Raw genomic sequence first — 72089 nt, 5'->3', positions numbered from 1 at the left:
GAAAATCCATTGCCTTTGTCGAAAGTTTTAGGCTTGTATACATACATACATACATACAATTTAAACAGACAAGTGAAATTTATATTATAGATTATATTGGACTAAATATATAGTAATGATTAAAAAAGTAAAAAAAAAAAAAAAAAAAAGACTCGTGTGCCACCACTGAGAATTGAAACCAAAACGTTTAACTTATGATTTACTTTTTTCTTTGACGTTAATGCCTAAGCTATGAAGACATGTTTGCTGCAAGGCTAAAAATGAAATCTCTGAGCCTTGATAAGTGGTGATGCCAATGTAAAAAAAATTTTTTTAAAAATGCATTTGTGATGTTAGGTTGTGTAAGGTAAACTATGGTCCAAATCGTCTGTTCCTTCTTTCACCAGATTATTTTGATTATTGATACTTATCAAAGACATTCCGATACAAAACCTATCTAAGAACTCTGCCAGGCACATGAAATACCTTTGTGTGAAATTTCATAAAAATGGACCCGGCTGTTCATAGGTAACGAACTTACAGGCACACAGTTAAAGTTCCTTTCATATAATAGCAGAGATAGAGAGAGACATAAACACATACCTAAGTTTATATGAATACGAGATAAAAAAATTTGTTGCCAATGCTGTCATCAGCTCAAACATGATCTAGTCTGATATGATCTTCGATATGAGTTTCAATTGCATTCCATAGTGAGACACCATTTCGGAACCTCTGGGGAGTACCGTTACTCCTCGGTAAATTCTAACAACACAGTATTTTTATATTAAAATAAGGGAGGTAATCCATGACATGCTTGCTTAAAGACGCATAATGGAAAGATGAGTAAAAAGTGAATTTTATGTTTCAGCATTTTTGCAACGAGGATTGATAATTTGTATTATATGGACTACTGTTCTCGTCTTAAATGTTATTTTTACAACATTTTGGCTGATGTAACCTCGAACCTTCTTTAGGTGTATCTTGTCAAACTCAGGAATCTTTCTGTTGAAATCGAAAATCTGCACAGAATTTCAAACAAAATCCTTCATTTTGTCCACATGGATAACTCGTTCCGTGACTAATGACTGAATAGAAGTTAAGTAATTCACAATTATATTTTGAGTATCACTCACACCTTGAATTGAACCTTCAGCCTCCAGAAGAGTGTAACTTACAACAGAATATTATCAAGTACTTTGTTCATTACACCATGGGTCCTTGCAATCTATGCAGATTCCCGAGTTCCACAGAAAGATTCTGGAGTTCGGCAAAATACACCTGAAGAAGATTGGAGGTTACATCGACCAAAATGTTGCGAAAATAACACTCAGAATGAGAACAGTAATCCGAAGAATCCAAACATCACGAAAGCAAATTTTATTTATTACTAAAATTCTGCTGGATATTTTTACCTATGTCTTTCAAAAAGCACTGCTCTTTTTCTTTCCAAAAGAAAATATGGATTGATTTGTCAGCATTGATGTTTTTTTGTCTCTGTGAGTACTATTTTCATTCATTAGAAAAATTGTCATTTTTCTTCAATCGAATAATATTTTTGAAACAAAACTTCACAGTATTATTATTACATGACATCTACGGCCATAAAGGCCCGAAACTGGCATCAAGTTGGCAAACAAACTCGTGTTTGAATGAAGCAATATTTATACACTAGAATGTCCACTAATGGACTAGCAACCAATCAGAAACCCAGAGAATGGATTTGTCCATCTAAGCACAATAGAACATCCCTGCCTGCTTATATGCTAACTCTTTGGCTTTTGATCTATCTATCTATCTATCTATCTATCTAGTTTTAACTCAACTATTAATAGTTAGACAGCTGAACACAGTATACTAAATTCAATACATAATAATAGCTTTAAAAAAAATTACCCATTATCAACAATTTACTGTATACAAGTAGCTTTTTTTTACCCAAATTGTAGGTTTAATAATTTCCCTAAAAGCATAAGTGCATAAATAATAGTTACAGATCTGATAGAATTTGAACTCGCTAAGCCAATTCCATAGCCTGTGAGAGTATCCATTAATCCTATCATGCATTCCACTTGATTTGTAGACTGTTGTATGCAATCTAGTACTAGTGAGGTGATTGGTGTCTAAGGAAGTAACGGTGCCCAAGTGATTAACAATGTGGATCAACAACCTGGGTATGCCACGTTCGAATCCAGTTTGCTCCACAGAATCATGCTCAACTTAGGATGTTTCCGTAAGTAGTCGATGTCTTTCTTGAAAAGATTATTACTAGAAAAGTTGTAGGGAAATGAATGCCAATAATAGATTCGTCTGAATCTTTTTTTTTTTTTACACAGTGGTCACCACTTATCAAGGCCCGGAAGCCACTCAGGGATAAGGGTTATTGCAAGTACAGTATGTTAGTGTGGAGATTTAATGAAGTGTTTACTTAAGGGGGCGGTTCATTAGGAATTTGTTTATGTTGGACTTGAAGACATCCAGGTTGTAGTCAGGTGGGAAGCAGGCAGACGGAACAGAGTTCCACAGGCGTGCAATTCTAAGAAAGAAGCTTTGTACAATATGAATGAATGAATAAATTGCTAACTAAACTATTTCCCCCCAAAAGTTTCTCTGGAGAGGACATGGGTAGACATCCAGCAGGGTGATGAAAAATAAGACGAGTCAAGAGGGAGCTGCATATTTTTTTAACAGTCATTTTGCACACAATAGTGATGGTTTGGTTTGGTATATATCAGCTCTTTTTAGGTTGTGACACTATTCATACCCCCCTCCCCAAATGTTAGGAAGTGAAAAAAAAAAAAGAAAGAGGAAAAAGTATAACAAAAAGAGGAAATAAGTTTACCAGCAGAACAAAGGTATAAGGAATGAGGTTAATAGAAAGATAATGGAGAGGAAGTTGTTCACCAAGGCACACAAATGCAGCTGAAATAGGACTGTTAATCAAGGTATGGTAGTAACTGGGACAAAAGACCAGGCATACAGGTCAGTATATTTAGAGTTAGTTTTGTGACAGTTTGACAGTTAGGGACAGTTTACTGACAGTCTCAAGTTTGCAACAGTTGAGGACAGTTTACAGTTTGGGATGGTTGAAGGCTGGTTGCGACTTGGATCAGATTGGGAATGTTTAAGAGATCAAGATGAGCTGATGTCAACTGACAACAAAGAGGACTTGACAAACAGCTAAGATGAGTATGTTAGTACTTAGAAGGTCGGTGGTGTCAAAATCAATTAAATGTGGAAGATGTGGTGTACTATATTGACAACGAAGCCCAGAAAAAAACTGCAATATCAGCCATCTCATTAAGGTCAGTTCATAAACATACTTTATATAACTGTTGAAATTTGTGTGTTAGTGTTTTGAATTGATGTGCAATTAATTTTTGTAGTAGTTTTGGAATTTTTATGAATAAATTTGAAATCAATCATGAATTTATGGAATATACAGTTACTTCACAAATAAAATGTCTTTAATAATCACAATATATGGAAATTTGATGTTTCTGATTTTTTGAGATGAGGATTGATTATTCGTACTCATCTCGAGTGTCATTTTCACAATATTTCGCATCTGTGGTGCAGTGGTTAAAGTACTTGGAAAAATCAATTATAAAAGTGATATTCTCCTGAAGGTTGAAGGTTCAATCCTCAGTGTAAGCGATTGAAAAATACAATTGTGAATTACTTAGGGCCTCTGTCCAGTCATGGCTGATGGAACAAGAGTGTGCTACCCCTGTGAAGTAAATAACAGGTTCTATTTAAAATTGTCAAAATTTCCCGAGTTCAACAAGATACACCTAAAAAAGGTCGGAAGTTACATCGACCAAAAGGTTGAGAAAAATCACACTCAAGATAAGAACAGTATTATGATGAATGCAAATAATACAAATATAGAAATTTATTGTACAACAAATATGAATGTTTATATAGGTATTTTAAGGTTTGGTGTTGCTCCCTGACTGTTTGTTTTAAAATGGGTCACCATATTTGAAAGGTTGGGAATAATTGATCTGGAGATAGGGAGATGTGTGCAGAAGAGGAGATATTGCTGGTTTGGTCATGTGACACTATGCACCCCCTCTCACCTCCGGGGAGCGTTAAGAGGTGATTCACTCTGAAGGAAGGGTTGTCAAAAGTAGAAAAGGTTACAACCTAGGACAATGGGAGGAAATAATTTATTAAGGCACACAACAGTGATCAGAAATAGGATGGGTAGTCAGCTGGGTATGGTCAAAAAGAAAGGGGTCATTTCATTTTCTGCTAAGAAAAACAAAGATGAGATGCTTAGGGGTTTTCATCTCTCAGACAATATATTTAGGAGTCAGAGTTAATTTACGGAGTCGACAAGTTTGTGGTTCTAAGCAGATGAGAAGATGAGCTGATCAACCGATCATCAAAAATGCCTCAACAGACGTTTGTTTTGGGGGGGGGGGGGCTTTTTCTACACTGACGATATCACACACACCCAATAGTACAAGTCATTGTTTAACATTTGATTCCATGCTAGCTTGAGTTAGATAACTGATTTATACAAAATCCATCAGAGTTTGTTTTCTATTGTAAATCTTTGTTAGTTTTTACTTCTCAATGTAATATTTGTTTGAAAACAAAATATAATTAGAACTTCTTCATGTAATATTTGTTTGCAAACAAATGAATTTACAATTCTGAATATTTGAGATGAGTTGTGAATGCTTGTGTTATTTTATTTAATCGAGCTATTATTCTCATTTTGGGTGTTTTTAGCCAACATTTCGGTCGCTGCACCCTGTCACCTTCTTCAGGTGTTGAAAGCATGCTTCTTTTTCTCTACTAAGAAAAAAGGGTTTGCTCTGTATTACAAAATTAACAACTGGTTTTTGAAAGTGGGTCGGTAAATCATAAAAAAAACAGTTTTCTACATCAAAGAATTTAGCATTTATAAGTTGTCACTTTTCTTTCTACAAAATTTTTCTTAGACATAGCCAGAAAGAGAATGAAATGGAGAAAAGAACCACAGCACAGGATTTCACATTGAAAGAATGAATGCAATCAAACATATGTCAGTAGGTAAAACAGACATTAAACCAAATACAATTATTATAGCATCCTAACAGGTACTACCACCTTGTGTGAGTGTGTGTGTGTGGGGGGGGTCCACATTTCCCAAAAGCTTCTAAATTGAGGCCTCACCATCGAATGATACCAAATGTGGTTGGAGTATAATTTTTTTATTACTCTATAACAAAGAATGAATTTAGAAATATGCTGGCAAGAAAGATTTTAAAAACTAAATCTAGCATCTAAGTAGAGTTTTTCTTCAGTAGAATAATATGTTTTTGAAACAAAACAAACCACAAAGATGACAGATTTTAACTGTAAACAATTTGTTTTTATTATTATTATCTATTTCTTAACCTGAAGTAAAGAGAATCTGGAAAACTAAATTCTAAAAATTTTGAAATTATAAAATTGAAAAGAGAATCTCAATAGCAGTTTAGATCATTATTTGTAGATAGTACGGCACCAGAGTATGGAGAAATGGTTAGCAGACTAAATTCTGTGTGTCAGACTTTAGGTTACTGGATAAAAAGTATTTTATCTTAAAAATATCATTGCTAGATTGATAGACAATGTTATTAAATTTATTATAAGACTGACCTCAGTTGCTACTGAGATTCTCTTCTCCAGACTTGTTCATTTGCTTCCTCACTGATGATGATTTGACTGTGAATCAAAAACGTTTATGACATCTATGGAACTTAGATTTTTTTTTTTTTTTTTGATTTTCACACAAAAAAGATAAGAAAAATTAAAAAAAAGGTATAATTAAACAGAAGCTCCCTGTTATTTTTACCAGTTTGCTTAAATGAAAAAAAAAATGCTACCTAAATACACACGCAAATTATATAATTATAGAACTCCGTGAACCTTGCTTGCATCTCTTCTTCAACGATCAGGTGATTTAATCTTTTACAAAAGGGATGATAGGTTAATTTATATATATACAGTAGAACCCCGGGATACAGTGGCCCAAGAATACATTTTTTTTCAGGTTACATACTGTACTGAATTTTGTTACTTATTTTTAATGCTGTATCCCAGGGTTCTACCAATATATATATAAAATAAAAATTAGGACTATCCACTAGTGTTTCCTTTTCAGATTAAATATGTTTTTAACTCATTTCAAAGTGTTTTTTAACATGTTTTATTAACTGTTTGCTCGTATATATATATATATATATATATATATATGGGTGTGGCTCAGAGGCTAAGGAATGAGAGTTGCATGTTTTGGTTTTGATTCTAGCTGATGGCACCCAAGTTATATATATATATATATATATTAGTTTTGATCTCATTTCAATATAATAATCAATAGAGAATTGTCTCTATAATAATAAAAACATAATCTGCATGAGTTAAAATATTTAAATATATCTTACGACCAGCAATGCCAGGCAGCTTGCTAATATATATATATATATATATATATATATATATATATATATATATATATATATATATATATATATATATTTTATATATATATTTATCAGGTATTAATTATACTGAAAGATTACCATATTTTTTTTTTATAATACTCACAAACAGAATAAGAGGAATAAAAGAGAATATACCATTAAATATTATTTCATTTAATATTTTTTTTATTAAGCTCTGATGCTTTTTTTAAATATATTCTTTTTAATACAGCTTTTAAAAAAAAACTAGTTAGTAAAAAAAATCAAACAAAATATCTGAAATAAAAAGAAATATTCAATAAAAATCTGAAATTCCTCCAAAACAATTTATATGCATTAATCTTCCATGAAAAGAAAATAATAAAAGTCTAAGATTATTGTCTCTTTATTCTCATCGCGGTCGTTTCTTGAATTTATTAAATTTGTTAAATTTATTAAATTTGTTTAATCGTTTCTTCATCTTTGCCATTTGTCTTTTTTTCAACTGTTTCCTGCGAATGCTCAGGTATTTCTTGCTGTCCTTGTAGAGTGCACGGAACCGGGAACTTTCTGGTACAGGCTCCATGCGACCTGTCTTTCTAAAGTAGCGGATGGCTATGTTTGTACCCGCTAAAGTGACAGTGTATCTGGCAGGAGTGGCAACTTTATACATGAGGTAGGCACTGGCAACGTCTCCGAGTCCGGACTGCTTAAACGAACTGAGAATCGATTCGCTTACTCGCAAGCTTTCAAGCAGAGGAACAATATCAAAGCCGCTGAAACAAAGAAAAGAAAGGATTAGGAGGCAAATATAAATAAATACAAGGCTTTACAGACAAATTTATCTTTAGTTGACCATAGATAACTAAAGATTTTTTTTACTAGTTAAATAGAAAAATTAGTAGCCAAACCCATATGATTTTTGGAATATGACATCTTCGTTCTGTGACTAGTACATACATCATAAATATTTTTCTGTATTTTTTTTTTAAATAAGTGTAATTCTAAATAAGCAGCGAATTGAATGTTGAGACTTGAAAATATAAACGTTTGAATTTCTTCAAATGCTTTTGAAACAGACTTTGTCAAAAAAAAAAAAGTATATTGTTCTTTTAAACTTTTGTTTGAATTTGACTTTTCTTGTTTTATTTAAACAAAAAAAAAGTTCAAAAAGACATTTTTTATTGAACAATAAGCTTTGGAAGATTGTAAGTGAAAAAAAAGAAAAAAAAAGAAGCAATGCCTAAAGTGCTTTATTACTCACGCATTGAGCACTATTGAAATAAATACTGAAAATTGATACATAAAATATTATATCTTCCTATAACATTTTATGTGGATATGAAATAATTATATATAAATGAATATCAAAATTTTTTTCACCTATCTAACATTAAAACGGTTTTTGAAATACTGTATACATAGTAATTTGATAACACCAGCAATTCGTATAGTTTTAGGTACAGATAGAGAGGAAGATAAATTATTTGTAGTGGTCATTGCTAGGGGAGTGTTTGCCGTGAATGTTTTACAAAGAGAAGGAGGGACAGATTGGAGCTCAGTGAAACACCTACCATGAAAATAACAATAGAGCAGAGATAGACTCCCTACGTTTCTTCTGTGGAAAAAGAGGTGCAATATTTTATGTTAAACAGTTTGCACATCGTTGTTTATGTCAACGCATACTTTTGGGCATGTGTGTTCTTGCCAGCAAGCGATTAAGAAAACAAAAGAATAATGTCCTTATACATACGTGAATGCTGGTCATTTTATTCTTCTGATTGTCATTTTTCCATGTGTGGATTGTGATCCCCTTATGGTGATCTGTTTCTTAAGACTATTTGGCACTTGTGCACCACTAGGATGGAATCACCTTTTTGATTTTCAGTTGGGTCATGGGGAGAATGCATAGCGAGGACAAACAAATGCAATTTTAGGACCAAATCAAAAATATATGCTTTTTTTTTTTTTTTTTTAATTTTTTTTATTAATGTGTGTTTTTTGTTATTTTTTTAAAAATAAATATAGGAAACTTATAACACAAAATGGAGTAATTTTTTTTTTTTTTTTTAAACAAAAAACTTTTTAAAATTTTTAATAAAACATAAACAAAGTTTTTGTAACACATTTCTGGAATTAAAAAAAATATATAAGAGACATAACACAAAACTGAGTTTTTTTTTTTGTTTTTTTTCAAACAGAAGATTTATTTTTTAATAAAACAAGGATCATGCATTATTGAAATGAATGTGAATTTTTAGAAAACTATTTTTTCTTTCAGAATTTTAAATTTGCATAATAAAGTAAAACATTTTTGTAATGAATGAATGAAAGTTGTCTGCCCCTACTATGCACTCTCCACATGTTTCAACTGAAAATCAAAAAAGTGATTCCATCCTAGTAGTACTCACACATGAAAATATAATGGCGTTTTCTGAGATTTAAAAATTTTTATTTAGATAGTTTACTCATTGGAGGTGAGACCAATATGACTAATTAACTAATTAATTAATTACTTTTCTTATTATTAAGGATAGGCATTGAGAGAAGCAGATTGGCAGACATAAGGGTGACATTTGCTTAGATTCTTTCTACATTGTTGGATATATCTTGCTAATCTTGCTTCTCGACTTGCACTTTTTAGAATTGTTTTGTTTCTCTTCTTGACAGCATGACATTGTCATATTGTTCTCCCTGCATTTCTATCACATTTTGTCTAGGGAGCTTACCTTTGATTCTTAATCTCATGTAACTCTTGACAAAATTCAGACTAGTTGCTACTTACTGGCATAGGGTCCCAATATATAACAGAGGTAGCAAGGAAGAGGAGATTTTGAAGTTCATTATTTATTTATTTATTAACAGTCAAAGGTAATAAAACTAAGATTAATAGTCCATTATAAACAATAAGGAATAACAAAAATATTAATACTAAATCTGATTCTTATCACAGTAGCTTTGTATGTATCAATGACAATGTGCCTTGTTTGGGGTGAGTAAAAGTAAAATAGAAAAATTAAAATAAATACAAATAGTAATACTTTTAATTGTGTTTGGTAACCTTACCCCATCGCCAAACAACTCACTACTGGTAATACAGAAAATTATAACACTTCATGTATTTGTTTACATAATTTTCCCACCTAACTGGTAACCTCAATTTTTTATAGAAGAGTATTGCTTTATGCTAAGTGGGGTCCATTATTTCCCCTACCAGAGTGCTCAACCAGTATGCAATGATAATATACAGGGTGGTGGCTAGAAATTGGAGTTTGTATATGTATTATCATAGTACTGAAGGTAGAAAGAAGAAAACAGTAAACCAATAAGTTTATTGTGACAAGATGTATCCACAAATGTTCCATAATATAAGAAATATAATGGACTAGCGGGGGGTACCCGGCGTGGCCCGGGTGTTTGATCAAAACAACCCTGTTTTAAAAACAAACATTGGTCGGATGTTTGGAGGTGTTAAAGAAAAAAAAAGTTTTAGTAGGAAAGTAGGCTTGAACCCCGAACCTTTGACGTGGAGATGGAAACGAAATGGAAAAAAACCCTGGGACCTATCCATCTCGGCCACGAGAGAAGAGGAATGAAAAGCCTTTTAATTTAACGTTTATAAAATGAAATTAACAAGTGCAAGAACCTTAAGTCGCGTGATGTTTGACCTTGAAACATGACGCGGCTGCAAGCCAGTTTTCGCTTGTTTTATACTGAAAAGCGAAAGATACAGGGACGCTCTAAAAATCTGTAAAAAATAGCGCATGAAAGTCGGGAAAATTAAATAGACAGGCGACCCCCATTCGTAACTCATAGATATTATCATTTAGACGTGATATAAAAAGTTTTAAGAAGGAATGAGCCGACCGAGATGTCCAGCGAAAAAAGCCTTTTACAGACATACACAAAAAGCGAACACACATACATACACACATTTTCGCTTTTATATATATATAGACTAGCGAGGGGTACCCGGCATTGCCTGGGTGTTTGTAGGTGTGTATGAAAAAAAAAACAGGTGCCCGTGAAAAAAAAAAGCCTTGACGACGCGCAGTTGGAAAATAGTAAAGTGTGAAAAAAAAACAAAAAAAAACAGGTGCGCGTTTTTGATTGATGTGACGGCGATAGCTATTCAGCAGTTAGCATTTTGTGTGGGACAGTTTTTAATGAGGTCAATAAATCGGTTTGTTTGTTTTTAAAAACCCGCTCCCTCGTCTCGAAATGAAAGCTACCATCTGATATGACAAAGTCGACATTGACCAAACGTTACTTAGCTCTCTAGAGACCACTGCCTCTGGGCCTGTGATTAGAGTCGAGTTTCGCTTTTTCTTTATACCGAAAACCGAATGTAACACGTGCTGATGCGGGAAATGTGGAATAATTAACGTTTGAAAGTCAATAAAATTAAATAGACAGGCGAGCTCTGTGGTTAACTGTGAGATATTACAATTTATAGATGATATAAAAAGTTTTAAGTTGCAAAGCGAGCGAGCGCTTCTCTGAAAGAAGCCTTTTGTGGACATCGAGGAAAAGCGTACATACATACATTTTCGCTTTTATATTTATAGAAGATGACAACACGTAGACATGGCAGCAAGAGCTTCAATTCAATTTCTTCAATCTACTCCTGATTTTATTGCACCAGAATTTCTTCAATCTACTCCTGATTTTATTGCACCTCAGAAAGCCCAGATTTAAATTTGGAGCTGGTTATTAACATAAACTCAGAAATATCAACGAGACAGACTACTGAGGATTTGAAAACGTGCTTGGCAAAAGCTTGGAATAATATCCCACACGTTATTCTTCAAAACGCCAGGCAAGCTTTGATTTGTAGGTTAAGATTCTGCTATGAAGTGCATGGCCGACATTTTGAGCATCTGTGAATGCATTATAATATTTGTCTTTGAAAAAAAAAAAATAAAACAAAAAAAACAAACAAAAAACAACTTCAGAAAATTTATTATTTATGAAAATAAATTATAGTTTGACAAATTTTCTGCTTTTCTAGTGACCACCCGGTATTTAACCCAGTTTTTTATATTATGTCACAATCTTATTCAATTAATGTAATCACTGGGTCCATGACAAAAGAATATTCTTATAATTGTTTTGACTCTCGAGTATATATCCGACACAGTCAATTGAGAACCTCATCACTATCTAAAAACATAAGATATTAACTGAGATACACTCAAGAGCCAAAATAATGAAAAGAATATTCTTTTGTCATAGTCCTAGAATCATCAAGTGATACTTCACAAAAACCCAGAAAAAAAGAACAGAAGAAATGGACTGGCATACAACGACTGTTTAAAAAAAAAAAAAAAAAAAAAAATGGAACAAATACATAAAAGGTATTGCCAAAGCTGCTGTGAACATAGGCTCCACACTAGAAAAATACTCACATCTGACAGTACCTTATATCTATACAAAACCACCATTCACCCATGTATGAAATATTACCGACACATATGGACTAGTGCATAGACAATTATTCTCTATTGTACAGAGTCCAAAAAAATTCTTTCTAATCAATAACGCACTATCAACCAAGTTACAAACTCTGTTTAATCAACGTAATGTTGCATCCCTGTGCTTGTTTTAGAAGTACAGAAATAGAATGTGCTCCAATGATCTTGACAGGCAGCATAATCCAACGCCTTCACTGTAAAGGTCCTTCAATGCCAGAAAGCCTTCTACTCTGAAAATTTCTTCCCTTGAACTGCTAGACTTTGGAATTCTCTCCCTGTATCCTGCTTCTCCAACATGCAGAAATTTAAGTGTAATGTAAACGAACATTTTGTTGCTCAACTGACCCCTAATTTTACAGTAGTCTCTTATGTCTCAAGGGCAATTTGCTATGTTTAGAATGAATGTAAGTGAAAAAGAAAAAAAAAATTATTTTGTTAAACAAATAAAAAACCTGAAAGCATTTGTGGGATCCAAATTTCCACAATTTCTAAGACATCCTAATGATTTTATTGCAAAACAGATATTTTAATTACATAATATTCCTTCCTCAAATTATCTTTCTCAAAATGTACTTACAAAAAAATTATGATAAAAACTAGAGAGGAAAGAGGGAGTCAAAGAGCAAAACACACAGAAAAAAAAAATAAAATAAAATAAAAACGTAAAAAAGACCCCCGGCCAACACCGGTAGATTCAGCTAGTATAATACATTATTATTTTGCAGGTTATATTTTATGTATCTTATTGTCTACTACAATAAATACTTATGAAATAATGCCTATCAAAATTGTTTTTCTTTTTTCTTCCAAACTATAAAGGGCAAAGGGTTCAAGTAGCTCTCGTCAGAGTCAAACTTTTAAGTTCACACGAGAACATGGCTTTTAAGTTTGTTTATGATAATATCTTAGTCCATCTAGAGCAGATCCTTGTATTGACCGGCATATGGGACATACTCAACCTAGCATCTATATCTCTGACCAGTCCATGAGTAAAGTCTAGGCAATATAACAGCAGAGACTTCTTTTTTTAATACAAACAACACAAAATGCGAGTTTCGAAATCATGAAAATTCAAGTCTGTTTTTGTCTATATTTTACTTATATTTATTTATTAATACTTTTACTAAAAAGATTGGAGAAGCTGCAAGAGTAGTAGCAATTACAGGCAACTACAATAGCAGCAAAAACAATAGCTCATGGTGTCCAATTTTGAATCTGTGCTTGATTTTTAAACTCTGTGCTGATTGGTGCAAGTATTCAACTTCCTTTCCAACTTGTCCAATCAGAGACCATGTCTCTGGCGAGCTGAGCACATGATAGAAGTTGATAAAAACAGTTAACACAACCTATTTCCTCTTTTCCGGCTGGAAGACCAAAATGAACTGACTCATTTCATAGCATTTCTTCCAACTCAATCTTCTCTATTGGGACTCAACCAAAACCCCTCTCGGCTGTCTGGCCCTGGGGTTTGATAAGAATAATAATGGACTGAACATGGCAACTATAGACACACATGTGGACTTGCTATAGACACACACACACATATGACTCTAATGTCAACACCATTGTGCAGTACGTATTCTTTATAAATGAACACTTTTCCTTTTTTTTTTTGCCACAAAGTATCCCATGAGAACGCAACTGTATGGACACTTTCCTGAGACTTTAGCCCTGCTCAAAAAGAGAACCACATTTACAAGCGTATGCTGTATTTTCGTGGACATCAGCAATATTACATACCTATAGCATTACAAGTTGATTTTTTCTTTTTAGATAATTGTTATTTTATCCACTTACATGGAAAGAGCTATGCAAAAGATACTTAAAACCATTTGAATTATGCAAGTATCATCAGTAGTTCAAAAGTTATGAGAATTTTAAGTGCCAAAATTTAGGCTTTTCTATGGACATTTTTCTTTAGAAAAAGTGGGATAAATTACGGATCTGAACATTTCAAGAAATTTGGTAATTTCGCCACCATTTATTTATTTTTCAAGCTATTCTCATGAAACTTGGCACTCTTATGTAAAATTGTGTGCCCTTTCTGAATATGCAGTCAAATTTGATGTATCTCTTTACCATAAGCCATGAATTATAAATTCAGATGTACAAATTTCAATTTTTTTAAAACTGGCAGATGGTATCATACAGTGGGTGTCTATTCATGAACAAAACTAAGTATTATAGTGGTATTTAAATATAGCTTTTTTGAGAGCAGGCATTTTCCTGCCTCCTCACCAAAGGAGATCTTAATCTGGGTGTAGTCAGTGAATGCCTAAAGAGCATTCATGGCCTGTATTTGCTACTCCCCTCAAAGAAAAAAAAAAAAATGAGTGATATGAATTAATCGCAGAAATAAATTGAAGAAAATTTTTCATATAGATTTTGGATTTCTGTAAAAAGATGGAAATTTACATAGAACTTATACATTTTGAGACCAGAGCAATTTTCAATTTTGTGAATCCTCTCTATCTGGCCCAAAATATACCCCTATTTTCTGAGATGCAACCATAAATCGTTTTCAATCGATCCTAGTTAACTCACCTGACACGGATGTTCTCATAAACCTCATCTACGATTTCAAGAAAACATGGGAACTACAAAAACTCTATGTAAAGCTTGGCAACAAGAACAAGAAGACTGTGCCTGATCACCGAATAGCAATTTGGTGTCCTGTCTACCAGCAATTCACGCATTAAGTGGGTGCGACAGTACCAGTAAGGTGGGTTCAAAGCTGGCTGGTCTGAAGGCTTCAATTGATCTATTGGAAGAGTTTGGTGCAGAGGAATTGTCGCCGAAGATGATAAGTAATGCTGAAAAATTCCTTGTAACTATATTAAAGAAAACCGACTGTTCACCATTTGATGAGTATCGATGGGAACAGTACCATAATTCTTGGAAAGAACTTGACTTTAACCAGCTTGTGTGTTGCTCTTTCCACACTACAAGAACACATAAAACGAGCATATATAGAGTGTAGATTGTGGTTAGAAGCCCCAAATCCTGTAATAATTAAACTAGATCCGCTCAAGTTTGGATATGAAACAACAGAATTCGGCATAACTCCTATGATACTGCCTGTATCATGCAGACCAGATGACCTACCACCACCATGCAAATGCCCAATGTCATGTAGGAGTACAAAGACATGCACTTGCAGAGCAAAGAACTTAAAATGTGTGGTGTTTTGTGGTTGTAATAAGAGCACAAAGTGTCGAAATCCACAAAATTAAACTAAAAAATTATGGCTAATGTACATAAGTTATATAATAAAGATCAGGATGCAGTACACTGTGCGATGTACAATGTTGAAATCAGTTTATTGCAAATATCTCGAAAGCCATTCGTTTTAGAACATTATAGTGTATTATTGACCCCTTCCCCCCATAATGTGGCAATTCTGGACATTTTGAGTGGTCACATGACCATCTATGTTCAACGGTTTCAGAGATACAGTGCTGGCAGGCGTTCGTACCTTGCTAAAAATTGGCATGGCCATTTCGTCAATTTCACTGTCACTTTTTTTTTTTTATTATTACATTTTCACCCCAAACAAGGCACATTGCCACTTTGGTGTAGGGGGCTACTATCAGGGGCAACAACTACTGGGGTACTATGTAAGGATTTGGGCAGCAAGATGTCAGTTCACGTTGCACTTGAACTTCTGCACGTCAGTACAGTTGGGGAAGCAGAGACCTGGAATGGAATTCCAAAGTCTAGCGGTTCTGGGGAAGAAACTACTGGAGTAGAAAGATCTTTTACATCTAGGGATCTCTACAGTGTGGGGGTGGGATTTAGCAGCCTGTTGGGTTTGTCGAGGGTGTTCACGTCATGGGGGCACAAGTGCTTGCAGTTCGTCAGAGCATTCACCATTAAAATACTTGTAGAACAGGTAGAGGGATGCAACGTTTCTCGATAGGACAGACGCTGAAGCTTAGATGCCAGTTCAGGACCTATCAGATTTGCGACTCTCTTTTGAACCTTGTCAAGGAGCGAGAGACTAGTAGCAGATGTACCTGCCCAAATATGACAACAATACTCCATACATGGGCGAATGGTCGCCTTATAGAGATACAGGATACTTTTGGGTGTTATTAGTTTTCTAGCACGGTAGAGAGATCCCACCTTCCTTGCAACGGCCCTGGCAATGCCTTCAATGTAATTGTTCCAACTCATGTTTCCTGTGAACGTTAGGCCAAGGAGTTTGAACGATATACTCTCGGATAAAGAGTCGTTAGCCATTGCTATAGGTGGTAGAGAAGGTTCCTTGTAATTATTGAATGAAACTAGTTTAGTCTTGGCGGCATTGAATGTGACCATCCATTTTTATCCCCATTCCACTACAGATTGGAGGTCATCCTCTAGTGTTTCTGCTATTTCTTTAGATATGTGTTCATTTGTTTTCCTGTCGTGCCTGTTATAGAGTGTGGTGCCATCAGCATATATACCCATTTCAGAGGCAATTTTGTCGGGGAGGTCATTAATAAATATTAGGAACAATAGAGGTCCAAGGATAGATCCCTGGGGCACTCCCGCATTTATATCATATTGTTTAGATGTACGACCGTCGAGGACAACCTGGATTTTTCTCTTATCTAAGAAGGATTTAATTATGTTAAGTATTCTACCAGTGATACCGTGTGATCTAATTTTCCTGAGGAGACCCTCATGCCATACCCTGTCAAAAGCCTTAGATATATCTAGAGCTACCGCTCTACCCTCCTCTGCTTTGTCAAGTGAATGGTATATACGTTCAGAGATTACAGTTAGGATGTCTGCTGTGGAACGGACTTTTCTAAATCCATATTGTTGCTCAGTCAGAAGTTTAGCATCTGTAAGGTGATGGACTAGAGCATGGTTAATTATGGTCTCTAATATTTTGGCAAAAAGTGGAAGGAGGCTAATGGAGCGATAATTTAATGGGTCAGTTCTTTCGCCAGAATTCTTGAATACTGGTACCACAGAAGCAGTTTTCCAACAGCCCGGAAAGCAAGATTCATTAAGGCATTTGTTGTAGAGTTTGGAGAAAAATGGAGCTACTTTGGCTGAGCACTTTTTAATAGCACAGCTGGGATGAGATCGGGTCCACATGCTTTTGAAGTGTCAAGGTTTTTTATGATAGCATGCACCTGAGCAGAGGTGATTTTCAGATCGTCTAGCGTGGCGTCTGTCCGCATAGGAAATTCAGGTAGGGGGTGGTTGGAAGGGTCCAGTGTGGAGTTTGAGGCAAACCGACTGGCAAACAACCTCATGATTTTTAGTTAGTGGAGGAATTGTTGATTGCCCATTATTTACTACACTGTTGTAGATTTTCCAGAAGTCACAAGTTCCTAATTTTTGTGCTTCGATGCGCTTTTTAGTGGTTTCCGTAAAATCTCTCTTAGCTGTCGCTATTTCTTTCTTAACGTTACTTCTAGCTTCTATGTACTTCTGTCTGTTTGAACTGGACTTATGTTGGTTAAATCTGCAGTATGCATGCTGCCTTTGAGCAATGGCAGTTGCGCAAGTCGAAGTAAACCATTGGAAGAGTGGGGCTTGTTATAAAATTTCCACATGGGAACATGCACTTTGATTTCAGTTTTGAACCATTCAGTGGTCTCGTTTGCGCACTGTTCAGCAGGAAGAGAAAAATATTTCCCCATGGCGCATCTCTGATAAGATCTCTGATGGCTTCCCAGTCAGCCTTTTTATAATATCTCATTGTTTTGAGCACTGGTTCTTCAGTTTTAGCTCTAGAGTTTAGGGCGATTTCAACCATTATCACTGCATGATCAGCGTTCCCAAGTGAGCTGTCGGCATTCGTTATACAATCATCAGGAAACTTAGCAAACATTAATTAGTGACCTTCAATTAATAGATTTCTGAAGAGTTTAGCTGTATACATTAAAGTGCATACATAACCAGCATGATCTACTCTAGTAATAAGTTTTATATACAATCTATTGTCAGATCCACTTTGTCGTCTTCATTTCCATTTGCAAAATTTATGCAGTTTTCTTTTTTTACTGTATTTATATAATTTAAACTAACATTTCGGTAAAAAAAAAAAAAAAAAAATGCATAGTCTTCTATAACATAAATCTCACCTGTCTGTTCAAATGTATGTACGTATATGTGTATGTCTGCCTAAAACTTTCGACAGAGGTGACGGATTTTCATGAAATCAGTATCGTTTTGAAGCTCGACAAATATAAAAAAATTGGCTAAAAACATTAATTCCTTCACTGGGCACTTTTCTACAAGAAGGGGGGGAGGTCGCTGTTTTCGCCGATATTTTCGAAAATCATCCCCTCTTTTCAATTAACTAGCCTTAATTTAAACCTTCACCACTTCAGGTTTGGCGATGGACACAACAGCACGTTCTTTCTCCTCCTTTGTGGTACGGGTTTGAACCTGCCTGTCTGTCTACCACCACTTTTTTTTTTTTTGCTCAACACAAACCTCCAAACACCCAGGCAACGCCGGGCACCCAGGCTAGTTTTAAATAAAAAGTGCAGTAAATAATGGGCAATCAACAATCCCCTCCACTATCCAACAATCATGAGGTTGCTTACATAGCAACCAAGAAAATTAACATTGTGACCCGATGGGGACCAAGCGATGCCGAGAGACCTTGTTAGTTGATTAAGGAACAGCTTGTCACCTGGGTGGTCTCATTGACATGAATTCAGAGGAATTCGCACGGCTGAATTTTAATGATGATGATGGTTTGATGTTGTTTTAAACAGAATATGTCTGTTTCTTGGTGGATAATCAAAATGATCTTCCATCCCCGTCGCCGAAATACCACAGCGCGTGTCAATGCCAGAATAAGTCATAAAAATAATTCTGAAAATTAACAGATGGACTGTGTTGATAGATCATCGATAGAGATGTCGTCCAGTGACAGAGGGAGAGACCACCTGACGACCCGCGTGGTAGGTCCGTTGAGGCTAATTAGGCGTGACATTTCGTATTCCTGGCATGAGAACATTTATTTCCTCGCTGATGGGGCGGAGGAGGTGGGGGAGAGAAGAAGAGAAAGGAAAATCTTTTCTTTCCTTTTTGCTTAGATAAATGTAAGGGTCGCTTTTATTATTTTCTTTTCTTTCTCTTCGGCAACCAAGCAAGCCCTTACTGTCCCCCCCCCCCCCTCCGAACAAAGGCGTAGCCGCTGATTGGTTGACCGCCACTCGTGGGCATACTTGGAGAGGTGAGGGTGGGTTATAGCTAGCGATATTGATAAAACAAGGTGAGCAAAGGGAGAGAGAGATTCTTTTTGTGGCACGTTCCAATATGCGTGTCTCTGTCAGCTGATCCTTCCCCGTAGACTGTCGGTAGTAAAAGAACAAAGTGCTTGGAAAAGGAAAGAAAACTGCCAGCCCTCTAAGTTGCATGACTAGGCCAGTGTGTAAATATTATTTGTAAAGTTGAAGACAATAATCAATTCTATGTTAAGAAAAACCAATTACATTTTGACTTTCATTTCTTTAATTGGAAACACCGTTGTGAATGCAATATATTTCTTCGATAGGCCAGGTGACGTTTGGAAGCTGATTTGAAAGTGGAACCGGAGAGCGACCGACAGCAACGGAGACAAATTCGACCACTAGATGAAAACACGGGTGACGCCACAGGTATTGGCTACAGCTGCATCTCAACCCACAAGCCTGTGCACCTGAGCTGCCCTGTAGGGGTTACACATGCTTGCCAGTCGGTTTGCTTCAAACTCTACTTTGGACCCAGCAAACCACTACCTCCCTGATTTTCCTCTGCGAACAGAAATCACGCTAGATGATCTGAAAATCACCCTTTCTCAAGTGCATGATATCATAAAAAACCTAAACACCACAAAAGCATGTGGACGTGATCTCATCCCGGCTGTCCTATTAAAAAAATGCTCCACTGAAGTTGCTCCAGTTCTCTCCAAAGTCTTCAACAAATGCCTGGTCCTGGATATGACCTTAAACTATATCCAGTGGTGAGGCCCCAGCTTGCGGGCTTTGGGGAGTGTGGAGCCACCCTTTAATTGCCATTGCTCCCAGGTCCACTCTGACCTGGAGTGGTAGTACCTGTTAGGGTCCCAACTATGGGTTAAATAGAATCAGACTTGAAAACAACAAATATATTCTATTAAAAAATTTTTCTTCAAAATCTTTGGATTCGGCATTAAATAACCTGAAAAGGGTTGATATGCTGTAAAACAAAAACAACCAACCAACCAACCATCAACAAATGCTTTAATGAATCTTGCTTTCCTAACAGCTGGAAAACTAACTGCTTACGTGGTACCAGTTTACAAGAATTCTGGCGAAAGAACTGATCTATTAAATTATCGGCCCATTAGCCTCCTCTCTCACCAAGATATTTGAGTCCATAATTAATCAAGTTCTATTCCAGCACTTTACAGTTGCTAAACTTGTCTGACCAACAATATGGATTTAAGCAAGCCCGTTCTACTGCAGATATAGTAACTAATCTCAGAATGTATATACCATGCAAAGTAGAGGAAAGTAGGGAAGTAGCCCTAGATATATGTAAGGCTTTTGACAGAGTATGGCATAATGGTCTTCTCAGGAAAATCAGATCCTATGGTATTACTGGATGAATACTTAACATAATTAAATCCTTCTTAAATAAGAGAAGAATCCAGATTGTCCTCGATGGTCATTTGTCAAAACAATATGATATAAATGCAGGTGTACCTTAAGGGTCAATCCTTAGACATTTATTATTCCTAATATTTATAAATAACCTCCTTGATAAAATTATGTCTGAAATGGGTATATTTGCTGATGACACCACTCTCTATAACAGCCATGTGGGGAAATGAATGAACACATATCTAAGGCAATAGCAGAAACCCCAGAGGAAGACCTTCAGTCTGTAGTTGAATGGGGACAAAAATGGATGGTGACATTCAATGCTGCCAAGACTAAACTTGTTTCCTTTAATAATTACAAGAAACCTTCTAAACCACCAATAGCTATGGCTAATGATACATTACCTGAAAGTACTTCATTCAAACTCCTCAACAGTTCACAGGGAATATGAGTGGGAACAGATACATCAGTGGCATTGTAATAGTTGCTGTGAGGAAGGTGGGCTCTCTCTACCATGCTAGAAAGTTACTTACACCTGAAAGTATCTTGTATCTTTACAAGACCACAATTCGCCCATGTTTGAAGTATTGTTTTATTTGGGATAGTGCATCTGCTACTAGTCTCTCACTTCTGGACAGGGTTCAAAAAAGAGTTGCCAATCTAATACTGTAAGCTAGGCTTCAGCCTCTCTCTCATCAACGAAATGTTGCATCCCTCTGTCTGTATTACAAATATTTTAATGGTAGATGCTCCAACGAACTACAAGCCCTTGTACCCCACCTCGATGTAAATACCCCCGATAAACCCAACAAGCAGCAAAATCCCACCCCTATACAGTAGAAATCCACAGATTCCAGAAAGCCTTCTACTCTAATAGGTTCTTCCCCAGAACTGCTAGACTTTGGAATTCCCTTCTGATTTCCTGCTTCCCCAACTGTAATGACATGCTAAAGTTCAAGTGTAATGTAAACAGACATCTTGCTGCTCAACTCCCTACATAGTATCCATGCAATTATATCCCAAATAGGTTAACTCCTACATCACAGTGGCACTGTGTGTCTTGTCAATCAGTAAAGTAAAAAAAAAGAAAGAAAAGAAAATATTCCCGAGCAACACTGGATAAGCACAGCTAGTATAAATATCTCTTAAGTGATGTTTCATAACAGAAATATTTATTTCTTTAATTTGTAATTTGTTTGAAATATTAAAGTATTTCTTTTTAGATGACATTGGAAATGAATAATTAAATTAAAAAAACATCAAATTTCGTAAGAGAGGGACAACAGTCTTGCATAACCATCTGGAAAATGATTTCAGAAACAAGGGAGATAACTCAATAATTAAAACATGAGATATTTGTTGCGATGCCTACGAATTCCCATTATTAGATTAAAAATGATTTTCTTATTTAAAAATAAAACTACTTGATCTATTCACATGATTGTTGGAATATGATCTTTTCTTTTCATCACAGGTATTGACATCATTCAGATTTTTCTTTATTTTTGTTTTTTAATATAGAGGGAATTCTGAATAAAATATGAAACTTTTGGGTAGAGATGTATGGAGAGTAGGCATAAGATGTTGTTTGGTATTGCTCACTCCAGAGTCTGGGATAGTTGCAGCAACTTAAATATCAAAGCCAGATGATAACGATGCTAAGTCGGTTTTTTTCTGTCAGCCTGTAATTCCAGTATGCAAGTTTGACAGTCTTGATAACGGGTTCTGTTTAAATTCCATCATTAAATCTTATTAAAGGTTTGCATCCAAGATTTTTGATTGTCTCACTTTCTTCTAGTCTTTGAAAGATTTCTGCATATTTTTTTCTTTCATCAGTGAAAAACTCTTCTAAACATGGCTGCATCAATAGAGCTTTCTGACCATCAAGCTTAGCACAGCTACTATATGCCCTCCGCTTGGTAGTGGGGGAGAGGGGTAGTTTGCAATGTCATGATAGGTAACAGTTTGTGGAAGTTACCCAATGCCAATTAGTTTGCAGATTAATATTATACTCCGATGAGATGTTCCATCAAGAAGAGATTTTTCAATATACAATTTGAAATAAAATAAAATATACCATTTGAAATAAAATAAAATATACCATTTGAAATAAAATAAAATATACCATTTGAAATAAAATAAAATATACCATTTGAAATAAAATAAAATATACCATTTGAAATAAAATAAAATACATGAAACAGAATAAAGTTAAACATTTTAGTTTAGCCCCAATTTTTCTTGAGAAAATTAATTGCCCGCCCCTGATCTAAGAGACCTGAACATTAGTTGTGAAATAAAATCAATAACTATTCCAACTTAAAATGAGTTATTCCCCTTGTTGATTTAAAAATGTTTCATATTACTAGTCGTCTCTGCTGGACTATGCAATTTTAGAGATAAGTTGTAGCTAAGTTTATTTCTAAAAATTAGTGGCGTTTTAGCTTGCCTCTTTTTAGGAATCTTTTTCAATCTGGCCCATCTAACACATGTTAGCATTCTAGTTGTTCATCAAAACTAGTGAAGAAAAAATTATGCTTCCCTAATGTCCACACTAGGACTAAGTCATATTTACATGAAAGAACATCTCAATCAGTAAAGTGAATAATTAAAATAAAAAAGGAAGAAAACATTTCAAACCGATAATTAATAAAACAAAAACTTATCAATTGGTATAGAAAAAAATGAAAGAAAAAATAAAACGAAACAAGCTAAGCATGCGGGTTGGAGGGAATTTTACCCCTATGATACCCCCTGTGGGGGGAGGTACCCAGAGTTATCTTGGAAAATCCATTCTGGCAAAAATTTACTTTCACCATTGACTAATGTTTGTGCAAAATTTAAAAAATATCCAAGGCATGGTTATTGAGAAAAGTGCAAACAAATGAACAGGAATTAATTAATTGGTCCAATCCCTCCTTTGTCAGGGGGGACCAAAAATAAAAGAAAAAAATAAAGGAAAAGATCTTATTCTGAAAATAGAATGAAAGATTTCTTTCCAAATTCATTTTAGTTGGCAGTGGGGGGGGTGTTTGCTATTTGCTTTAAAATGGCTTTGTTTGACAGATTATTTTTACTTAAAAATTTCAAGTAATTTGTAATTGTATTTTTAGTATCATCTCCGCTGAAGATTGAACCTTCAACCTTCAAAAGATGTTAACTTATAACTAGGGCTAGGATAACAGAATATTTGTATCATTGTTTTGTTTCTCCAGTATATATCTGACACATTAATCAACCAAGAACAATGGATATATACTCGAGAGTCAAAACAATGAAAAGAATATTCTGTTCTAGACCAACTTATAACTGATTATTACTTAATATGTATATCCATTATGCTAAACTAACAATGCTCATCGCAAAAATTCCAAAATATTGTTTCATGTTTACAAGAAAGTCATAAATGAAATATTTATCTATATATTAATACCATAGTACCCTTAACGTACATATGTATGTGTCATGGTTTCCAGATATAAATTATTCGATCGGGAGATCCTATTTATTAAAAAGGAGGACAGAAGGTGATTATGAACATTAAATTAGTGTATCTATATACTAATTTAATGTTCATAGTAATTTATCACCATTTCCTCCTTTTTAATAAATAGGATCTCCCGATCACTGAAGACACAACGTAAAAAAATTTTTTTTTTAAATGATGTCGCTTCTGGGCTGTACATGGAACTAAAATATACCTTCTTAGTCTTCTGGCTAGAATCGAAGGGTAGTATCTGTTCTGTCTAAAGATGGTATAATGATATCCTGGGGTTTCCATTCGTGTCGGACGTCCATACAATGGAAATATTTCACAGACTCCTATAGGGATATTGGAGATAAACCGTAATAACCAGATATGTTCTGACACTACATTAACCAGATTACTTAGATAAATACTTTTACAGTTTTAACAAAAGGGCTACAATAATATTGCTCCATTCATGCTGAACGTCCACAGAATGCCCAGCAGCAATATCTTACTTATGAAAGATGCCACTGTGGAATTTCCACAGGTCCCACTAGTTTTAAATTAATATTTCACAGTTGACAGAACCAGCTAGTAACAGGTATGTCATCGTTTATGAATTTTCAAATAAAAACAAAGTATGTTTGGTATGTAAATGTAACTTACCTTTGGGCTAAGTAATAGAAACCTCCCAGCCACACTGTTGACGTAGCAACATGGACACCAACCAGTACCTTCCCATGTTGTTTATATGCTTGTTTGAAACGCTGGAAAATGGATAAGGATTTGGAGTCAGAGTCTTTATCTCTGTTTTTCTCTGCTTTTGAACAATAGAGACGTGGACGACATGTAACACCCAAACAATTGCAGGAGTGAGTTGTACATAATGACTGGTTAGGTAGGTAGACATTTTTATAGGAATTGGAGCAGGAAAAATGTGTCAGGACATCAGCAAATAAACCTAAAATTAAAATAGGATGAAGCAATTAGTCAGACTAAGAGAAAATAAGGTGTTTGTGTGTGTATATTGACGGACTTTATTGTTGTAGTTTCCCAGATGATAATCCAGTGAAACTAGTGTTTATAAAATAGTGCTTAATAACAAATAGAATTGTATTACTGCATAATTTTTATTATTATTGGCCACATATGTGCATACATATTTCAGCTGTGATTTTTTTTGAAATCCAGCATCATCAGGCTGTTAGTCTAAACTTAATTTAAGAGCTTTGAAACAATAGAAACATGGACAACATGTAACACCCAAACAATTGCAAGAATGAGTAGCAGACAATGACTGGCTAGGTTTCAGCTGTGATTTCTTTTTGAAATCCAGCGTCATCAGGCTACTAGTCCAACTCAGTTTGAATTGAGACTAGCGGCCTGACAACGCTGGATTTTAAAAGAAATCACAACTGAAACATTATGCACATATGTAGTCAATGCTTGTATAAATAAAAAAAAACATTATATATATATTATATATATATGAAAACCTTCAGCAAATGTAATAAACAGATTTTCACAAATTCATTAATAAACAGTATTTATTTGCATACAATTGCTTCAGCCCGCCTTCATCACATATCTCTTAATGATCTACATAATATTTGAAATGCATAAAGCATTTACTCTCATGAAGAGGCCATTTTCAGTGCTCATAAAAAATTAACCCTTTATTCATTTATCTTCTTTCTTTTTATTATATACTAGTGGCTGCGCCACGTCGGCACACACAACAGCGAGTCAAACACAAGATCGAGTACACTCATCGTCTTACAATCAACGCTTACCTTATGAACTCGGAGTATGGGAAATTCCCATATGCACAAAACAAAATCACTGAGAAAACAAAAATACCTTAACTAAGGGTAAGGATAATGAGTAAACGTTGGATAAAATGATGGTTAAAATTATTACGAACTTGCCAGGATTCGAACCTGGAATCTTCTGATCCGTATTCATACGTGTTATCCATTGCACCACAAGTCCTCTCCATATGCCGAAAGATGTTACAGACAGTGCTAAATTTTGTTGATATGAGCAGGTAACTTTTTTGACAATTGCACGAAACGGCCCAAAAACCCTTATTTCGGGCTTTTTGTGTGACTCGGCGTTGTTCGTTATGAACCATATATAGATAAGGACAATCTAGGAACTCACACCTTTCAAGGAAAAAAAAATAATTTTTAAATTCGGTGCATCCATTCGAAAGTTTTATCGGTATATATATATATATATATATATATATATACATACACACACACACACACACACACACACACACAAATAAATAAACAAACATTTAGAATTTTATTAATAGTATAGATAAAATAATCTTGATTTTTCTCGTCATTACAGTTTCTATAGAAACTAAACCAAACATTTCCAAATCAAATGGTTCACTTTCACTACTGACACCACTTCATACGAGGGGCATGCAATAAGTAATGTCCCTGACCCACTTCCAGTTGTCTGATCTAGCTGAAATTTTGCAGGTGCAATGATTTATATCTCTACATGTTATATGGCAAATTACAGCTCTGAACTAATTGTGGTTTCTGTTTTACAGGTGTTTGAACGGAATCAGGTGTGAAATGGAGCCTGTTGAATGTCGAGCAGTGATCCGGGCTTTGTATTTGAAAGGACGCACACCACAGGAGACTTTTGATGAAATGAAAGAAACTTATTGTGATAATGCCCCATCATATGACCTTGTAAAATGCTGGCATCGTGAATTCAAACATGGCCGGAAGTCTGAGGAAACAGCTCCCAGACCTGGTCACCCCCCTTCTGCCATTGATGAGGCATCTGTCCATCAAGTTGAGGCTGCCATTTGGGAAGATCAGCACATTACTATTTGCCAAATAGCCCAAGATGTCAAGATTAGTACAGGGTCTGTGGAAACTATCATTCATGACCTTTTGCATATGCATAAGGTGCCTGCCAGATGGATTCCCAGGTTGATCACACCATTCCAGAAGCGAGAACGCGTCGAGTGCTCGAGGATGAATTTGGAGATGTGCCAAGAAGATGAGTCCAAAATTTTCAAAAGACTGATTACACAGGTGAAACCTGGGTCCATCACTATGATCCAGAGACCAAAGCCCAGTCAATGCAGTGGAAGCACTTGAACTCACCACCTCCAAAGAAGGCAAGGGTGCAACCCTCCGCTGGCAAGGTCATGCTCACAGTCTTCTGGGACCAGGACGGAGTAGTGATGACAGATTTCCTGGCAAAGGGTACCACAATTACAGGAGCCTATTATGCTTCACTTTTGAGGAAATTAAGGGAAGCTATCAAAATCAAGAGGCGGGGCAAGATCAGCAAAGGTATCTTCCTTCTGCAGGACAATGCTCCGGTCCACAACTCGCATGTCGCCAGATCAGAAGCAGGCGTGTGGTTATGAAATCCTCCCCCATCCTCCCTACTCTCCTGACCCTGCACCCTCTGACTTTCACCTCTTCCCAGCCTGAAGTCATGTCGTGGTTGGAGGACCCACCTGGGTTATTCTACAAAAACGGTCTCCAGAGCTGCATCAAACGATGGGAGAAATGCATAACTCTGGGTGGTTCCTATGTAGAGAAAGACTTAAAACTGTGCCAAGTTTCGTTGCTCTACTGCTATGGGAAGTGGGTCAGGGGCATTACTTATTGCACACACCTCGTAAATTGTGTTTTGCAAAACTATACATACAATTCATCCTTGCTCAAAAATTATTACATTCATTCCAAACAAAATTCCTCTCTGAAATACGAATCCCAACAAAGATTGTAGCCAATGCTTGCACTTTATCCATTAAGCCCCCTTCCCCTGCTATGTCACTGCCAGAAGATTCTTAATAGGTACAATTATTCTAGAGCACGACTTCTCAGACTTATGGATGTGCAAATGCGTACAAAACGTAGAATATTATAATCTTTAGACTCCATTAAACGTTCACAACAATCTTAGTGTGTATATATATTTTTGAATTAAAACAGAAAATTCATATTAATTACATTTTTCCCATTATTAGAAACCCACTCGGCTATACAAATTTTAAAATAATATACCAAAATATTACTGCATTTAGAATCATCCATACATTTAATTATAACTAAAGTAGGTTCGCTTTGATCCTCAATGAATATTTTTTTTATTTATTTACCACATCGTAATAAACAGTTTTTATTGTCTGCTTTTTTTCTCTTTTAAATTTAAAAAACAATCTAGCTTTTATTACGGTTCAAATGATATAATCTTTGGACACAAATTGATTATTTAAAAGAAAATATGATACTAGTGCACTTATTGAACCGTGCTGAAAAATATGTCATTATTTAGAAAGCCATTCTTAACATGGGGATGGAGGATGTTTTGTACCTATTCTGTACTTTAACCTTACACTTTAATAAAAACAGACTTCATAAAACTTTAATTAAACCTAAAAATACTATTTAAAAAATACCGCGGATCAATAAGTGCACTGTAGTGCAGTGCAGTAGTACTACTGCAGTGCACTTATTGATAAAAATGAACCCAGTGGAGATTTTCGGTGCACTAGCACCGAAAATCTCCACTGCGTTCATTTTTGCTTGCATATGAATCATCATAAGTTTTATTTTTCACTTATATGTCAATATGTAATATATGTCAACCAAAGTCACGGTAACATATATTGAGCGAGTTTCTAACAGTATTTTGTCTAGTTTTTTTTTTTTTAACTCCTTTTCCCAAATTTACCGTGTCAAAGAGAGTCGGGCACGGGCACCATTTTTAACTTTCAGTAAACTATGTTTTTCGAGCTGAATAAACATGTTACATATTTGTTTTTTGACAACTTTTTCGAATCTATGTGTGTACAGGTTAACCCAAACACCAATTATATTTTTCATACAATAAATGTTTCGCTTTTCCTATATTTTTATGTTATTTATTTTGTTATTAGATATTTTTGCGTTCTCGGAGACACGTGTTTATATTTGAGGTTAACAGAACGGCCGGTAGAGGGCATAAAGAACAGGGGTCGATAACTCGTCTCAGTCGCCTCATGGCACTGTCATGCAGAAGTGCCAAAGTGAGCATTAAATTATATTTTTAAATTAAAGATTTTCCCACTATTTTGTCACATTTAGTGAACGATGCATGCTTTTTTTGTGCCTGGTTGTATAAATGGCAGATTATGCTTACAAGATATTGTAAAGCAACTAAAGGTTTCGTATGGAATAAGTTCCGAGTATTGATGAAAAATTCTGAATCAGTGCCAGAAATGACCGAAACTGCTTACGATTTGAAAACCGAAAAAGAAATTAAAAAAAATAATAAAATGGCAGACGGCACTAAGCATGCATAGTTAGGTTAGAGTAAAAAAAAGGGGGGGTATTTTACAATCCACAGATTCGAGAAAATGGTAAAAGAAATTCAAATACATTACAATAAATGTTCTCAAGGCAAGTTTTCTACCTATTTGGAAAAGCTTTTAATGGTTTTGCTCACTCTAAAACGTTTATTAGGTTCAAAGTTTCCAAATCGTAAATTGCTTCAACAATTTCCGGGACTAACTTGAGATTATCCGTCAAAAAAAAAACAAAAAGAAAAAAACAATCAGAACTGCAACTGCACTACTGCAGTCCACTTGGTGTCCATTCCTTAAAGTACCTATTTACTATGCCTCCCCACGGGACAGAGTTAGACACCAGGGTCGTTTTTTAACGTGGAGAAAAGGTACAAAAATAAAAATTGTCTCAGTCGTGAAGGATTTCTCCTCCACCGAAAGAGAACAAGAAATAGAAGTGCAGCAATTAACAGATACTACACTTTGATCTTGTCCCGAAGGCCAAAACCAGAGTCCATTCCTTAAAGTAATCCACTTAAAGTACCCACTTTTCCTTAAAACTTTTTTTTGTAAAAAAAAAAAAAAAAAAAAAAAAAAAAAATATATATAAAAATAAAAAAAATTTAAAAAATAAATAAAAAGTTGCTTATATAGATCAGACCTCATGGGTATCATTTTTTTTTGGGGGGGGGGGTAAAATCAGTTACAACAGCAGAAAGGTGATCACACAAATTAAAATTTAAGTCTCATTAAAGGTTCTGGATATGACCTAAAAACTATATCCGATGGTGAGGCCCCACCTTGCGGGCCTTAGGGAGTGTGGAACCACCCTTTAATTGCCATTGCTCCCAGGTCCACTCTGAGACCCAGAGTGGTAGTACCTGTTAGGGTCCCAACTATGGGTTAAATAGAATCTGACTTAAAATATATATATATATATATATATATATATATATATATATATATATATATATACTCCATTAAAAATCGTTCCTCAAAATAACTAGATTCTGCATTAAATAACCTGAAAAAGGTTGATATGCCGTAAAACAAAAACAACCAACCAACCAAGTTCCATTAAAAACAAACACGTAAAGATTTTTATTTTTTTTTGGGGGGGGGGGCGGGTTGTATTACTGTACACAGATTCGAAAAAGTTGTCAAAAAACAAATATATAACAAATAAAGGTAAATAAATGTTATCAAAGGCAAGATAAGTTACTTTTCTACCTAACTGGATGTTTTCAGTGTTTTTATTTAATGTAACATGTTTATTCAGCTCGAAAAACATACTGTGTTTTCCGATGTATTGGAAAATTCAAAATGGCGCCGCCCGACTCTCGGTAAGTTTGGGAAAAGATGCTATAAATATAAAAGTAGACAAAATACTGTTAGAAATTCGCTCACTATATGTTACCGTGACATGAGTTGACATATTCGGTGTTTTTTTAATAGTATTTTGTCTAGTTTATTATTTATAACACCTTTTCCCGAACTTACCGTGTTAAAGAGAGAGTCGGGCTCCATTTTGAATTTTCCAATACATCGGTAAACACTTTGTTTTTTCGAGCTGAATAAACATGTTACATTGAATAAAAACACGAAAAATATATCCAGTTTGGTAGAAAAGTAACTTATCTTGCTTTTGATAACATTTATTTGTTATATATTTGTTTTTTGACAACTTTTTCGAATCTATGTGTACAGTAATACAAATCCGATTTAAATTAGTATATATTATATTTACTTACCTCTTTTGGATCCGTTTTGATAAGCAGTAGTTGAAAACTGTCGGTTATTATTATCCCCTTTATAGAAGCCCGAGGACAGTACAGAAAACGCAGCACTGTGTTTAATCAAACTCCCGGTTTGTGTAAGAGCAACAGATTTAACTGGTATTAAATCCAAAAGTCTTCTTAATCCTTGCAATGAATACATTGTAAGTTCTAACTTGGTACACCAACCAAAACGATACAGACTAATTTAAAAACAGAAAGAGTAATACCAACACGTAGGGCCAACTTTCATGTAAATAAACGCGCTGATTTTATTTTTCATGCTCTATTTTTTTTTTTTAAATTAAAAATATAAACAGTAGTGATGGTTTGTGGGTAGGAAATAATTTTCATTAGAGGTCTTTCTTTTTTTTTTTTTACTGACATTCAAATGTTTGACCGACCGGTAAGTGTTAAAAAAAAACAAAACTAAAAAACTCAAACCCCCAGATCATTACACATCACAAAAAGTTTAAGAAAACGTTGTCGGTCATCTTTTATTTTTGACCTTCAAAATCAAGTTCGTGCATTTTCTAATGCAAAAATGTAGTATTTTAGTATTTTTTTTCTTTTTCTTTTAAGGGAGCTTTGGTAACACGTGGGTACTAAGTTGCGTTTGATAAGGGTCGATGCTACGAACTCCCCCTTCCTTCCTGCGTATTATATCTTACGAGTAGACGGTCACGTACTACAACTTGTCCCCCCTTTAAAAAAATATACAGTTATCTAAGTTACAGATTGATTGGTTTGCACGTTTTTTTTTTTTTTTTTTTTTTTTACATAAAATTAGTTCTTACGATGTCAAAGTAAGACACAATGTCATTTTGTTTTAATGTGGGGAAATACAGTTCTTCAAAACGGGGCACTCTGTTTGGAACAAAAATAAAAATTACCTCAGCCTAGAAGAAATTCTCCTTCATTTAAGGACAGAAAAGATAACTGACATTACTTTGTTTATATTTATTAAAAAAAAAAAAAAAAAATTTTACTGGCAGTTTTTAATGTTAAAGAAAATCAGCTCTTCCACAAGGGGCACTCTGGGTTGAGATTTAAGCCATGTTTAAGAAGAAAAAAAAGGGCGTTCACACGTAATAGACGGTCAAAAAAGGTAGAATCACATTTGGCGGCGGCGGCGGAGGGTAATCTGAAATATAGCGTGTGTGTAAAAAGAATGGTCAAAGATTAAGTTTGTACCCTTTGCCCTCAAGCTATAAACAAATAAATAAATCAATAAAAGTGAGATATTGTATTATTTTTCATGTAATTACACATCAACACTCAAATAATAATAAAAAAAAAAATAGAGATGTACATTTAAAGTAAAATAATGACCCAATTCTATGGCGTAAGACGGAACGCGTAACCATTTTTAAAAAATATTTTTTGCCGTATTTTATCGCTTAATCACTCTAGAGTTAGAGTTTGTGTTAGGAATTAATAAAAGGCATGGTACTCCTTGGGCGTTGAGTTCCATGGCGACCAGCAGAAAAATTTAATGAGTAAATGTTTACTTTAACTACAACAGAACACCGACCAATAAAATTTGTTTTTTTAAAAGTTTTCGGGATCGTTGACAACGAATCTGATATTCAAACCTGTCACAAATTTACCGTTTGCATGGTATTAATCCCTGAACCCTCGCACTATTTTGTGCCAACTCATCGCCATCGTTTATGCTATTCTTAAATGATGGGTTCGCGCATGGACGCGTGTAGTAAGGTGACTTGTTACATCGCGGAAGAATTTTTTAGCAGACATTTAAAATAACAGGAAAACTTTCAAAAACAAAATGTGGTTCATTTTTCTGTGTTACATAGTTTTTTTTATGCTTTTTTAATTGATCTAAAAAATTAAGTTTTCACGAACGGTCTACAAAAGCATTTTTATTTTATTTCTGCAGAATTTCTAACATACTGCCAAGGAAAGGAAGAAAAAGTAATGAATAATCATTACTTTTTTTTGATAACGATGTTTTTTTAAAAACTGTCAATAAGTGACAGGTAAGCGATTTGTCCCGAGGGACTTAACATTAATACAAGTAATTATCAGTAACAAATTCAAATGAGTGTCTGTCTGTTGCCAATAAGAATGAACATGTGCTTATGTCTGGCAGTAATTCCAGATGAATAGCATGTAAACTCATACAAGTAAACAATAAAACGTACATTTTGACGTCCTGATTATTATATTTGACAAAAAAATGTCCTGTAAAGTCTACACCTACTTGTTTGAAGGGTTGGACAAAGTTTACCCTATGAGAGGGTCCAGACCTGGAAGTGGCTCTGCATGGTAGAGAATTGATTTTCTTACATATAACACAACTGAGGAGAAAAGACTTCATCGCTTGTCTCCTCTGGAGTACCCAAAACCCGAATAGCCTTAACTTGCAAAGGGTTGAATTCGCTCCCATATAGCAGCAATTTAAGTGTTTCATTAATGACCAGTTTGGTCAGGTGATGATTTTTTTCCTAACAGTATAAGAAACTTAACCTAGAATTTTTTTAATTTTTTTTTTTTTATTACATTTTCACCCCAAACAAGGCAAATTGCCACTTTGGTGTAGGGGGCTACTATCAGGGGCAACAACTACTGGGGTACTATGTAGGGATTTGGGCAGCAAGATGTTGGTTCACGTTACACTTGAACTTCTGCACGTCAGTACTGTTGGGGAAGCAGGGACCTCTCTTTTGAACCTTGTCAAGGAGCGAGAGACTAGTAGCAGATGCACCAGCCCAGATGTGGCAGCAATACTCCATACATGGGCGAATGGTGGCCTTATAGAGGTACAGGATACTTTCGGGTGTTAGTAGTTTTCTAGCACGGCAGAGAGAGCCCACCTTTCTTGCAGCGGCCCTGGCAATGCCTTCAATGTAATTGTTCCAACTCATGTTTCCTGTGAACGTTAGGCCAAGGAGTTTGAAAGATGGACTCTCAGATAAAGAGTCGTTGGCCATTGCTATGGGTGGTAGAGAGGGTTTCTTGTAATTATTGAATGAAACTAGTTTAGTCTTGGCGGCATTGAACGCGACCAACCACTTTTGTCCCCATTCCACTACAGATTGGAGGTCTTCGTCTAGTGTTTCTGCCATTTCTTTAGAAATGTGTTCATTCGTCTTCCTGTCGTGCCTGCCATAGAGTAGTGTCATCAGCATATATACCCATCTCAGAGGCAATTTTGTCGGGGAGGTCATTTATGAATATCAGGAACAATAGAGGTCCAAGGATAGAACCCTGGGGCACCCCCGCATTTATATCATATTGTTTAGATGTACGACCGTCGAGGACAACCTGGATTTTTCTCTTATCTAAGAAGGATTTAATTATGTTAAGTATTCTACCAGTGATACCGTATGATCTGATTTTCCTGAGGAGACCCTCATGCCATACCCTGTCAAAAGCCTTAGATATATCTAGAGCTACCACTCTGCCCTCCCCCGCTTTGTCCAGTGAATGGTATATACGTTCAGAGATCACAGTTAGGATATCTGCTGTGGAACGGGCTTGTCTAAATCCATATTGTTTGTCAGTCAGTAGTTTAGCATCTGTAAGATGATGGACTAGAGCATGGTTAATTATGGTCTCAAATATTTTGGCAAAAAGTGGGAGGAGGCTAATGGGGCGATAATTTGATGGGTCTGTCCTTTCGCCAGAATTCTTGAATACTGGTACAACAGAAGCAGTTTTCCAACAGCCCGGAAAGCAAGCTTCATTAAGGCATTTGTTGTAGAGTTTGGAGAGAACTGGAGCTACTTCGGCTGAGCACTTTTTTAATAGCACAGCTGGGATAACATCGGGTCCACATGCTTTTGAAGTGTCAAGGTTTTTTATGATAGCATGCACCTGAGCAGGGGTGGTTTTCAGATCGTCTAGCGTGGCGTCTCTCCGCATAGGAAAGTCAGGTAGGGGGTGGTTGGAAGGGTCCAGTGTGGAGTTTGAGGCAAACCGACTGGCAAGCATGTTAGCCTTGTCGGTTGCTGAGGAAACAACCTCGTGATTGTTGGTTAGTGGGGGAATTGTTGATTGCCCATTATTTACTACACTGTTGTAGATTTTCCAGAAGTCTCGAGTTCCTAGTTTTTGTGCTTCGATGCGCTTTTTAGTGGTTTCCGTAAATTCTCTCTTAGCTGTCGCTATTTCTTTCTTAACGTTATTTCTAGCTTCTATATACTTCAGTCTGTTTGAACTGGACTTATGTCGGTTAAACCTACGGTATGCATGCTGCTTTTGAGCAATAGCAGTTGCACAAGTCGACGTAAACCATTCGGGAGAGTGGGGCTTACTATAAAATTTCCGCATGGGAACATGCGCTTCGATTGCAGTTTTGAACCAGTCAGTGGTCTCGTTTGCACATTGTTCAGCAGGGAGAGAGAAAATATTTCTCCATGGGGCATCTCTAATTAGTTCCCTGATGGCTTCCCAGTCAGCCTTTTTATAATATCTCGTTGTTTTGAGCACTGGCTCTTCAGTTTTGGCTCTAGAGTTTAGGGCGATTTCAACCATTATCACTGCATGATCAGCGTTCCCGAGTGGGCTGTGGGCCTTCGTTATGCAGTCATCGGGAACTGTGGTCAAAAACAGATCTAGAAGTGATGCGTGTTGTTCTTCCTGGTCAGGGAAACGGGTTGGAAACGTAACAATTTGTGATAGGGAGTGAGATATAGTGAAGCTATGAGTTGTGCTGCCCGCTGCATCTGTGTAAGTAGAGAATCCAAGCCAGTTTTTGTGGTGGACATAAAATCACCAAATACATGTATTTGTGCGCTAGTGTCGAGGGACAGTGCCGTGTCTATGCTGTCAGATACTTTGTTTATTATGGTGCAGTCCTGAGTCGAGGGAGAGCGGTAGAGAAAATAATAGTAGCTAATATTGTGTTGCATGTTTAGTCTAAAGCACATAAAGGCTTGATCATCTGTTTCTAGGTTTGTTTCTCTAGTCAAAGGAAGGGTATTACAAATGTAAACTCCAAGTCCGTGCATATGTCTGTCAGAGTCCTTACGGCAGAGTGGGAGATATCCAGGCATGTTAAAGTGGTTAGAGGGAATGGAGGAGTGTAGGTTAGTCTCACTTAGTGCTAAGATATCCGGGGTATTTGTTAAGAGAAATGCTTCAACATCAGCTAAGTTAGTTCTAAGCCCACGGATATTTGTGAATGAGAGCCTCAAGGGAGGAGGCAAGTTGAATTTGTCCCTAATCCTGGTTTAAGCTTATTTTTAGATTGTACTGACGTCATATTTTTTTTTTAAGAGTTTCGGTAAGGGGGAGCTAAACAAGAGGTTATGCAGAGCTTCAGACATGCATCACAAGTAGACCATCAGCTGACCTTTCTCCAATTAGGATTGTGGCCTCAGGAAAGCCCACCGGGGATGAGTGCAGGGTCCCTTTCCATGCGCGTCATGGCACTACAAACAACCCGATATTATTCAACTGTTGATGGAGCAGCCGCTCTAAGCGCTACCAAAGAGTTAGGGCTCCTGTACTACCAGTCGGGAACAGCAGCCAGGAACTGTCCATCCGGTACCCTCAACCCATTAGAAGAAGGTCAACCCAATCTAATTGCTCAGGCATATCTCATACTCAAGCAATCTCAAATGTTCAGTTTTAGGGGTGGGGCGTGCTGGGAATGGGGAAAAACGGCGTTCGTTGCCCTAGCCAGGAAACAAGATCTACCACTGGGTGTTTCTGTCGAATCACTGAGATAGTGTCTCTGCGCTTGACTAATAAGCAAAGAAGGAGTATGGAAGCCGGGCGATAGACAGAGCCTATCTACTCCTTAAGCAATTTAGGTTTGCAAACCGGTGAATTTGTTTGTCACCAGCTCTAGGAAGGTTGTCATCCAAGACTAAAGAGGCCTCTCTCCCCTTTGGTTTAGTTTCAGAGTTTTCCTTCTCCTAGACGGATGATCTGGGAAGACCTACTGGGTCCGTCAGCACTGAGAGGGTTTTCTCCGCGCCCAGGTTCTAATCCAGGTATTTCTGCGACCCTGCGTGGTTAGTGTTACTGGGTTAGTTTGTGGGGGTTATATCTCTGCTGATTAGTTACACTCCTCAAAGTGATTTAGGGACATGCTATTTAATTGTTAATGGATAAAGGGGGTGAGAGAAATTCATGCAGTGTAAGCGTCTATGATTGTAAGAGGGCTTGTTAGGGAGGAGATAATGTGGTTTTAGTCTTACCCTTTTTTTTTAATTTTATTTATGTTAGCTTAGGTCTAGGATAATGTTACAGTATGAGTAGGTATTAAGAATTGAGCTACGAGTTGTGCCCGAGCTATTTTAGATGATAGGAAGATTAAGATGTAAGTGCAATATAGTATGGATAAGACAGCAAGTTTTGAGTCATGCATAATTAGGTGAATAGATATATGGGCAGGTTTGAGTCATGCGTAAATTAGGTGAATAGATATATGGGCAGGTTTTCAGTAGGTGCGAATAGAGTTGAAGTTGTAGGTATTTTCTAGTAAGAGTCATGGGACATTTTGCATAACAAGGAGTGTCGTTTCAATAACGTATTAATCGTTGCAAAACTCAAGGAGACAGTTATGTAGTGCAGATCGCTTTGTTTCTGAGTACTTTGGCTGTTAAGTACCTGCCTCTGTGTGCTTAGGCTGTTAAGTCCCTTACTGGATAGGAATGAGCTGTAATGCATGCCTTAGAGGTAGAATGGAAAAATATTGGAGTTCTGCATGTGTCCTTGGGCCTGCATCAGTCCATCTTTATCTAGAAATAAGGCAAGGGTCGTACACTTTGGGAGCGCAACCTTATTTGAAGGTCGTTGCAAATAATCCAATTCCAAGGAAAAAACCTCATTTTGCATATGAGAAAAAAGTAACAATTTAGCTCTTTTATAAGTATCAGTTGTAACTTATTAAATCTTAAAATTTTCTCTAAGACATTAATCGCCTTAGATGGTGTGAAGAAATCAGATATTTTTAATGGTAAACAGCTCTCATCTGAACTGGTTTTGTCCGAGAACATACAAGAAACGATTTTTTTGTTGTTGTCATTAAGACAGGGTAAGGGAGATATGGGCCAGCAGATGCTATCTTGATTCAGCCAATCTGGTCCATAGATCCAAAATTTGAACACTTGTTCGAACTTAGAGGTAGTAATGCCTCAGTTAAAAGATCCGCTGGATTATCCGGCAAAAGAACATATTTGAATTTAGAGGTTACTCCAAATTTGAGGTTAACCACCTCCAAAGATTTATTTATATCCGATATGCGAAAATATTATTTTTTTAACCTTTCCCATTTAAAATTCACGATAGGGCTACTTGTGCATCAGACACAAGAAAGAAAGCCTGTATGTTGATAGGCATTTGGGCCTCCAAAACTTGAGGAATAACTTTAAGGGCTAGATATATAGCCATCAATTCCAAGGTAGGCAGTGATTTCCCTTTAAGAGGAGCCACTTTTGATTTGGCAAACATCAACGAGCATTGAGTTCCTTGTTTTGCATATAATGAAAATCCGTAAGAATGCTTAGATGTATCACTGAAACAAATGATTTCAACTGGGGAGTCCTCCAGGAATACACATCTGGGGAACTTAAAGTCTTACAAATTATTAAATTCTTTGGCATGCATATGCCACAAAGTAATAAGATTTTCAGGGATTTACTGGTTCCATGATAATTTGTTTTTCCACAGCTGACTGACAAATATCTTCCCCTGAATAGTGACGGGAAGAAGTAACAATGGCAGATCGTAAATACTTGAGATTTGAGATAATATTCCACATTTTGTTTTGACATTACTGTCTATAAGTGTGAAAGTAATTTTAAAGGAATCCTGCTGAGGGGAATATTGATAGTCCAACACCTTTACGCAGGCGGGGGAGGGGGGGGGAGATGAAATGAAAGCATCCTCCAACATTTTAATTTGTAAGCTTGTGCAGATGGAGTTGCAGGATTGAAGCTCAAAACTTGCTTCCTTAAGTCTATCAGAGACATTGCTATAAACTGCAATTAAGGAATTACTGTCGCAACTGGTAGTGACCAAGTTGTCGACATAAAAGCTGTTGGAAATCATGCGAGAGGCCAAATCAGCCTCATATCTTTCTGTATAGAACTTGAGAATAAAACTCAGTATAAATGGGCTGGCATTGAAGCCAAATATAACTGTGCTAAATCTGAAGGTGTATAGTTTCCTATCCACTCTAAGAAAAAAAAATCTATTTTTATCTTCGATAGATTTCAATTGTATCTGTAAAAGTGCTTTACGCAAGTCCCCCAGAAGAATATACTTGTTTTTCCTGAAAGCTAGTAAAATGTCTAGCAATTGTGCAGTTAAGTTGACGCCCGAATAAGCGGTGTTATATTCGCATATCCCTCTATATTTACATGATAAACCAGAAAAGCAGCAGCAGCTGTGACAGCATCAATAATGACGACGCTGAGAAAAATCCGTTCATCGACGCAATACACATGAGCTCACTAGATTCACACGGCAACTCCAAAGCACATTTTTTTCATATACACACATTAATAGAATAGCTCGCACATCACTTCAACCAAGAAAACCGCCAGATAAGGCTGCACAGCAAAAGAAAAAACCAAAATGTAAAACACAAGCACCGCAGTAAACGCAACTCAGGGAGCATATTAACGCAAATAAGTATTACACAAAACATTGCAAGAATTCAACACCGACTAGGTTACATTCACAACTTTTTCAGCTTTAAATCGATATAACACATGCATACATACACCATTTTGTTTATTTTTACTTTCTCATTAAATTTAATTTTTATAAATAAATGATTGAGAAATCAATCATTTAAAAATTTAAATACATATTGTTTGTCTGATTCCTTCTCGCCACCATACGCTTATTCATAATATAACAGCGGCGTCATTAATCGAAGTACCCCCCTTACATTTTAAGGAACAGTTGAATACGGGGTGAATCTTTGTAGTTACTCCCTGACCCTCCTTAATCACAAGTTTATGGGGAATCCATATGTAATTTTCATATATTTTGTGTGGAACCGAGATAGATTCAATAATTCCTCAGTTTTCATATTCTCTAAAAACTTGCATATAATCATCATACAGTCCCTTATTGTCTAATGACTCAGCCATTCTCTGCATTATTCGCAGTGACGGCACATAATTAGACTCTACCTTAGGAAGTTTCTCAGAATCCGATGGCAGACCAATAAAATATTTGCCATCCTTTAAAACAATAGCCTCCTTGAAGCCATTTATTTTTTCTTCATCATGTGAAGACAACTTTCTGGTTTCGTCAATACTAATGGAGTCTAGGGATAAAAACCTTTCAATAGCAGAATCGTGAAAAAACGGTTGAAGTGCATCCCCAAATGTAACGTTAGGATTCAACACGCTATCAATCAAATAAGAATTGTACGTAGGGAAAGCACTTATCACTTTCTCAAAGGCCGGTAATTCATCCTTAACCTTTGCATTAAAATCAAAAAAATTTAGACTCCTCACCGAAGGGAATTATGTACTTGGAGAGTTTCCATGCAGAACCTCCCAAACATTTAATCAAATGGAGATTATTTATCCGTTGAACAAGATCCAACCCTATAATCCCATGAATGGGAGAGCCATTCAATTTTGAATATCCAGGACAAAGACGAAATCCCTCTTTAGACAATTTTGACGTGATTTTGTCAAACTTGTCCGCTTGGAATCTTAGTCTGAAATCATTTGCAAACAAGACAGAATAATAGAAATATACCTTGACTTTCATTGATATTTTGAGTACAGGAAATATACATTTTCCCTGTCCCGCTAATGATGTATGTTCCACAAAGGGTTTGAGATTTTGTAGCACATAATAGAAAAATGGTTCTTAGAACCACAAACAACACAAGAGTAAGGAAAACCTTTAATCCTCCTGCAAGTAGTCTCAGTATGTTTACTTAAACATCTGTGACATAATCCAAGTTCTTTGGCTCTTTTAATTTTCGAGTCAAAGTCCCGATATTTGGGACAAATTTAAGTCAGGTGATCGTTAACCCTACATAATTTGCACAATTTATAAACCTCACCATTACAAGTGACTTAGAGTTATTAATTACGAGTGACTTAGAGTTATTAATTACGAGTGACTTAGAGTTATTAATACTCTTTTTCACATTGATGTGTTTAGGCTCAGTACCCATCGCCATATTGGCCTTTGTATCCGATGATGGAGCCAGCATTTTTGGCAAGCTATTTTCCTGCTGGGGCACAACTAATAGTGCCGCCATGATAATATCTAAGATGTCGAAAGTATACGATATGATCAAAGAAAGAGAGGGGAAACGTTCATTAGATTTATTCATTGATTCTCTATATATGCTGTTCAGAAATTTCGCGAACAGAAGATGAGCAATTATATTGCCTGACATAGAATTGTCAGCAAAAAACCTGTACTAAAAGATCTGCATCTCAGTCAACTCCAGCTTGACATGATTGAAAAGAATTTTAAGGTCCTTAAATGAAGTAACCTATACAGGGGTAGGAATTATATCCTTAAAAATTTGATTCATAATCAACAACGGATTTAAAATTTTCCCTTCAAACAAGCCAAGGCCTGCTTGTAATTTTAAGAATTTATATCCAAGTTAGTAAAGAGATCGAATACCTTTCCCACCAACTTAGACTTAAGTAACAGGAATTTGTCTGCATCACTTAAATTAGACGTATAAAATTCAAACCTTCTAATAAAACTGCAAAATTCGAATTTATTTGAAGACGGAGCTCCACTAAATTGTGGACATTCTAATTCCATCTTCAAACGTATTACTGCTTTAGTATTTTCTGGGCTAGGCTTTAACTCCCTCAACGTATTCCTTACTTTCAAAATTAATTGGTCGTCCAGCTCAGAAATCCATTTATCCAGAAATTAATTCTGGCCTTTCACTAATCCAGTCCAAAGTACTCTGGATGAGAAATTCAAATTCAAGTTCGCCATAATCCACTCAATTGAATCGACGATGCAGGAATCTTAAAATTCAATATGGCAGTTGGCCATGAGGAAAAGAGGTGCTAAAATTCAACAATGCAAAAAGGAATCAATGACAACTATTATCGATATCAAGAAGCAGGAAGATGGGGACCAATCCCGGCAATTAAATCTATTTATAGACCCAACAATTTAATTAAAATGATCTAAGGGAAGCAACTGCCAAAATTCCGACCATGTGCGCATGAATTTAAAACGATATTATTAACCAATATTACGGCAACAGACAAAACATCAAATTAAAAAATGATTACAATTAATTAAAGAAAATTTTTTATATGCTTCTAAACATGAAACATTAATCATTATTTTTATAAGATGAATGAAAGGAGGAAGAAAAAAAATGATGTTTTTTTTACAAGTTAATAAAGGATTTTTTTTCAATTACAGTTTAATAAGATGGGCATTTCTTATTTATTTTCAATTCACAAATTACGGCAATATGAAGACGGTTTTAATAATAGAAAAAAATAATTTTTTTTACAATCTGACAAAATAAAAAAAAAGCTTAAGACATTTAAACTCTAAGTTTTAGCAATTATAAAAATAGACCCACAATCTAAACTAAACTACTTTTTTTGCAATAAACCAATGTAAGAAATTCCACATTTGGTTTGCTCTTGGCAGAATGAAAGAAAGACAACAAAAATCACAACAGGCTCACTTTTAAATTTCAACGGCAATTTTATTAAATTAAGATGATCCCACATTGCAAAAAGATGTGCCATTTTTAGCTATCTGCTCGATAGAGCGAGTAACACTCGTAACGGGTAACAGTTCATGGATTTCTTCGGTGGTTGCAGGATACGGTCCTCCATGTGGTCAAAGAATTATTCGGATGGCCGAAGGTTTTGAAGTGATGCCTTCCAGGATGAATAAGGTAGTTGTCTCTGGAGTTCACGGTGTATTGCGTCTGGATGGCAGACAATGGGGAGTCAAACTGTAGACTTTCATAATCGTCTCAGAGAGACATTAATAATTTATAAGAAGTAAATTCCATCCGAAGAAGCAGCACAAGTGCCAATGATGATATATTTCGCCCAACATTGAGCATAAGTGTTTTCAAATGAAGGCAACATTTCACCCCACATTAGGGTTATTAATTATGTCGTAGAGAGACAAAAGGACTCGAGGCTCCATCCCTCAAAAATAAGGAGAATGAGTTTCACGTCTTCCTCAACCACCGTCTTTTCTGAAACTGAAAAAAAGTGCCAACAAAAGTCAGTGATTAATAACAATGACCCATCTGATTGGTTCAAACAAAAACATGGGCGGTCAAACCGACCAATGAGGTGGCTGCTTATTTCTGCAGAATTTCTATCAATAATAGATCATTTTCTACCTTATCGATTTTCGTAATTTTTGGATATAGTTAGGAGTTAGTTTATTGCCAGTAGGCCAGTAGACTAATGTAACGCCCCATTCGATCAGCTGGCTAGGACTCTTATTTCACTGGATCTCGGCACGTGGTCGTCTAGGCTCCTCGGAGGTTGTTACATAATCTGGTATGCTGAAAGCGAATATCGAAGCGGCAGGCAGGAAGAAAGACAATGATTGTAGTCTATCTACAAAAGCTTAATTCTCATAAAATTATGTACAAATGTTTTTACAATTCTCATTCAGATTTTATAACTTCTTTTCAAAGTCTCAACTCTCTTCACAGACAGCAACCGATGGATGGATGAGGTGGGGACGGGTCACGTCTTTTCTCTACTCTGATCTGAAACTCTCTCTGGCTCAACTCTTCTCGCTCTTCTGATTAATTTTCGCACGACAGTCGTATTTATAGTAAGGTAAATGGAATGGGTTAGTACTTCTCCCTAGCCAATAAGATTTCGCCACGAATCTCCACGAAATCCTAAGCCCCAGGGTTTTGCGTGGGTACAATTCCCACACTGAATCTAAGTATGATTTTCAAGGACAGATGTCAATTCTGACCTCCGACCCTGGGGTTCATCTAAGGCCAGACAAGGTTCTAAGTGAAATATCCTGTCGTCAACTTTTAGCCATAAAAATACATTTCTCCGATTTTCAAACAATATCTATTTTGTCATGAAATAAAATATGTATATTTATCTTCTCTATCTTAAATCCTTGGGTTATCTGGCGTCACCCGGGAATACAAAGCTACCGCAGCGTAGTTCTAACGCTTCTCAGTGGGGAATTACGTTACACTAAACTGTTTCTTTTTATTTTTTTGCATCTCCTTTTCCTCTTAACGTTACATGTTCAAGCCTGCTTACTGTGGCTAATTTTTTTCTTTTGCACTCGCACGGGTACTCACTGCTATTTACATTTTTTTTAAGGAGGTTGCTTGATTTTTTTTTATTATGGCTCGCACGGGTAATAACTATTATTACATGTTTTGTTTTTATTTTTGAACGCAAATAGGTCACAAACCAAAATAATGTTTTTGCCATATTCCCCCTAATTGTACTTTCCTTTGTGTATATATACTGAAAAATGTTTGTGTGTACTTTCAACACTTATAACTAGGGCTATGACAACAGCATATTCTTTTCCTTGTTTTGATTCTCATATGTTTTTATGTAGAGTGATGGGGTTCTCTGTTGATTAATTGTGTCTGTGTCAGATATATACTTGAAAATCAAAACAATGAAAAGAATATGCTGTTGTCATAGCCCTATTCATAACTAATATTAAATGTTTTGTTTTTATTTTTACACGAAAATAGGTAACAAAACATAAATTGTTTTTGCCTAATTTCTCTCAATTTCATTTTCTTGTTGGTATATATATTGAAAAATGTCTGTGAACAATATTTCTTTGATAAGTATAAAAAATTCTGCTTCTGTTGTCTAACATTAAAATTCAAAAAGGTTTACATTGTTTCAAATTATAAAGTGTCCTATTTATATAGTTTATAATATAAACAAAATTCTGTATATATTATTTAAAATAAATAATTGCTCATTATTTAAAGAAAACATTGTTTATATTATTTCTTTTTTCTGCTTATTTAAAAATGTCACTTTCTGAAATACTGCTTACATGGTAACATACAGGTGACTACAGGAATTTAGTTCCTTCCTTACACATGAACGAAACGACACTGCAACCACCAAATTTTGTTGTTCGTTAATAGTATTTGCGCGTGGAAATCATGACAGCGATTATCAAAGTTACATTTTGGGCAAATTTTTTACAATCCCACCCCCATTTACAAAATGGGGTGTCTTTTCCAAAAGCTGTTCTAAACATAGGGAGGTTGGAAGTGTCCATTCCGAAAGCAGTTCTTAACATAAGGAGGTTGGAGGTTGAGCAACAACAACAGCGGTACTTTCATTTTTTACGTGTGCGTGGGGGGTATGCTACCACCGGGCAATGCTGGTTAACAGGTCCTGCTAGTAATTTAATCATCAGTTTGAAACCGTCCAAATTAAACTTAAAATATTGCTTATGGCTGTTTAAAAGAAGAAGAGAAGAGAAGAGAAACAGTCCAGTGATGGTAGCCTATGACCACGAATTCGGAATAAAGGCGTGTGATAAAAAACATAAGTATTTTTTTTTTTTAGACAACAAAACGAAAAAGTCGTAAAAAAAAAAAAGGTATACAAATTCTGGTAGAAAGCCACTCAATAAAGGTTACGGTGGCATTTAATGGGTGGGTTTCTACCAGTATTTTGTTTTATGTTCTATTTTTAAGCGATTATCGAGACTCCATAAGTGTAACCCTGAAATGTTGGCCATTTTTCTTGTTTTCACGTAACACTTGTTTTTCGAACAGAATAAACGCTTTAAAGTAAGTTAAAACCTCAGAAGATTTATCCAGCTAGGCATAAGAATAACTTATCTTGTCTTTGGTAATATTTATTTGTAATATACTTGTTTTTTGTAGTTTTTTTTTTTTTATCTATTGTAAAAATGCCTAAATTAAAAATAATAAAAATAATTGGAATTTTGGTTTTATTGTAGATTTACACCTTAAATTTGTTTAAGCTTTGGGGTTTGTATTACTGTACACACAGATTCGAAAAAGTTGTCAAAAAACAAATATATAACAAATAAATGTTATCAAAGGCAAGGAGTTACTTTTCTACCAAACTGGATACATTTTTTGTGTTTTTATTCAATGTAACATGTTTATTCAGCTCGAAAAACATGCAGTGTTTACCGATGTATTGGAAAATTCAAAATGGCGCCCGACTCTCTCTTTAACATGGTAAGTTTGGGAAAAGGTGTTATAAATAATAAACTAGGCAAAATACTAAAAAAAAAAACCACCGAATATATATCAACTTATGTCACGGTAACATATATTGAGCGAATTTCTAACAGAATTTTGTCTAGTTTATTATTTATAACACCTTTTCCTGAACTTACCGTGTTAAAGAGAGAGTCGGGCGCCATTTTGAATTTTCCAATACAGCGGTAAACACTGTATGCTTTTCGAGCTGAATAAATATGTTACATTGAATAAAAACACGAAAAATATATCCAGTTTGGTAGAAAAGTAACTTATCTTGCCTTTGATAACATTTGTTATATATTTGTTTTTTTTGACAACTTTTTCGAATCTATGTGTACAGTTTTGTTAATTTGTAACTCTGAAAACATCCAAAATCCAATTATTTTGGGGTTCTTCTTCGGTTAATATCGCTAAATAGAGTTTGCAGGTGATATGAGAAAAAGGCACGATTAAAATATGTAAACATTTTAATCGTGCATTTCCCTAGTTTATATCGGTAAAATAAATTGAGTAATTACTCGAAATGACTCCTCATGTAATAATGATTAAGATATGAAACATTTGGCCTTATTTTTTCTCATATACCCCGCAAGTGTTAGCGACATTACCTTTTCTTCGTTATTTTAGCGAAATCCGACAGCCGAAAAAACGGGTTTTCATGAAAAAAATAATGATAACTACTTGCTGTTTTATCAAGTTCAACAATAAGTAATGTTATGCTACAATTAATTTAATAATTTTTTTTTTAAATGCACACACACACACACACACACACACACTCAGAAATTGTAAATATATGTTTTTTGCAAAAACACTGGGGATTCATTAGTTAGTTTAGATTCCACAGAGTGAATGAGATATTGTGGTAAATGTGGCCAGTCAAGAGTAAGTCGCCAAAGACTCCATTTTTACTTTAGTTACAAAGACCCCGCACCCGGCGCACCCTCTCCCCAGATCTTATAGGGCCTTGTCTTGTGCCTACATTTTTTGTGTCTTTTGGAGATTTTACTTTTTAATTTTTAAAAATTTTATATTGAAATTTTTGGAATTGTAATTTTTCTTTAAACGGAATAAATTAAATATAAAAATCAAAGTATAGTATCTGTTCTTCAGATGCTGCTGCAGTTGCTGAATGCTGCACTTCCATTTCTTGTTCTCTTACGGTGAGGGAGCAGTAAGCAGTCCTTCGTTCACGACTGAGACAATTTTTTTTATTTTTGTACCTTTTCTTTTCTCCACGTTAAAAAACGACCCTGGTGTCTAACTCTGTCCCGTGGGGAAGCATTGTAAATAGGTACAATTAATTAAATATTATTGCATTAAATATTATTGCATTAATAATGCATTATTACATAAAAAATGTAATTTGTACAAAAAGAAGATTACGCGAAAGCCATCATTATTGTAACAAGACGGAACGAGTTACTTCCCCTGACTCGATGCTATTAATTTACACTACATAAATTTTTTTTTTGAAAACTATTTTTATTAATAATTAATTTTTTATCTGATCTTTTTTTCGTAATTTTTTGAATATTTCAATTCAGTAGATAACCATTAGTTTTACTTGAAATTCAACATTTCAAATTTCGAATTTTGCTACCATAACGAAGAACCTATTTTTGTTTACGTGGTCGAAGAAGTACTGACAATGTTTTTGTAAATAATACGTTTTTACTTTTTAAAATTTTCTATAATTCTATTTTTTTAAAAAATCATCTTTCTTCAATTATTATTTTCTTTCTATTTCTCTAGTTTTCTTAGTAGTTTGTTAGGTCTACACTACACCTTTAACGCATTAAGCGGCTTCATTTGCTTATAATGCCGTTTCGGTTACCATTTTTATTTATTATTATTTTTGTGCTGAATCGTTTGTTTTCTTTTTTCTTGGTCGCTAGATCAGTTTTTCTTTACTTTCAATAAAACGATCATTTTAAGTCTTAAAAATAAATATCAACACAAAATTAACTTGCATATCTAAAACTAAAAAGTTAATGTATTTTTTACATGAGTTATATACAAAATTAAACAGCGCCACTTCAGGATTGGCCTTGTGGCGCAACGGTAGCGCGTCTGACTCCAGATCAGAAGGTTGCGTGTTCAAATCACGTCGGGGTCATAGGATTATATTTTTTCCTCGTTATTGTTAGTATTTTTATTTATCATAAAAATTTAATTGGCACATCTGAAAGAGCCTCTCCCCCCCCCATAATTTTTAGTATGGTTTTCGAAGTTGGAGGTGTTTATACTGGAAGCCGTTCTTCTTCTTAACGTGAGGAGTTTGGGGGTGTTTATACTACGTCGTAGGTCGTAAAAAACGTCGTTAGGTCGTAAAAAAATACCACCTCCAGAATACTGATTAAAATTATAGGAGGTGAGGGGTGATTCTCGTTCAGGTCAGCTAATTTATTTATTTTTAAAATTTAGTTTGTGAATTAATCTGTACACAATACTCGAGATCTTCTTCTTCTTCTTCTTCTTCTTCATTTATTGAACCGTGCTGAAATAATGACGTTATTATTTAGAAAACCATTCTTAACATAGGAAGAGGCGGGTGTTTTGTAACTATTCAGTACTTTCGCCTAACAATTAAAGAAAAGAATATCGTAAAACTTTAATTTAACTTGAAAATACTATTTAAAATATAATTAAATAACTCAAGTGTTATTTATTCTGCACTCCAAATTACCAATTTCTCGGTTAAATTCGACACTTGTCAAAACTTCCAACTTCCAAACGCAACGATCTTTCCAGCTGACTTCCACACATCATCATCAACCATGTCATCCCATCCTTTGGTTACTGCCGTTACTCGTCTTTTTAATAGTCCTGTTGTCGATCGGAGCCAGCCACGGACAAGTAGATGTCCTACTACTGGTCAATACACTGGGTAACTCTGGAATTGGGTTCCCTCGCTTCCATCGCAAAGTATTGCCCTCCTCCCAGACCTCAAGGCCTAACACGGGCACCCCATCCTTTAGGTGCTTAAGGTCTTTGCTTATTAAACCAAAAGATTCCAGTTTCATTCAAACTGCATTATAAACCGGGAACACCTCGTGTCTACGAGTGCCGAACACTGCACATTGTCATTTTTACGCCAATGACAGCCAATACTGTGTTTATTGGTTACCAGGGAGCAAGAGCGGTGATAGTACCTTGCTCCCAACTTTGTTTCTCCGAACAGTTGCGAGATATGTGCCCAAACTTATTGTCGTTAGTTTAAGTTTGCTGTTATAAGTAATTGATAACCAAGTTGTGGTTTTATTTAATATAGAACTTTATTGACATATTTACATAAGAAAGATTGAATGTACGTGTGTAGAAGTCTACACCATGTTGTCGAATACGTATGTATTAGGCGGTTGACATCAATATTCATACGCCATGATTTACTTGTTACGCGTATGAAAGTAGTTCTATGATAACACTACACTTATTGCAGCAATATCATTGTACTGTTCTCTGTGCTCGTGGATACACACTCCTCACATCACTTTGACTCCAGCACTCCTTAGCAAAATGATTGGCCTCCCCACATTTATAGCACACCGGGCTTTCGCACTTATTGCTACCTGAGAGAGAATCCACATTGCCTCCATGCGGTTCAAATGCTGCATGTCAAATACTAGCTGCTGCTGCTGCAATTGGTTCCTGTTCATTACAGATGTTTTGAGCTCAGGCCAATAACTCATCAATTCATCAATTTGTGACGATACCCATAACAGTTTACTGATCTACTCAGGTAAGCCTACTAAAAAGGCACAGCTTAATAAGCTTAATATATTGTCATTGAACCAACTAAACAGCACAGATAACTTCTGTAAATCGGCTAGGTACACGTCAACTGTTTCCTTGGGGTGAAGTCACCGGCTCATGAACTGTTGCCATGCAACAAACGGATCCGTACCAAACACTGTATACAGGCTCTGCTTGATTTCACCCTAATCTGGTTCATCCCCGAGTTGCTGGTAGACTGCATAGACCCCTCTGGTTAACCTCAATGGGATGACTGTGGCTGGTTCTTTAATTTCGCACAGTTTACAGATTTTCTCAGCCTTCTCAACCCATTTGACGACAAATAGTCCAGTGGTAGATCCATCAAACTCGGGTATCAAGCAAAAGTCGAATCTGTCCATAGTTTTCTTTTTCTGCTTTTGAGTCACCACTTATCAAGGGCCGAAATAGCTTATAATTAAATAATTCAAGCGTGATTTATTTTGCACTTCAAATCACCAATTTCTCAGTTAAATTCGACACTGTTGTCAAAACTTCCGACTTCCAAATGCAACAATCTTTCCAGCTGACTTCCACATGTCTGCGTAAGTAACACGCCTTCTCTCAACTTGCCTCATGCTTGCTTCATGTCTGCTCTTATAGACCAGTCTCATTTGCATAAACATTCACAGTTACGCGATTATTCACCATAAAACAAACCGTCTCGTCATGTTAGTTTTTCCTTTTGTGTTAGACAAGTAAGTCACGCGTTTGCCTACATAAAAATGGTGCGGTTCAATTATTATAATTATTATTTCTTTCTTTCTTTTTTTTAATAGAGGGTGACAATTTTATCGTCTCACCTTGTATTCACACTCCTTGTGATCAGACCAAATTAACCCTGTCTATTAAACAAAGATAATCCGCTATTATCGTTTTCATGAATTACCCAATCTATTAAGAAATGTATGTTTCATCACCATTTGGCAGATGACAAGCTGTCGCCTTCATGTTTTAATGGCGCCATTTCGATTCACCTTTTCTCTCTACAAGAACCATAAAAGTCAGACACAAACCCTTATCCCCGTTTTTAGGGAACTCCAACTCCCACAAAAGGGTACTTATTATTGTGCCAAATCATCACCATTTGGCAGACGAAAATTGGTTCTCCCCAAATTGCAACCGAGGCCCATTAAATATCAGAGAAACAAAAGACTAGAGAAAATTGAAATGCCACTATTATTGCTACCGCTTCATAAAAAAGTCGTCAATCAAAACAAATAACACCCTACCTGAGAATTTTTCCTTCAAACTCCTCAGCCTAACATTCACGGGCAATATGAACTGGAACAAATACATTGAGGACATTGCGAAGGCTGCTGCAAAGAAGGTAGGTTCCCTCTATCGTGTTAGAAGACTACTTACACCTGAGAGTATTCTGTACTTCTACAAGGCCACCATTTGTCCATGCATGGAGTATTGTTTGCATATCTTGGCTGGTGCATCTACCACTAGTCTCTCTCTCTTGGATAGGGTTCAATAAAGAGTCTTCAATCTCATAGGTCCCACTTTGTCAACTAAGCTCAAATCCCTGTCTCATTGCCACAATACTGCATCTCTGTGCCTGTTTTACAAGTATTTTTATGGAATGTGCTCTAATGAAGTCATTGCACTTGTACCCCCTCAATGTACATATCCCTGATAAACCCGCTTAAACGTACATATCCCTGACAAACCCGCTTAGCAGCAAAATCAAACTCCTCCACTGTCTAAGTGCCTAAATGTCAGAAAGCTTTCTACGCTAATAGTTTCTTCCCTCAAACATCTAGACTTTGGAATTCCTTTCCTGCTACTTGTTTCCCTTACTGTACTGGTATGCAGAAGTTTAAATGTAATGCAAACCAACATCTTGTTAGTCTTTCCTAAGGATGGTTCCAAATAGTAGCTCCTTGCGTTCAAGTGACGATATGCCTTGTTAGGGATAAACGTGAGTAAAAAAAAAGAAAGCTTTCATTAACAAAAATTTATTCTAGTTTTGTCTCTTTTTTTCTTGTCAACATTTGTTTATAAGTTAAATATTTGAAGGGAGATTATTTTTTAGGTGTTTCACCCTCCCCCTCCCATGTTCCATTTTACAAAAAGTAAACAAAATAAATTTAGATTGATTAAAATTGCAACATTTTATAAAACTGAGGAGTTTAAATTAAAAAAAAAAAATTATTTTTTATGTATATATATCTATTATACTCGAAGTTGGAAATAAAAATGGGTATAAAATCAATATTGTCAATTTTTATTTACAACTTCAAGTAAAATAAATAATGTTTTTTCTCTATATACATAAAAAATAAATATTTAAAAAATTTAAACTCTTCAGTTGCAATTTTTATAAGCCTAAACTTATTTTTTTTATTTCCGTAACATGAAATATTGGCCCCTCCCCCAATTCCTCTCATATATTTAATAAAAACTGATTTTAAAATATAAGTTGATTTATAAATGAATAAAGTATTGAAATTTTCATGAAAATCTGACCATTAGTTGATTTTTGCTAGACTTTTTAAACACGGGTATGTTTATGCTTTCAAAATGATCATTACATAGGAACGGTGGTTTAAAGCGTCAAGTTTGAATTATTGTTGAGTTATCTCTCCTTGATTCTTGACTATGTTTTTAAAACTGACAGACAAGACAGTCTCTTTACGGTTCCTCGTAAAATTTGCTTTTTATTTTTAAAATAAAACTACTTTAATAATTTATGTAATTTTTGAAATACAATATTTTCATTTCGTCACGGTTATATACAGATTTTTCTTTTTTTAATATAAAGGAATTCTGGAAAAGAACCTTCAATAAGAAGGTTTGTATTACAATCCACAGAGGTACGAAAAAGCAAAAATATAACAAATAAAGGTTAAGGTTGCAAGATGGGGTCCGAAAATTCAGCCTCGTTCTAAGTCCAGGGAAAGGTGGGTCACGTGATACTCTGCCACTAGTATCGAGGCAGAATCTAGCCCCTTTGAATAAAGTGCCAAGTTGTTAACTTCGAACAACAGAAAACCGGAAAAAGTGTAATATAAAATAAATAAATACTACCAAAGGTAAGGTAAATGAAAAGAAAAACAAGAAGCAATTCAAAGAATTAAAGAAGGAAGCAATTCAAAGAATTTTCGCGCATTTATTACTATAAACACCAGAGAACAAGAAAAAAATGCCCGTGAGATTTTGAAGTCTTAATAATCACTTCAAAATAAGAAATAAAACATAATGGTGGTAAAAACCCACCCAATAAATGTTACCGTAACATTTATTGGGTGGGTTTCTACTACCATTTTGTTTTATTTCTTATTTTGAAGTGATTATTGAGACTTCAAAATGTAAGGAGACTTCACGGTCATTTTTCCTTGTTCTTCGGTAGTGTTCAATATTACTTGTTTTTCGAACCGAATAAAATTTTACATCAACTAAAGACACTAAAAACTTATTCAATTAGATAGAAAAGTGAGTTTGTGTTACTATACACATAGATTCGAAAAAGTGGTCAAAAATCAAATGTATAATAAAAATGTTATCAAAGGCAAGATAAGTTACTCTTCTACCTATCTGCAAAAGTTTTTAGTGGTTTTACTCACTTTAAAACCTGGAATCTTTCGAAACTCATAGTGTTTATTGATACAGTGTTTATCATACAGCTTTTATCTTTACATCATCAATACTCTGATCCCAATCTGGCATCAATTGAAATGAATGGCTCTCGTCTTGGGGAGGCCTCATGTTTTGACAAGCTTCTGGGCTTGACCTTTACTCCTGATCTTAAATGGAACACGTACATTAAATCCGTTGCCAAGGCTGCTGGAAAAATGGTGGGATCCTTCTATCGATCTAGTAGATATCTCACTACTGATACAATTCTCTATCTATATGAGAGCCAGATACGCCCAAGGATGGAGTACTGTTGCCACATCTGAGCAGGAGCTGCTAGAAAGGACTTATTCTACCTTGATAGAGTTCAAAATAGACTTCGTAGCCTCTTAGGGGATGTCCTTTTCTCTTCCCTGCAACCTCTTTCTCACAGAAGAGATGTTGCGAGTTTGTCTCTGTTGTATCGTTATTTTCATGGCAGGTGCTCAACTAAGCTCCAATCTATGGTTTTCCCCTCGCCAAACTTTCACAAGAAACACCCGTCTAGCAGAAAACACTATCAATAATTCCCCCCCACTCTTTATCTGTGCCTAAACCTAAGCGTAAATTCCATGAACAACGCTTCTTTCTTAGAACTGCACACCTATGAAATTGTTTTCCGTTTTCCTGCGTTCCAGCTGACTACAATATGGTTGTCTTCAAGTCTAACATAAACAAGTTTTTGATCAGCCGTTCCATATAAGTTAACAAATTTACCGAATCTCCATTACTAACGATTACTATATTGTCCAATTTCTACTGAACACTCTTTAATTCTTATCCTCGAGTGACCTCTTGGCCTTGATAAGTGGTGATGCCTATGTAAAAATATATATATATATTTGAACAAGAAAAATGGCGGCGTGCTCACTGTTGAGTACGGTAGGTGTTGGAAAATGAGTTCAAACTAAATAATTATACAAAATACTGTTAGAAACCTATTGAATATATGTCCGCCTATGTCACGATAACATATTTTAAGTGAGTTTCTAACAGTATTTTGTATAATTATTTAGTTTTCAAGTGAGTAAATACACTAAAAACTTTTGCAGATAGGTAGAGGAGTAACTTATCTTGCCTTTGATAACATTTATTTGTTATACATTTGATTTTTGACACTTTTTCGAATCTGTCTATAGTAACACAAACCCAGAAAAGCCTTTGATAACATTTATGGGTTTGTATTACTGTACACAGATTCGAAAAAGATGTCAAAAAACAAATATATAACAAATAAATGTTATCAAAGGCAAGATAAGTTACTTTTCTACCAAACTGGATATATTTTTTGTGTTTTTATTCAATGTAACATGTTTATTCAGCTCGAAAACCAGTGTTTTACCGATGTATTGGAAAATTCAAGATGGCGCCTGACTCTCTTTAACACGGTAAGTTATAGAAAAGGTGTTATAAATAAAAAACTAGACAAAATACTATTAAAAACCCGCTCAATATATGTTACCGTGACATAGGTTGACATATATTCGGTGGGTTTTTAATCGTATTTTGTCTAGTTTTTTTTATTTATAACACCTTTTCCACAACTTACCGTGTTAAAGAGAGAGTCAGGCGCCATCTTGAAATTTTCCAATACATCGGTAAACACTGTATGCTTTTCGAGCTGAATAAACATGTTACATTGAATAAAAACACGAAAAATATATCCAGTTAGGTAGAAAAGTAACTTATCTTGCCTTTGATAACATTTATTTGTTATATATTTATTTTTTGACATCTTTTTCGAATCTATGTGCACAGTAATACAAACCCACATTTATTTATTAGACAACTTTTTCGTACTTCTGTGGCAATCCAAACCCAAGAATTTAATATCTAATTTGACTTAACGAAAGAATAAACGAAACGAAATTGTTCCAGTCAAGAAAGTTCAATAGCAGCAATGAAGAAATCAAATAAAAGGCATTAAGCTAAGCATGGAGAGACTGATCTGTAAGGCCCTTTAAAAACTTGTTATGACCTTCCCGCTGAGCGGAAAACAAGCAACCGTTAAAATTTGAAATATGCTGTTTTTTCTATTACAGCTGCTCCTGCTTCCCCCCCGAAAAGAATTGCTGTATGTAAGCGACACCAGGCATGTCCGTCACCTCATCCGTCAAGCAAAGTAAGCAACAAAAAAACTTGTCTGCCGGTCATGACTTTGGTGTCAAATAGTTTACAACTAGTAACCGAAAGGTAATTAAAAAGTAAAAACTAACGAATTTAGTATTTCAAATAGATCTAATATGACTTTTCTTCCTCCATTGGAAACTACGGTAAACGCTTCTAAATCTAAGGGAGGGAATTCAATGTATTTATTCCAATGTTTTTTCTCTTTTGTCGTAGCGAAATTCGAAAATGGAAACAATGTTGCAGTAACGAAAATAACCAAAAATGGTGAAAAACGATTAATTATTAATAAAAACGGTATTATTTTAGAAAAAGCGTAAACTCGAACTAGTAGATAAAAATATATTGGTTTTGTAGATTTCGGTGTGCTAAAAAAAAATCTGAAAACCCTATCCGTCGCAAATTAATAGTTTTGGAGATATTAATATTTTTCCAATGGATTATTTTCTTTATAAAATCAGCTATAATGGCGTAAGTCGGCTGATTGCGCATGCGCACAGACCGAAGAGAAATCACATTTATTTTTAAAAAATCAGCATTTTATTAGTTTCCGTAAGTAAAAAATAAATATCACAACGCATCGTTGTATTTGTTCACGTAATTCGGTTCTTGCGTTCACGTGCGCACGAGCGTAAAATGACTTGTAACACTGGAGGAATTTTTAGCGGGCATTTTCAAAACAAATGGAGTTCATTTTTGTTACGTAGGTTTTAATGCTTTTTAATTGATCTAAAAAATTCAGTTTTCATGAGCAGTTTACAAAAACGACACGTAATTGACTAATGTCTTTTTGGGCCAGATTTATAGGAGGGATCCTAAATGGGGAGTTGTACACACTTAGGATATGGTAGACAACAACGAAAAAGTGGCCCAGAAACAAATATATAACAAATAAATGTTACCAAAAGCAAATCAAGTTACTCTTCTACTTACCTGGATAGGTTTTGGTGTTTTAACTGATTTTAAAATGTGTAATGCAAGTAGTGCTGAGCGCTTAATTTATAATGAAAACAAAAATGGCGTTAGCATGGTCTTGCTCCGGGAGTTAAGCCATGGGCCCAAAGGTCAAAATCCGTCTAGATTTTTGATTCTGTGACCTCGGTTAGAGTGGAAGAAAAAATAGTGGCAAATGAATGCCAATAGACTCCTGAACATCATATTATTTTTCACAAACATAAATGTTGGGCATTTGTAAGAACGGCGGCCATATTTAAAGATGGCTGACAATTATTCAAATAGAACATGATAACTTATTTAAACACTAGTAGCACCGAAACCAATAAACAGACAGACATGTACTTAAGTACATTTTATTCCCAATTAAATTCTTTATTAGTTATTATATAGATATTGCAGAATAGGTAAAAAAAAAAACAAAAAAACTTGTGTTATGTTTTACTGTCCACAGTCCTTTGAAAAAAAAAAAAAAATCAAGTATACAACAAATAAATGTTACCATAGATAATAAAAGTTACTTTGCAACCTTCCTGTGCTGTTTTTGGCTGTTTTTAATTACTTTATTCACTAGATGTGAGTATACCGGTATCAGGTAAAAAACTGACCTGCACCTATGGATATTATGTCTATGATTATAAAACCAGACATGCAAAAAAATTTATATTTTTATAAAATATTATAAATTATAACATTTAAAAAAAAATTATAATCTAAGAAAGAAAAAAAGAGCCCCCCCCCCAACAGCATAACGGACTAATTGCACAAAAAAAGCTGAAAAAAAAATTCAGTTTTGCGTGCTCTCCATCAGCCAAGAAAAATATTGAAGCAGCTTGCATAATTTGATGGGTAATTCGTTTTTGGGATGCTAGCACATCAACATGCCAGATTTCAATCCGCCATTTTGGTTCACCAAAAAGTACACCAGTGCTCCAAGTTTCATTCAGTCATAAAAACAAATTTCTACAGAAAAAACACTTATATTTGTACATTTTTATCTAGTGAATAAATATAAAAAAAAACATATGAAAAACCATGTTTATTATTTTTTTAAATCCAACAATGGAGCTGAAGTCAATGTTTTGCTTCTAAAACAAAATGAACTTTTTTGATAAATCTCTGTGTGGCGTACTGGGAAAATATTTTTTCTAATGACTAAAAATGAATAAAATTTATTTTTACAAGAATCTTTATACATTTATCTAGCAAATAAAGATAAAATTGCACATGAAAATCTACTTGGATTATTTTTAATTGGTTTTTGCAAGAGCATTAGCAAAGTAGCAGAAGTCCAACAATTGATATTTATTCAATAATAGACAAGTTTAATGGACGAATTTTCCATGGACGAATTTTCCTGGCACTGTTGTGAATACAAAGTTAAAAATCTGAACTAAAAACAAATGGTGGTTTCATTGCATATTGAACCTTGATAATCGCTCAAAAATTAAAAATACTAGTAGAAACACATTGGATGTCACTAATCGTGCAAAAATGTAATGTTCTACCAGTATTTTATTTAATTTTTATTTTGAGCGTTTATCGAGGCTAGACATGGCTGTAATGAAACTGACATTTCTTTCATTCTAACTCAACAGACTTGACATTACAAAATAAGTAAAAATACAAAAGCGTTAAGCTAGTAAAAGCAAGTTATCTTGCTTTTTTTAACATTTGTTTTATTTTTCACTCCTTGTTTTGTTTTGTTGGCTCTTGTTAAAAATGTCCATCATTCAGCATGATTTTAACCAAAGTTAAGTGATCATCTCGGCCACCATTTTTGTTTATGTGTCGGTGCTTGTGCATTATAAGTGGATTTCTAAAAACGTCAAAATAATGCGTTTTAAGTGAAAACACTTACGTGTCATGTAGAAATTAGTAAAATTTCCACAAAAATGAGCAAGTAGAAATATAATTACAAGTATATCCAATGATTCAATTTTATCATATTTGTTAATTTTGAAGAGTTCTCAGAATCTAGGGGAGGTAACTGTAGTCTATCAATTTGTTCAAATAATTCTAATTCTTGTCCTGTCAATATGCATATATCTTTTGTTGTGTCTTTTAGTTATTTCATTTTCGTTATTTAAATAGATTTCTATTATTTTTATGTCTTTTTCTTCAAATCTTTCTTTAAATCGCAAAAAAACAAAAAGAAACTTTATTTTATTCTGTATAAAAAAAACTAACTTATCTCCCTTGTTTCAGTTAGATTCTGCCATTTCAAATAAGAAAAATTGCGGATCAGGATAGCTATTTAAAATTTTTTAAAAATAGTTCTAGCAGATCTACTTGATCCTTTTTTATGTATCAATAAGATAACTTTCATCCAAATTATAAACAGTTTTAATATGTTGAAAGTGTACCGATCAGTAGAGAATTTAATTCTACTGTGTTGCTATAAATTATTTATTGCAGTTCTGAATTTTTTAGATAAGGGCTGATTGTTTGTATTACTTGTTTTTATTGAACTATTGTTCTCATTTTGAGTGTTATTTGTGCAACGTTTTGGTTGGTGTAGCTTTTCACACATACGAAACTATGGTGAAAAAAAAAAAACAAAACAAAAACAACTCCAAGAATACAAAACTATCTACGGAGCTAGTAACTGTTCTCCTTTCTTTTTCAAAATGACGACCAACATGCCTGATGAAAGTTGGAGGCTACACTACTGACTGAAACGTTGCACACATGACACTCAAGATGAGAACAATAGTCCAATCAAAACAAGTAATACAAATTATTTGCTGTTTTTATTTTTTTGTTTACGCTTTCTCAACTGTTAACTATTCTGGACTTTTAATGGATGATGTCAAAGTGAAATGTCATAAAAAATACATACCATTCCTTGACACCACAACTAACTGCATTGATCCTACTTGGCCTTTTGGCCAAAATCAAAGTGTAGTATCTGTTCTTCAGATGCTGCACTTAAGATGGTTTGTGCCAGTCAGTGGAGGGGAAGCCCTCTATACTGGGACAATTATTATTTTTGGTAACCAGAGTGACCCCTTTTAGGGGAGCTGGTTTTTACCTCACATTAAAAACGGCCTTGTGCCTAATTTGCTCAGTGGGGGAGCAAATAAATACCATCTGTTCTTCAGATGTGGCACTTCCATTTCTCGTTCTCTTTCAGTGGAGGAGAAATCCTTCACGACTGAGACAATTTTTATTTTTGTACCTTTTCTCCACGTTAAAAAACGACCCTGGTGTCTAACTCTGTCCCGTGGGGAGGCATTGTAAATATGTACAACTAACTGCAATCTAAGTGATAGTATGAAAAAAAAACCTTGCGTTTTTTTATTTTTTATTTTTTGTGGGTCGAATGTTCATTTAGAACTGTGTCGCTGAGATTTTGTAGTTATCAATGAAAGTAATCTTTTGGGTAACAAATCATCGTCGTTGTCGTCATCATCATCATCAATCAAACAAACAGTAAACCACATAATAAGTGAATGCAGCAAACTAGCCCAAAGGGAATATAAGGACAGACATGACTACATAAGGAAGGCAGTGAGCTGGAAACATGTTGATAAATGCTTCAAATACAAACCAGAGACAGTACAGGAAAAATAAAAAATCATGCAATCCTTTGGGACATGGAGATACAAACAGATAAACCTGTCCAAGCAAAAAGACCAGATGCCGTAATAATTAACAAGAAGGAAAAAAAAAAAAAAACTGCCAAATTGTAGATTTTGTTGTACCAGCAGACCACAGGGTGAATATCAAAGAGACAGAAAAATAAAGCAAATATGCAGAATTTGCCAGAGAACTGAAAGGAATAAGGAGGAGCACTAGGATCAGTCCTAAAAACGTTGGAAAAAAGACTAAGAGAAATCAGAATTGATGGGAAAACAGATTATGCAATGGACAGTAATGCTGAAAACAGCTGTAAAAAAATAATAAATAAAATAAAGGGCTACTGCTGCTTATTTGAATAATGAACGTTTCTGTCGTTGAAAAAAAAAGAACAAAAATAATTTATCTCGAGTGTGTGTTTTTTTTTCAACTAAAAATAATTTACATGACCGAAATGAAAATCAGTTGCCTAAATACATCCTTTAGTCATAATCTTTGGTGCTTCTATATTATAATAACGAAAAAAATATTGAATTTCAAGTGAAACAAATGATAGCGCCGTGATTATCAGGTCTCAAAAAATTATGAAAAACGATAAGGTAGGAAAATAATTACTAATTTTTGGAATACAATATTTTCGTTTCATAAGGAGTACGTACATTATACAGATTATGCTTTATTTTTTGTTGTTTAATGTAAGGGAAATTATGAACAAGAACGTTTTTTTTTTCTTTTTTTTTTTTTTTACTTAAAAGAGTATGAATGTATCTCCCTGTGTGAAAATATACGTTTAGAGTTATCTCCCTCGGTCTTTTTATCCGTGAATATGTTTTTTACCATCATTGATATGAGTGATATTAAGTATTTTAAGGGAAATACAGTTGGGATATTTGTTGAAAAGAATTTATTTTGGTTTATCTGCTCATTTGTGTTGCATTTGCATTAAAACATTTTATTTCATTTATTTATTTATTTTTATTTTTACTCTTGTTCACCCCAAAGCAGGGCATATTGCAACTTAGACATAAGGGGCTACTGTTTGTGACCATGTCTACAGGGGACTATGTGAGATGAGCGATATGTCTGTTCATATTATATTTAAATGTGTGCGTTTTAGTACAGTCAGGGGAGCAGAAAGCAGGGAAGGAATTCCGAAGCCTAGCAGTCTGAGGGAAGAAACTATTAGAGTTGAAGATTTTACGACATCTAGGAACCTCTACAGTAAAGGGGTGTGTGTGTGAGATTTTACTGCTAGGCGGGTTTGTTGGGGTTATGTACAATGAGGAGATACAAGGGCAATGATTTTGTCAGAGCACATTCCATTAAACTACTTATAAAACAGGCACAGGAATGCAACATTGCGATGATGAGACAAGGGTTGAAGCTTGGTTGATAGTGCAGGACCTGTTAGATTGGAGACTCTCTTTTTTGAATCCTGTCTAAGAGTGAGAAACTAATGGTAGATAACTCATTCTCTCTTTGAGCCATGTGATGTCACATCTGTTTCTATCAATTCCCACAGTTTTGTAAATCTAATTTTGAGTTCAGAAAGTTGGCCCCAACCATGCTTTCATTTTCTGTTATTTTTAACTGACCAATTTGTATACTAGTGAATCAAATTTAAGAATTTTATACTAGACAACTGAGGTTTATCTATTTCATCCAAGTAATGCCCCCTTTCCCCCCACTACATTTTACCATTGCAAAATATTCAAGTATAATTTAAAAATAATTTTTGGTTATTTTAGAGCATTTAATACAAGTTTCTTATTTTTCACTGAAAAGTAAAAACGAGATTCTATTTTTTTTTTATTTCGCTGTTCACATCTAAACAGCATGGAAAAATAGCCGCAAAATAATTCAACAACATTTTCGTGTAAATTATGATATTCTACCTTTTTGTAGGAGATTACATGTAAACATCCTAAAAGAAACCTACAAAATAGTAAGAAAAAGACAAAAACAAAACAATTTAGACTTTTTTTTCTGTTCAATTTTCTTATCTTTATATTTTTGATGGGGATGTCACAACCTACCAGATGGCAGAGATTTTCATCCATTATTTCAGAGACTCAGACTAAGAGATCATGGTTTTAGGATTCTAACCCCCACTTTAAGTGCAATTGTTTAGATCTCATTTGCACTTGGTTCACTAGGTATATTTGCCGGGTAGTTTTTGAAAATCCGTTTTCATGAACATAGTAGCTCCTACGATTGCTGGAATGATCTAAGAAGGGGGAGGGACATTTCTTTGCCATGTGAATTCATATGGAGTAAAAAAATTACCCACTATTTTTTAATTAAAATTCCAGCGTTCGAAACTCGTGTCACAGGTATTAATTAATTATGCACACACACACGCACACACATACACGTACAAAAAAAAAAAAAAAAGTTGCGTGCTTTGATATCAACTTTTTCTTTCTACACTTAATTGAAATGTTATTCATATTATTTTTAAATTACTACACGTGACAAAAGCATTGCCTGCATTTATGTTCTTCTTCTTCTTACTATTATTACTCTTTTTCTTCTTCTTTTTCTTCTTCTTACTATTATTAATCTTTTTCTTCTTCTTCTTCTTCTTCTTCTTACTATTATTACTCTTTTTCTTCTTCTTACTATTATTACTCTTTTTCTTCTTCTTCTTACTATTATTACTCTTTTTCTTCTTCTTTTTCTTCTTCTTACTATTATTACTCTTTTTTTCTTCTTCTTACTATTCTTAATCTTCTTCTTCTTCTTCTTCTTCTTACTCTTCTTCTTCTTTTTCTTCTTCTTACTATTATTACTCTTTTTCTTCTTCTTTTTCTTCTTCTTACTATTATTACTCTTTTTCTTCTTCTTCTTACTATTATTACTCTTTTTCTTCTTCTTTTTCTTCTTACTATTATTACTCTTTTTCTTCTTCTTCTTACTATTATTACTCTTTTTTTCTTCTTCTTACTATTATTAATCTTCTTCTTCTTCTTCTTCTTCTTCTTCTTCTTACTCTTCTTCTTCTTACTATTATTACTCTTTTTCTTCTTCTTCTTACTCTTCTTCTTCTTACTATTATTACTCTTTTTTTCTTCTTCTTACTATTATTACTCTTTTTCTTCTTCTTCTTCTTACTATTATTATTACTCTTCTTTTTCTTCTTCTTACTATTATTACTCTTCTTCTTTTTCTTCTTCTTCTTCTTACTCTTCTTCTTCTTACTATTATTACTCTTTTTCTTTTTCTTCTTCTTACTTTTATTAATCTTCTTTTTCTTCTTACTATTATTACTCTTTTTCTTCTTCTTACTATTATTACTCTTCTTCTTTTTCTTCTTCTTCTTACTATTTTTACTCCTTTTCTTTTTCTTCTTCTTACTATTATTACTCCTTTTCTTCTTCTTACTATTATTACTCTTTTTCTTCTTTTTCTTCTTCTTCTTACTGTTATTACATTTTTTCTTTTTCTTCTTCTTACTATTATTACTCTTTTTTTCTTCTTACTATTATTACTCTTTTCTTCTTCTTACTATTATTACTCTTTTTCTTCTTCTTCTTACTATTATTACTATTCTTCTTCTTCACTAGATCTCACACAGGTCATCATCAGAGATTACTCACTGATAATAACCGATAGTGTTCCCTGGAATCTGAGTGACAACAAGTCTCTCCTGATTACCCGTGCTCACCACCGCTTTTGATAACCCTTGTCAATGACTTTATATTATCACAACAGCTGATTACCATTGATTTCTCCCTGGTAATGACCATTAGTCTTCACTTGAATTAACATTTATGCAGATTTTATATTTATTATCATAGAGACTAATCTCTATTGATTATTATATTGTATCACAGTAGTAATTTAAAAAATAAGAATACCATTGGCTAGAATTGAACCCAGAACATATAATTCTCCAGTCTTATTTCTTAGTCTCTGAGCCACACCCATACACATAAAGATAATTAAAAAATAACATTGTTTAACCATGATTGCAGATTTGTACATGCAAACAAGTTTAGTCGATTACTCCTGTTAAGGTCAACTGTTTCGTTTTTGATTTTGACCTCTTAGCAGAAATTTTGCCAGTTAAAAACTGAATCGAAAGTGTGCTAAATGCTTTATACTCCAAATTTTAAATCTGTAGACCAAATAAATATTCAAAGAGGAGTTTGGTTGAGACTTTTTGCACACACACCGACAATATGATGTATATATATATATGAAATTGTCTGTGTGTGTGTCTGGCTGTGTGTGTACATTTCCCTACCAAATTACTCTGTCATTTTTCAGTCTGCAGAGTCGAGATTTGACATAAGGAGTATTAAGATTTGAGAAAATCTTTTTAATTGGCTTTTGGCCAGAAATTTTGGCTATCAAGGGGCCAAAGTTAAACGATTTGACCTTTGAAAACTCTACCAAACTTCTCCGCTAATTTTGGGTCTAAACACTTCCTTAAACATGGATCAAACTTTTTAATTTGATTTGAGCCCAAAACAATAAATATTAAGGGGTCACAATTGGGGTCAAAGTTAAAAAGAATTTGACGTCTCAGCCAATTTTTGGTCTAAACATTTAAAATTTTACATAAACTGTATTCAGTCAAAAGGCAAGCTTTTTAATCAGTTTTTGGCCAAAAATTTGGCTACCAAGGGGTCAAAGTTAAAAAGATTTGACCTTTTCTGTCTATAGCAAACTATTCAGCAAACTTTGTGTCCAAACATTTGAAATTTTACATAAAGGGTATTTAGACAAGCTAATCAAAAACCTTGATTCCAGTAAAGCAACCGGCCCTGACGGTATTCCAATTATAGTACTCAAAAGACTTCAACCAGAACTTGCCCATCCTTACAAAACTGTTTAAACGTTGTCTTAAGGAGAACTGCTTCCCGTCACCCTGGAAAATCTCATCAGTATGCCCTGTATTTAAGAATTCAGGTGATCGCTCATCTCACTCACAGTACAGGCCAATAAGTCTCCTGTGCGTCATGAGTAAGTTGCTGGCATCTGTGTTAAATAGAGAAGTAATCAACCATCTTAGCAAAAATAACCTTCTTAGTGACACGCAATATGGTTTCCGTTCTGCTAGATCTACTGCAGATGTGCTTACAGTTATATCTCATAGGATTAGCAAATCTCTCGACGGAGGCTACCTTTCTAGGGCAATTGCTCTTGATATATCAAAGGCCTTTGATAGAGTATGGCATAAAGGTTTACTTTACAAGATCTCTATATATAAAGCTGAACGTCTGTGTGTGTGTGTGTGTGTGTGTGTGTGTGTGTTTGTGTGTGTGTGTGTGTGTTTGTGTGTGTGTGTGTTTGTGTGTGTGTGTGTGGTCACGAATAGGCTCCTATATGGTTGACTATTTTAAAAAACTGATTACATATAATGATAGAAGATGTATCGAGGATCAGGAATGGATATGTTTGATCTGGCAGAACGGTGGGTAATAAAAATTGTGGGGTCTGCGTTCGTATCTGGCCCCCAAAGTATGGAAATAAAAAATGAAAAAAAAAACGTTTAGAAGAGTTTTTGATATAGTTGTACATAAGAATACTTTGATAAGTATGTTTCAACTTCGCGCCTATACTCCATGGAAATATGGCACAAAACTTTAACAAAGACTTTTCATATCTATTTGTGTAAGTATACTTTGATAATTATGTTTCAGTTTGAAGAAATATGATATAATAAAATTATTGGGTGTTTGTTTGCGCCTAACCTCCATAGAATGTAAATATGTCACAAAGTTTAACAAGGTTTTTTAAAAGAGGTAAGGGTCCACAATAACACCTTAACTTTAATTTTTATTCACGTTAGTTTTTATTTATTTTTTTGAGTTGAATCATATTGTGTCAAATAAATTCACCTCATAAATTCACGTTCTTATTAAAGTGAAAGCAAAAAAAGTCGGAACTTTAGACAATTCTCGACATAAATTTTGCATAACTCTGTTTTTTTCCCTCTCCACTTGCACATGGCACTCTTTCGAAAAAAATAAATAGATAAATAATAAGAATGTTACTTTTTATCGTGTCAAAAGAAGGAAAAAATCCTGCTCACGTGTTTACGTGTTTTTTTAAAAACATTTGCATAGCCTTTTTATTTTTATTTATATATTTGTTTAAGCTTTTTTTGTCAGTGTACTAGAAAGAATTCAGTTGATTACAACCCTTTCTTCGTGTTCTTTACATTATAATAGTACAACCCTGAATCCGATGGCGCAATACTGTAAAACTGAAACGAAGCTGTTCTGCTTGAAAAGGGCGCCATTTTCTTCTTATTCATATTTATATCAATTCTTTGTTTTAAAAAAACTAAAGTAATTACATGTTTACTTTTTTAATATCCCATTTTGCTGTTTTGGATTATTTTATTAAAGTAAGTAAAGCTTCATTATTTTTCAAAACCGTTTTTGTTTCTTTGTTTTTCGATATTTCGTCGATATTATTTAGTAAGAGTGTTTAGCAGAAAAGCCAACAAATGACTACCCGAAAAAATAAATATACAAGCAATAAATGTTACCATAGTCAATAAAAGTTCAGTTCATGTTTTTTTTTTGTTTTGAAATAGTTTTTAATGCTCTTTACTTGAAATAATTTCAGCGAACTGAAATTAAAACAAAATTTGAGGCGATAACTACTTAAATGAATTTTTATATAAACTACACATGCCATAATCGAATATTCCTCAAGCAAAATAACGGAAAACATTAAAATATGTTTATAAATATTCCTTACGTTGATGGAACTCTCTTAAATTGTTAACACAGAATGCTCAGGTGCCCCTCCTTTAAATTGAAAATGGGGCTCTCCATTTCAAAGTCGCTGCCATTTTGATTTTTATAAAACCGGTTTGTGACTAAAAAAAAAAATCTTTTTTTACAAACTACTTAAAAATACAAACCAATGAACTTTTCTACCATAAAAGTAACTTTTATTGACTATGGTAACATTTATTTCTTGTATATTTATATTATTATATATATAACATTTTCTCTTTGTAAGGAAACATCATTTTGTTGGTCACTCCTGGCTACGAATGGAAACAAATTGATATAAAAAAATATATTTTCACAAAAATTATCTTTACTTTCATCATATTTTGCTTAGGGTAAAATTTTTGAGTATCAAAACCCATTTCTTTACAACCCCCTCCTTTTCATAACGTATCATACTTTCATCAATCACAGTCCATTTTCTGTAGGCTGTTTTTGAACCCAGTCAATAACAGGTACTTCTGCTAGTATATATTTATAAGAACAAGTAGTTAATAGAACATGTTAAAAAACACTTTGAAAAAGAGTTAAAAATATATTTAATTTTAAAAAGGATGCACAAAATAAGTGGATAGTCCTTAATCCACAGAATTTCGAAGAAATACTTTCCTTCTCATCAGAGGGTAGGATTTAGCAAAATGCAGGATCGGATTTTGCTTGCAAAAGTATTTAATGAAACTACAAGTAAGTCATAGATCCTACTTGGTAACAAATAGTGAAGCAGAGGGAATAGGGTGAAGAAAAAGGTGATTTCACGTGAATGGATAGTCTGCTGATAGGTAAAATATCCAATAACGGTAAAATCCAAAAATCCAAAATCCAAAAACGTTGGTTAAATTTCCATTTCCACAAATAAAATCCAAGGGAATCGCGTAATTAGAAGATGTTCCAAAGTAATCCAAAAGGCAGAAATCCGTGGAATAATTCACAAAAGGGTACAAAGAAATGTGTATAAATGTGTGTGAGTTGATGAAGGATGGCTACATGAGTCGTTGAGCCCTTTTCTCCTCCTCTGCGCCAGACATTGAGGGAGGGTGTTGAGCAGCTGTTCAATATGTGGCTGATTAAGTCTGTTGAAAACTGATTTTCTTGATCAGGTCTTATAGAAATTTCAGAGTTGGCATTGGCTTATTACTTTCGCATGTATGTGTTACTTTCTGAAGTGTGGAAAGATTTCCAAGAGAGCATATTGAAATGAACCGGCGAAAAAAAGAAGGTAAGCAATTAGAACAATTTGTGTTTTGTCTAATCTATGACAAGTACTCTCCCTTCTCAGTCCTTTCATCCTCCACAACCCTTCACGACTATTTTGTGTGGTATTTGTTTTTTTGTTTTTTTAATATCAGTTGCATTCTACATGTGGCTGACCAATGCTCACAGTTTATATGAGTTGGTTTCCGCATCCAAGGATTTTCCTTAAGATTTCCTATTTTTATCATTGCTATCCATTGTATATTCTCAATCTTCCCATTTATTCCAATTTCTCCCAGTCTTTGCTTCCAGTCGTTTTTTTTTTTTTTTTTTACTATTCCTAATGCCCTTACAATTATTGACATTACATTTACTTTCTTCACTTTCTGTATCCTTTTCAATTCTCTGACCAATTCGGTGTATTTGCTTGATTTTTCCATTTCTTTCATTTTTAAGATGGAGTCTGCTGGCAAAATCTACAATTTGACACTTTCTTTCTTTCTTATTAATCATTATAATGTCCGTAATGCAATTGTATAGGTTTACTTCCTTCCCACTGATGAAAGATGTAGCACAAGGTCAAAAGTACTCTGGCATTTTAAAACTTGCCTGGGTAACCTACTGGCATTCCTTGGTCAGGGTGCTTTAGGCAGTAAGCAATAAACTTACCCCATCTTAAATATTGGAGGCAAGGCCTGGGATAGTGGACTTCCTAGGACTAGCCAGAACCATGCCTTAGCATGATAGATGCAAAAATAACTCTGACTCTTGGACTGATTATCAAGGATGTATCCTTGAGTGGCATAAATAAAACTTACTCAGACTGCAGCTGCATTGTGTTGAACTCCCAAATTCAAAAAGTTGTGTGTTTAAATCATGTTGTAGCCATAAAACTGTTTTGATATTTCTTTCTTTAAAAAAGAAATGATATGTACTATAATGATATTGTTATTTCAAATTGATTTTACCATGAAAATTGCATTTAAATTTTGCCATTAGTGTGTATCGAGTGCAAACTTCTATAGCATTGGCTCAGAATATTCAAAAATCATTTTCCTTGAACAATATACAAATTGTCCCCCTTGTATTATACTGACTAATGAGAGAATTTACTCTTCTACTTCCAGAAAAAAAAACCCTCAAATACCCCCAAGTGTGAATTTAGAAAACCAGATTCAGTATATTTTCTGGCTAGCTTTCAAGCCACGGTCCAATGGGTTGGTTATTTTTGTGCAGTATTTTCTTCTGGTCATCACATCAGGCTCACAGAACATCAGCAGCAATTTAAGTCATGTTTACTTATACATTATTAATCGCATCTTTCTCTATATTTGTTTACCCTGGCAATACATGTTCTCTGTTGATTGTGTTGGGACAATTAATGTACCTTTTCCTTAAGTAACTTCCTAAAGTTACTCAGAATAATTGAACAAGGAAGATAACTCAGATATCAGTTCCAAGAAAATCACACCATAACTTTTGGGACAACTACAGAGTTGTTCTTAGTATTCATAGAGAAGGAATGGATTGTCGAGAGACAACGACCGGTGGAATAATAGCCCCACCATGAATGTTTCTTCCTCTTTTTTTTTTTTTTAACTCATTTTCTACCCGAACAAAGCATATTGCCACTTGAGCGTGAGGAGTTACTAATTGGGATCATGTCTACAGGATAATATATGGGGAGTTGAGATTCAAGATGTCTGTTCGCATACATTTAAACTTCCGCATGTAAGTACAATCAGGAAAGCAAGAAATAGGGAAAGAATTCCAAAATATAGCAGTCTAAGCAGGAAAGAAGGATTTCTGGCATCTAGAGACTTCAACAATGAAGGGGTGCGATTTGCTGCTTGTCGGTTTAGTCAGGAATATGTTGAGACAATGATCACCATTTTTCACAATTCTCTGCAGCACTAGTCTTGGGTTATTTGAATCTGTACAATTATGCGTGCCTCCACAATGAGACGTAAACACAAAAAAAGTCTCTTGTACTTTTAAATAACAAATAACAGGAATTATTAGAAAAACAATACTTATTCTCCAGTGACAATACTGACAGCAAATAGTAGTAAGTACGGGTCACAGGGTGGTGGTAGTGTGTGTACAATATGGCAGCGATATAATGTGTCTGCGTGGTCACTTCTTTTTTTGTTGTCTGGCTGCCTCTCTTTTATTTGGATAGATGACATCAGAACATTCCTCCACACCTTTTTGTTTATTGTCTGTAATGTCGATCAGTTAAGAGTAGTAGTTGATGGGCGAAAATCAGAAGCTCACAGTATAAATGCTGGAGTCCCTCAGGGGTCGATCCTGGGCCCAACTCTTTTCCTGATCTACATTAATGATCTTCCAAATCACATCCTTACATCATTTGTAGACATTTTTGCTGATGACACTACCATCTATGGTAGCACATCTAAGACAGTAAACGACCAAGTTCTCTACGATTCTCTCTCCTCTGATCTTGATCACGTTGTACAATGGGGAAAGGAGTGGCTGGTTACTTTTAATGCATCTAAAACCAAGCTTCTATCTTTACATCATCAACGTTCTGATCCCCATCTGGCATCAACCAAAATGAATGGCTCTCGTCTTGGGGAGGCCTCAAGTTTTGACAGGCTTCTGGGTTTGACCTTTACTCCTGATCTTAAATGGAATACGTACATCAAATCTGTTGCCAAGGCCGCTGGAAAAATGGTAGGATCCTTCTATCGATCCAGTAGATATCTCACTGCTGATGCAATTCTCTATCTATATAAGAGCCAGATACGTCCAAGGATGGAGTACTGTTGCCACATCTGGGCAGGAGCTGCTAGAAAAGACTTGTCCTGCCTTGATAGAGTTCAAAATAGACTTTGTGGCCTGGTGGAAGATGTCCTTTTCTCTTCACTGCAACCTCTGTCTCACAGAAGAGATGTTGCGAGTTTGTCTCTGCTTTATCGTTATTTTCATGGAAAGTGTTCAACTGAGCTTCAATCTATGGTCCCCCCTCGCCAAACTTTCACAAGAAACACTAGACTAGCTGAAAACATTATCAATAATTTTCCCCACTCCTTATCTGTACCTAAACCTAAACATAGATTCCATGATCAAAGCTTCTTTCTTAGAACTGCACGCCTGTGGAATTGTCTTCCGTTTTCCTGCTTTCCAGCTTTCTATAATATGGTTGTCTTCAAGTCCAACGTGAACAAATTTCTGATCAGCCGTTCCACTTAAGTTAACAAATTTACCGAACTTCCATTACTATCGATTACTATATTGTCCTTTTGACTACTCTACACTCTTTAACCCTTATCCTTGAGTGGCCTATCGGCCTTGATAAGTGGTGACGTTTATGTAAAAAAAAAAAAAAAAAAAAAAAGACTCAAATCCCTGGGAATTCTGTATCCCTCAATTTGAACTTCTTTGACGTCATTCTCGGCACATCTTGATCCTCCTTGTCAGTTCATATGTCTGATAATAACCACTTTTATTGATTCAATAATAAACCAAAAATGATAGATAGGGCGCAACATAACCTTTAATACATTTATTAAACAGGTTTACAGGTTAGACGACGATTTAGAAACTGCTGATGCGAAATGATAATGTCCGTGTTTGTGAGACACTTTGATTTATCTTCACAACTGTCGTGGCCGACTATATTTCAAGGGTAGATAACTGCAATTTAAAGCCCTGGGTTGACCAGAGCTTTTTGTCTGCATCATTTTCTTGCTTCCTAGTCGTCACTAAAGATATGTAACTGCCTGCCAGCTATGAAGGAATGAAGGCTTTGACCTTTCCTATTGATGCAATCAATTTTATTTAATAATCACTGTGAAAACTACAAAGGAAAAACGTAGATAACATTCAAAAGAAA

The 72089-nt window shown here is 34.9% G+C and overlaps 1 protein-coding gene, 1 long non-coding RNA gene and 1 other non-coding gene across 3 annotated transcripts; 1 reads left to right on the top strand and 2 right to left on the bottom strand.

The window, feature by feature from the left end:
• Positions 1-6606: 6606 nt before the first annotated feature.
• On the bottom strand, positions 6607-31708 carry LOC145277939 (uncharacterized). Its single transcript, XM_080130014.1, has 3 exons — positions 31016-31708; positions 24614-24908; positions 6607-7198 (listed from the first exon to the last, which is right to left on the bottom strand). The coding sequence occupies exons 1-3, from the start codon at positions 31200-31202 to the stop codon at positions 6835-6837; spliced, it is 846 nt and encodes a 281-aa protein (XP_079986140.1). The 5' UTR covers positions 31203-31708; the 3' UTR covers positions 6607-6834.
• A 10969-nt stretch (positions 31709-42677) lies between these two features.
• Positions 42678-47625, bottom strand: LOC145277938 (uncharacterized). The gene is made up of 2 exons (XR_013868247.1): positions 46832-47625; positions 42678-43211 (listed from the first exon to the last, which is right to left on the bottom strand). It is a non-coding gene; the product is annotated as an uncharacterized LOC145277938 (long non-coding RNA).
• A 645-nt stretch (positions 47626-48270) lies between these two features.
• Trnaw-cca (transfer RNA tryptophan (anticodon CCA)) lies at positions 48271-48342 on the top strand. Its single transcript has one exon. It is a non-coding gene; the product is annotated as a tRNA-Trp (tRNA).
• Positions 48343-72089: the final 23747 nt, after the last annotated feature.

This window comes from Euprymna scolopes, chromosome 6, assembly GCF_053919585.1.
Source record: "Euprymna scolopes isolate OS-2025 chromosome 6, ASM5391958v1, whole genome shotgun sequence".
Taxonomy (NCBI): domain Eukaryota; kingdom Metazoa; phylum Mollusca; class Cephalopoda; order Sepiida; family Sepiolidae; genus Euprymna; species Euprymna scolopes.
This window is presented reverse-complemented; position numbering and strand designations above follow the sequence as displayed.

Coding starts and splice junctions, on each gene's coding strand:
- LOC145277939 (XM_080130014.1), bottom strand. CDS start 31,202: ATGTATTCATTGCAAGGATTAAGAAGACTTTTGGATTTAATACCAGTT. Junction 24,909..31,015: donor TCAAAACGGATCCAAAAGAG/GTAAGTAAATAT, acceptor TTTTAATTTTAG/GTTTATTTGCTGATGTCCTG. Junction 7,199..24,613: donor TTCTATTACTTAGCCCAAAG/GTAAGTTACATT, acceptor TCTTTGTTTCAG/CGGCTTTGATATTGTTCCTC.